This window comes from Sus scrofa, chromosome 4 (genome assembly GCF_054392235.1).
Source record: "Sus scrofa isolate SSC_HxYL_T2T_F1_AM1 chromosome 4, Sscrofa_HxYL_maternal_Yorkshire_Landrace_v2.0, whole genome shotgun sequence".
NCBI classification, from domain to species: domain Eukaryota; kingdom Metazoa; phylum Chordata; class Mammalia; order Artiodactyla; family Suidae; genus Sus; species Sus scrofa.
In genome coordinates this window covers 51778965-51851053 of record NC_139386.1, presented here as the reverse complement: position 1 = coordinate 51851053, position 72089 = coordinate 51778965, and positions in this window count along the sequence as shown.

Here is a 72089-nt window from a genome sequence, read left to right as displayed (position 1 = left end):
GAACCATATAAAATAAACCCAAGGAGGAACACCCCAAGACACAATAATCATACTGACCAAAATTAAAGACAAAGAGAAAATCTTGAAAGCGGCTAGGGAAAAGAAACAAGTAACATACAAGGGAACCCCAATAAGGTCATCAGCAGATTTTTCAGCAGAAACTCTGCAGGCCAGAAGGGAGTGGCATGATATACTTAATGTGATGAAAGGAAAAAACCTCCAACCAAGATTCCTTTACCCATCAAGGTTCTCCTTCAGATTTGAAGGAGAAATCAAAACCTTCACAGATAAGCAAAACTGAGAGAATTCAGCAACACTAAACCAGCCTTACAACAAATAATAAAGGAACTTCTCTAGGCATAAAAGAAAAGGCCACAACAGGAAGCAAAAATACCATAAATGACAAGGCTCAACAGGAAAAATATATATACTGTAAAGGTAAAAAATCATCCATGCACAATTATGCCACCAAAATCAGAAATCATGAGAAGAGGAGGGTACAAATGCAGGACAATGGAGATCCACTTGCCATTAAGATACCAACAACTTACAACAATCTCGTATGTGTATAGACCCTTACAACAAAAATTCAGAATAACTGCAAACCAAAAATCTACAATTGATACACAAAGAAATAAGAAAAATAAACTCAAATATAACACTAAAGATAGTCATCAAACCAGAAGAGGAGAGAACCAACGAAGGGAATAAAAAAAAAAGCAGCAAAAACGAATCCAAAGCAATTAATAAAATGGCAATAAGAACATACATATCAGTAATTACCTTAAATGTTAATGGATTAAACGCCCCAACCAAAAGACATAGACTGGCTGAATGGATACAAAAACAAGACCCATATATATGCTGTCTCCAAGAGACCCACTTCACTTCTAGGGACACATACAAATTGGAAGTGAGAGGTTGAAAGAAAATACTCCATGCAAATGGGATTCCAAAGAAAGCTGGAGTAGCAATACTCATATCAGAGAAAATAAACTTTGAAATGAAGAATATCTTAAGTGACAAGGAAGGTCATTACATAATGATCAAAGGATCAATCCAAGAAGATGATATAACAATTATAAATATCTACGCACCAAACATAGCTTCAACACAATATACAAGTCAACCGCTAACAACCTTAAAAGGACAAATTGGCAATAACAAAATAATAGTGGGGGACTTTAACATCCCACTTACAGCAATGGACAGATCATCCAGACAGAAAATCAATAAGGAAACACAGGCCCTGAATGAAGCATTAGACCAGATGGACTTAATAGATATGTATAGGACATCCCATCCAAAAGCAAGAGACTACACATTCTTCTCACGTGCATGTGGAACATCCTCTAAGATGGATCCCATCCTGGGCTACAAATCCAACCTTGTTAATGTTAACAAAATTGAAATAATATCAAGCACTTTTTCCAACCACCTAGCTATATGACTGGAAATCAACAACAAGAAAAAAACTGCAAAAAACACAAACACGTGGAGACTCAACAACATGCTACTAAACAAGCAATGGATCACTGAACAAATCAAAGAGGAAATTAAAAAATACCTAGAAGCAAGTGACAACAAAGATACCACACTCCAAAACCTATGGGATGCAGCAAAAGCCACTTTAAGAGGAAAGTTTATGGCAATACAAGCCCACCTGCATAAACAGGGAAAAGCTCAGATAAATAAGCTAACTTGACTTCTAAAGCAGCTCGAGAGAGAACAACAGACAAGACCTAAAATTAGCAGAAGGAAAGCAATCATAAAGACCAGAGCAGAAATTAATGAAATAGAACCAAAGAAAACCATAGAAAAGATCAATGAAACAAAAAGGTGTTCTTTGAAAAGATCAACAAAATGGACAAACCCTTCGCCAGACTTTTCAAGAAAAAAAGAGAGAGGAATCAAATCAATAAAATTAGAAATGAAAAAGGAGAACTAACAACGGACATCACAGAAATACAAGGGATCATAAGAGACTACTATATGCAACTATATGTCAATAAAATGGAAAACCTATAAGAAATGGACAAAAATCTTAGAAAGGTACAATCTACCAAGACTAAACCAAGATGAAATAGAAAAGTTGAACAAAGCAATAACAAGAACTGAAATTGAAACTGTTAAAAAAAAAACTCCCAACTAACAAAGGTCCAGGACGAGATGGCTTCTTGGCAAACTCTATCAAACATTTAGAGAATAGCTAAGACCTTTCCTTCTGAGACTATTCCAAAAGGTCACAGAGGAAGGGATACTCCCAAACTCATTCTATGAGGCCACCATCACCCTGATACCAAAATCAAAGATAACACACACACACACACACAAAAAAAAAGAAAAACTACAGGCCAATTTCACTGATGAATATGAATGCAAAAATCCTGAACAAATTACTAGCAAACCACATCCAACAGTACACAAAAAGGATTGCACATCATGATCAAGTGGGATTTATCCCAGGGATGCAAGCGTTCTTCAATATCTGCAAATCAATCAGTGTGATACACCACATTAACAAACTGAAGAGTAAAAACCAGATGATCCTCTCAATAGACACGGAAATAGCCTTTAGCAAAATCCAATACCCATTCCTGAAAAAATCCCTTCAGAAGGTGGGCATAGCGGGAACCTACTTCAACATCATAAAGGCCATATATGACAAACCCACAGCTAACATCATTCTCAATGGTGAAAAACTGAAAGAATTCCCTCTGAGATCAGGAATAAGACAAGGATGTCCACTTTCACCCCTACACTTCAACATAGTTTTGCAAGTCCTTGTCATGGCAATCAGAGAAGTAAAAGAGATAAAAGGAATCCAAATTGGACAGGAAGTAAAACTATCACCATTTGCCAATGACATGATACTATACCTAGAGAATCCTAAAGAATTTACCAGAAAACAGTTAGTGTCCATCCACGAATTAGGCAAAGTCACAGGATACAAAATTAATACAGAGAAATCAATAGCACTTCTATACACTAACAATGAAAGATCAGAAAGAAAGATCATCAAAACCATATGCAAAGACAGAAACAGAGATCAGTGGAACAGGAGAGAAAGCTCAGAATTAAACCCATGCACCTATAGCCAACTAATCTATGACAAAGGAGGCAAGAATATACAATGGAGAAAGGACAGCCTGTTCAATAAGTGATGCTGGGAAAACTGGACAGCCACATGGAAAAGAATGAAATTAGAACACTCCCTAACAGCATACACAACAGTAAACTCAAAATGGATTAAAAACATAGATATAAGACCAGACACTCTAAAACTCCTAGAGGAAAACATAGGCCAAACACTCTCTGACATAAACAACAGCAACATCTTCTCAGATCTACCTCTTAGAGTAATGACAGTAAAAACAAAAATAAACAAGTGGGACCTAATTAACTTAAAAGTGTCTTCACATCAATGAAACCCTAAACAACACAAAAAGACAACCCACAGAATGGGAGAAAATCTTTGCAAGTGAATCAACACGAACTTTCCATCGTGGCTCAGTGGTTAACGCATCTGTCTAGGAACCATGAAGTTGGCGGTTTCATCCCTGGCCTTGCACAGAGACTTAAGGGTCTGGCGTTGCTGTTAGCTGTGGAGTAGTTTGCTGATGCAGCTCGGATCCTGCGTTGCTATGGCTCTGGTAGGCTGGCAGGTACAGCTCCAATTGGACACCTGATCTGTGAACCTCCATATGCTACCAGAGTAGCCCAAGAAATGGCAAAAAGACAAAAAAAAAGAAACAGATAAGAGTTTAATCTCCAAAATTTATAAACACCTCCTATGGCCCAATACCAAAAAACACAAACAACCCCATCAAAAAATGGGCAGATGATCTACACAGACAATTCTCCAAAGAAGACATACAGATGGGAAAAAAACACATAGAAAGATGCTCAACATCACTCATTATTAGAGAAATGCAAATCAAACTACTATGAAGTATCACCTTATACCAGCCAGAATGGCCATCATCAAAAAGTCTACAAATAATTGCTGGAGAGGGTGTGGAGAAACAGGAATACTAGTACACGGTTGGTGGGATTGTACATTGGTGCAACCACTGTGGAAAGCAGTATGGAGATTCCTCAGAATACTAAAAACAGAACTCCCATTTGATCCAGCAATCCCACTCCTGGGCATCTATCCAGAGAAAACCATGACTTGCAAAGACACATGTACTCCAGTGTTCATTGCAGCACTATTTTCAATAGCCAAGACTTGGACACAACCTAAGTGTCCATTGACAGAGGAGTGGATCAAGAAGAAGTGGTACATATACACAATGGAATATTACACAGCCATTAAAAAGAACAAAATATCAGAATTTTTAGCAACATGGATGGACCTAGAAATTATCATGCTAAATGAAGTCAGCCACACAATGAGACACCAACATCAAAATCATTCACTGACATGTGGAATCTGAAAAAAGGACAGACTGAACTTCTTTGCAGAGCAGGTGCTGACTCACAGACATTGAAAAACCTATGGTCTCTGGAGGAGACAATTTGGGGGGGGGTAGGGGGGATGTGATTGGATTGTGGATGAAAATCCTATAAAATTGGAATGTGATGATCATTAATCAACTACAGATGTGATAAAGTCATTTGAGTAATAAAAATACTATTAAAAAACTTACATATATTGTATGTCAATAATATCTCAAAAAAGCTGGAAAAATAATTTTTAAAATTAAACTCATTTTAAAAAAACAAAATGAAGTAGATCTACATATTCTATCATGGAATAATAACATCAAACAAAACAAATACATATGTAAAATGTTAGGGCTCTTGGTTTATACTTTTTAAAAAACAAACATGTATTACTTTTAAAATAAAATTTATAAAAGCCCTTAAGGATAAAAATATGAATAAATAAAATAAAATAAATAAAAATAAAAACTTTTGGAGTTCCAATTGTGGCTAAGTGGTTAACAAATCCAACTAGGAACCATGAGGCTGCAGGTTTTATCCCTGGCTTCACTCAGTCAATTAAGGATCTGGCATTGCCATAAGCTGTGATGTAGGTCACAGATGCGGCTCTGATCCCACATTGCTGTGGCCTGGCCCAGGCCAGTGGCTATAGCTCAGATTAGACCCCTAGCCTAGAAACCTCCATATGCTATGGGCGCAGCCCAAGAAAAAGACATAAAAAAATTTTTTTAATAAAATAAAACCTTTCAAAAGCAAAAATCCGGGCCAGATGACTTCACAGGTGAATTCTATCAAACATTCAGAGACGAGTTAACACTTATTCTGCTGAAACCTTTCCAAAAAGAATTGTAGAGAAGGAACACTTCTCTACTCATTCTATGAGGCCACATGACCTTGACACCATAACCATACAAAAATACTGCAAAAAAATAAAATTACAGGGCAATATCACTGATGAACAAGAAGCAATAATCCTCAACAAAATATTAGCAAATTAAATCCAATACTATAGTAATGTTGCATATTTATCATATGTCATGATAAAGTGGGATTTAACTGAGGGAGGCAAGGATTCTTCAATATCCACAAATCAATTATTGTGATACACCACATCAACAAATTGAAGAATAAAAATTGTATAATCATCTCAGTAGAGCAGAAAAAGATTTTGAGAAAATTTAAGACATGTTTCTGATAAAAACTCTCCAGAACGTGGGCATAGTGGGAACCTACCTCAACGTAATAAAGGCCAAATATGACAAACCCACAAATAACATCATTCTTAATGCTGAAAAACTGAAAGCACTGTCACTAAGATTATAAACAAGATCAGAATGTCCACTCTCACCACTGTTATTTAATATAGTTTTGGAAGCCCTACCCACAACAATCAGAGAAGAAAAAGAAAGAAAGGAAATTGGAAAGAAGTCAAGTTATCATTGTTTGCAGATGACATGATAGTATATCCAGAAAATCCTAAAGATGGTACCAAAAAAACCGTTAGAGTTCATTAAAGTTGGTAAAGTTTTAGGATACAAAATTAATACACAGAAATAGATTGCATTTCCACATGATAATTATGAAAGATAAGAAAGAGAAATTAGGGAAACAGTCACACTTACCATCACATCAAAGAATAAAATACCTCAGAATAAACTTACTTGAGGAAAAAAAATACCTGTATTCCAAAAACTATAAGATGATGATGAAAGAAATCAGAGATGATACAAAACAATGAACAGATATATACCATGTTCTTGGACTGGAAGAATCAATATTGTTAAAATGACCATAGTAACCAAGGCAATCTACAGATTCAATGCAGCCCTTATTAAATTACCAATGGCATTTTTCATAGAGGTAAAACAAATTATTTAAAAATTTGTGTGGAAATACAAAAGACCCTGAATAGCCAAAGTAATACTGAGAAAGAAACGTGGAGCTGAAGGAATCACGATCCCTGAATTCAGACTATCCTACAAAGCTACACTCATTGAAAAGTTATGATACTGGCACAAAAACAAAAATATGGAACAGCAGAATGGGATAGAAAGCCCCAAATTAAACCCACACACCCATGGTCAACTAACCTACAACAAATGAGGCAAGAATATACAATATAGAAAAGATGGTCTATTCAATATTTGGTGATGGAAAAACTGGACAGCTACATGTAAAATAAAATAATAAAATAAAACAAGAAATACTCTCATACCATGCACAAAAATAAATTCAAAAGGGATTAAAAACCTACATATAAGATCAGAACTATAAAACTCTTAGCAGAAAATATTGGCAGAACACTCTGACATAAATCACAGCAATATATTTTTGGACGTACCTTCCAGAGTAATGAAAATAAAAACAAAAATAGGAGTTCCCATCGTGGCGCAGTGGTTAACAAATCCGACTAGGAACCATGAGGTTGTGGGTTCGGTCCCTGCCCTTGCTCAGTGGGTTAATGATCCGGCGTTGCCGTGAGCTGTGGTGTAGGTTGCAGATGCAGCTCGGATCCCGCATTGCTGTGGCTCTGGCACAGGCTGGGGGGCTACAGCTCCGATTGGACCCCTAGCCTGGGAACCTCCATATGCCGCGGGAGTGGCCCAAAGAAATAGCAAAAAGACAAAAATAAATAAATAAATAAAAATAAACCAATCGACCTAATTAAACTTAAAAGATTTTGCACAGTAAAGGAAACCATTAAAAAAATGAAAAGACAGCCCACAGAATATGAGAAGCTGCAAAGAAAGGATTAATATCCAAAATATACAAATATCTCATAGAGCTTTATATTTAAAAAACCCTGAAAATTTGGCAGAAGATATAAACAGATATTCCTCCAAAAAAGACATACAGGAGGGAAAAAAACTTAAAAGATGCTCAATATCACTAATTATTAGAGAAATGCATGTCAAATTTACAATGAGGTGTCACCTCACACCAGTGAGAATGCCCATCAGTCTACAAAAAATAAATGCTGGAGAAATGCGAACCCTTCTACACTGTTGGTGGGAATGTAAATTGGTTCAACTACTATGGATAACAGTATGGAGATTTCTTAGAAAACTAAATGTAGAACTAACATATAATCCAGCAATCTCACTCCTGGGCATATATTCAGAGAAAACTCTAATTGTAAAAGATACATGAACCCCAATATTCATTGTAGCACTATTCACAATATCTAAGACAAGGAAAAAACTTAAATGTCCATGTATAGATGAATGGATTAAGAAGATGTAGTACACATTTACAGTAGAATATTCAACAAAGGAAAATAATGATATAATGCCATTTGCACCAACATGGATGGACCTAGAGATTATCATACTGAGTGAAGCAAGTCAGACTAAGAAAAACAAATATCATATGATATCACTTATATGTGAAATATAATAAAAATGATAATATATAAGAAAAATAACAAATGAATTTATTTATAAAACAGAAACAAACTCACTGATTTCAAAACCAATCTTATGGTTGCCATAGTGGTGAGGGGAGAATTGTAAGGGTGGGCATAACATATACACACTACTGTATAAAATAGATAATTAATGAGAACCTACTGCATAGCACAGGAAAATCTTATCACTAACTTGTAGTGACCTGTATGGGAAAAAAGAATGTATATATTTATATGTATGACTGATTCACTTTGCTATATACCTGAAACCAATACAACATTGTAAATCAACTCTACTCCAATAAAATTAAAAAAAACACAGTTGCTGTTTTTCAGCCATTTTTATTACACTGGTTTATTAGCAAAAAAGCAATGTGTCTTTCCTATAAGATTTACTATGGAATAAAATTGGTAAGACCCAAGTCATCAAAGTTTAAAAAAATGACCGTAAATGAATATGTTTATTTCTGAGCTCTCTATTATGGTCCATTGATCTTCGTGTCTATTTTTGTGTAAGCATCATGCTATTTTGCTTACTGTAGGTTTGTAGTATAGTCTGAAGTCTGGGAGGGTGATATTCCAGCTTGGTTCTTTTTTCCAAAATTGCCTTTCACAAATTGGGGTCTTTTGTGATTTAATATATGCTTTATGGGTATTTGTTCTAGTTCTAGGAAAAATATCATGGGTATTCTAATAGACACAGTATTAAATGTGTAGATTGATTTGTATAGCATGTACAGTTTAACAGTATTCTTTCACTCAAAGAGTGTGAAATATCTTTCCATTTCTTTGTTTAATTCTCAATTTCCTTCATTAATTTTTATAGTTTTTAGAGTACCATTCTTTTACCTTCACCTTCTTGAAGCTCATTTTTTCCTATGTATTTTATTCCTTTGTAGCATTTGTAAATTGGATTGTTTTCTTGTTTTCACTTTCTGATATATCATTTTTAGTGTATAGAAAAGCAACAAATTTCTGTATATTAACCTTATAGCCTACAAATTTATTGAATTCATTTATTAGTTCTAATTTGGTTTGGTGGGGGGATCTTAGCATTTTCTATGTAAAGTATCATGTCATCTACAAATAATGAGAGTTTTACTTCTTCCATTTCAATTCAAATATTTTATTTCTTATAGATTGTTATGTATCAGGATGCCAATGTTATGTTAAATAGAAGTGGTGAAAGTGGGCATCCTTGTCTTATTCCTGAATTTAGAGGAAAAGGTTTCAGCTTTAGACCATTGAATATAATGTTAACTGTGGGTTTATCATAAATGGCCTTGATTACATGGAGATATGTTCCCTCTCTACCCACTTTGATGAGAGGTTTTATCATGAACAGATATTGAAAATCATTTACCTGAATCTATTGAGATGACCACTTGAATTTTATCTTGACTTCTGTTAATGTGGTATATCACATTGACTGATTTGCATGCATTATACCACCCTTGCAATCCTTGGAATAAATCCAACCTGATCAGGGTGTATGATTCTTTTATGTTTTTGGATTTGGTTTGCTAATATTTTGTTGCAGATTTCTGTATCTATATTTATCTGAGTTGTCCTATAATTTTATTTTTTGTAATGTTTATGGCTCATTTTCATATCAGGGTAATAGTAACCTCATAGAATGAATTTGGGAGTGTTCTGTCCTATTTAATTTTTTGGAACAGTTTGAGAAGGATTAGTTTTACTCTGCTTTATATATTTGCTAGAATTCCCCACTAAAGCCATCCCATCTTGGACTTAGGTTTGCTGTGATTTTTCCATTACATATTCAATTTTACTTATAGTGACTAATATGTTTGAATTGTACATGAAACAGTGGAATTACCTCCACCCTGCTACAGGATTTAGGAGAGCTGTAAGGATATAGTAGAATTCTAAAAAAGGAGAAATGTAGGAGGTTTTGAATAAGGTAAAAGTAAGAGATAGCAGAACCATACATTTAACAGGAAATAAAGGGCTGAATGAATGAGGTTAACATTTATTTCTTTATTTTTTGTGTATTGAAGGCCATAGGATATATTGCACTTCCTGCTAAGCAAAAACAACCTTAAAAGGGTTTCAAACCTACAAGAAAGCTTCAGAGCAGCAGACTAAAGTGGGAAAAGGTCATAGTTATTTTAAAAGGTGAAGATTTTAATGAACCAAGTGAAAAATAAATCTAAGGGGGGCATGAAAACTAGCCCAGAGAGGAAACAGTCAAATCATACACATTTGGTAATTGGATTTTATTGGTGAAATCCTTTGAGTAAGAAAAGCTCGGAGTTCCTGTTGTGGCGCAGTGGTTAACGAATCCGACTAGGAGCCATGAGGTTGCGGGTTCGGTCCCTGCCCTTGCTCAGTGGGTTAATGATCCGGCGTTGCCGTGAGCTGTGGTGTAGGTTGCAGACGCAGCGCGGATCCTGTGTTGCTGTGGCTCTGGCATAGGCTGGTGGCTATGGCTCCGATTCGACCCCATATGCCGCTGGAGCGGCCCAAGAAATGGCAAAAAGACAAAAAAAAAAAAAAAAAGTTCTGTATATTTCATTATGCTATGTAAGCATTGACTACAACTAGAGACCAAATTAACTGTCTCCAAAGTTTATCTCCTTATCACTCAAATTAAATCTGCAGTGGTGGATGTGAAAATTGCTAGGTGTACCCAAATATTTTGTTCTCTATGCATCCCAGTCAATAAGGAAAAGTAAAAGCAATATTATTCCTTTCATTCTGCCCTAGGGTGTATAAAAAATAACCAAATCAAGATGGTCCTTAGATTACCTGTCAAAGCATGTCTCAGCTTTAAATCAGATCTTTCAAATATTGAGAATAAAGAGTCCACATTCTGACTAAGGAGGTTTAAAGGAGATTTAAAAAAATAAAATTCTAGCACCAATTGAAGGTTTCAGTGAGTGGCTCTAAATTGAATAGTAAGGAAATTAAGACTGAAGGGATGCATTTATGTTTTTAGATTCTTGATACCTGAGCAATTATAGTCTTCTACTGACTACCTTTTTTGTGCTAAGATTTTCTCCACTTTCCCAAGCCTGACTCATCATCTGAATTTGTTAATTTAGTACTTGAGGAATAAATCTATTCATGTAGTTTAAGGAAAAAAAAATTTCTAATTTGGCAAACATCAAATATTATTTTAAATGTGGGTTTAAATATCTTAGATGAAGCTGAACTGGATGCCAGTTTGTCATGCAAATGTCAATTTTCATATTTTTTCTACCACTCAAGCAATCTGAGTACCTATTCTCATTTCTCTTCTTTACAAATATTTCTTATATTTTTAGTTAGCAAATCTTAAGCTAAATCTTAAAAAATAATAGTTTTCTAATTCTAAGGTGAATATATGATTAATTTTAGGAAATTTCTGAGTAGTCTGTCTTTGTAACTATATTTTAAATCAGTATCGTTTCTACCTAAGATAGGTATTTTATTTCCAAGCATGAAAGTTCATTTTATTTAATCCAGTAAAAATTTTTATTTTCTTTTAATAGAAATTATAACACTCATGCTAGAGATTTTTGTGTAATGGCCAATAAAAGAAATATTTCAGCATAAGCACTGGGTTAATCAGTTCACTAAAGACAAAGAGATATTCCTCCAGAATAAGTGCCCACCCAACTTTTGTTCAGTGTTTATCCCTCTCTTGTTCCACAAATATGTTGTGGACTGCTCATTGCGCTCAACTGCTTGTGAAACATCTTCACAGAATTCCTGAGGTAAAAATGTTCTTGGAGAGCACTGAGAGTAATGATCTTGTGAACAGAAGCCCAGAGAAGAGATGTGCCTTACAACTGGTCACATATACAAGTTTCTAAGCAGAAGCATTTGAATGACACAAAAACACCGAAGCCAAGAATTTTTTGAAATAAAAGCAATTATATTCTAAACTCAAACTACTGACTGGAGTGGGGTTAGGGAGAGGCAACAAGAATGGGATTTTAGTAAAGCAATTTGGGGACTCTAAAGAGATAAATATAAGAAATATATTTCTGTTTATCTCTTTCTTTGCTTTCTTTCTAAGCAAAGCCAGTAGAAATATAAAGCAAAATGGAGAAACAGAAAAATAAAAAAATTAGTGTCATTATTAATGAGTTAGTTATCTTACTTTACATTTAAATGGATAAAAATTTATTAGAAATGTATTGTTTAGAAGAAAGCAAGCAGAGCTGCAAAGGAAGAAATACAAATGGTGATCCCACATATAATTCCACCACAAACTCATTTTTAACTGCTTATGTATTCCACAAAATTTAATATCAATACCTACAGAAGGGAAGATATTCCTTACTTTAATATACATTACTCTCTATTATTTTACATTTATCTGCTATTCTCTTAACTATTTACTTATTTGGTCTACTTATATATATCTAAATGTACCTGCCTGGTCCCCAAAGTATTTGAGATTGTGTTCCCTGTTTAAAGTGTATTGGCCCTTATAAAGAACTTGAAAGTGAATGGAAAGATTAATTAAAATAGAATTTCAAGGAGTGTCAGGGTCACAAAAAAATGATGGTGATAGCAAAGACTTGAAAATACATACTTGTATATGATAAGTAATGCAAAGTGGCAGTCATGAATAAAAGAGCACATGGGAAGTAGAGACAAATAAGTGACTGATCCTCATGGGATAAGGAGAAGAAATTTCAATCCTCATTGCATACACTGAGAAATTTCTCTGACCTTGATGTCTATGACAAAATATTGTTTGCTTTTATTTTCACCCTCCAGTTGGTCTTCGCATGAACTTTCCTGGTCTTTTTCTTCTATCCTATCAGATGTTGATTCTCTGAACTAATACTTCCGTTCTTTGCTTCCAAATTATCTGTGTTTTCCTTTGGGAAGATTTTCAACTTTTCATTAGTAAAACCATCGTATAAGTGGAAGATATTTAGAAATGAATGAAAATGAAAATACTCCATGTCAAAAATTGTGATGTGCATCTTAACTGGGACTTAGAAAATTATAGTTTTAAGTGTTTACTTTAGAATACAGTAAAGATCATGTCTACGGCTATACCACCCTGAACATACCCTATCTCATTGGGTTGTAGAAGCTAAGCAGGATCAGGACTGGTTAGTACTCGGATAAGAAAATATGATATAGATCAAAATTTAAATATTTAAGAATACAATTTGAGAACTTTGGAAATAAGCGATACCAAAAATACAAAGAAAATAAAAGTATAGTAAACATTAATGAAATATTTTACTAGGCAAATGAATTTAGAATTTTTACATCATTCTGATGAATTGGAATTGTTACCAATATATAAGGTATATGACTTTAGACATATATAAACTCCAGAGAGTTTAATCCACATACATTTATTTTTTCTTTACTAATATATTTGAATTTCATCAACCATTTCAGTTTGTATGCTCTTCCCTCTATTTCCTTATTGCCTTCCATTGGAAGTTATATTTTCTTTTTCATATCATTCATTATCTTCTTACTATTTAGTAAGTTATGCACTCTAGTCCTACTCTTCTAAACTTTGCCCCCAAATTTGATATTTACATTTAACTTTATGTCTTAATTTAGTCAACATGTTTTTTCTTCTGAAAGAAACAAGGGCTTTAAATGCTTTAATTTCCATCAATTTCTCTTTTAATTTGAAATTTGTTTTCAGGGTTTGTACCATTTTTAACCCTACAAATTAGATATTCTTCTCATTGTATTATCTGTACATATGTACAAATGTACAGCATATGTTTATATTTACGAACAGGCTCACCATCCTTGAATGTCCTTGTATTCTGCCTCATGCCTGTTCATATGTTCATCCTGAAGCTGGAAATTTAGATTCACACAAATTACGCACACTAAGATGAGGCAAGGATGTTTTCCCAAAAAGAAAAATCATCTGGATGCAGATACCAGAAAGGGGAGGAATGGATTATGGGCAGGCAGATGGCCTGGCAGAGTTGAGAAAAATTCCTCTCTCTGACATTCTCCACACTATGCCTAAATTTTATCAGAGCTGGTATCTCCATCACTTCTTATATTAAGCACCTAGGGTATTTTAATTTCAGGAATTTTACAAGAATGGGAAAATGGGACCATTTTGAAATGAGTAAGTAGATGTAACTAGCCCAAGTGGGACTATTTCATGAAAATCAAAACAAATAGCAAAGAAATGTTCTGAAGGAGTTTTAAAGGTCAGCAATCTGTATAGGTTGACTTACTGGGCTACTGTTGAGAGAGAATAACACCAGGCTGTTCTTGAACAAAATAACAGAGAATTACAATTGCTTAGAAAGCCATCCAACATGGTAGCCCTGAAATGTCTCCTTTAGAAAATGTCTCAAGTAACAGTCCAGCAGGCTAGGGAGAAAGGGCTGTTTTCCTCTAAAGGCTCCGAGACTCTTCCTGGTGGGGGTGCCTATAGTGCCTTTGCTTGTTAAGTTTGCCTGAAGAAATAAGGTGATGTGATTGTGAATATGCTTAAACACATTCAATACAGAGAAATAAAATTGTCTGCATCTTAAAATGGGATTTTCAAAAACTTGAAGATGTTTTGTCATTGTCCAGCACTCTCTTCTTAATGCATGGCAGAGGTGCTATTAGTGAAATGATTTAAGCACTTTGGGGTAATGAAGTTTTTGTGTTTATAAGTGTGCTTCTAATTGCATATTTAAAGACTGAATACTTGAAGTGATGGTGCTACATAACCAATGATCAGGAAAAGAGCAATAGAGACAGCACAGTCTGTTGGATTAAAAGCCCTCAAGTCTCCACCATCCACCCCCTGATACCAATAGAAAGTTGCTCAACTGTGCTATGTCAGAATTCCTCCCTCTGCAGGAAGGCATAAATTATTGGTAACATAATGACAATAATAATGTCATACACTAGATTTAGATTTATTGTATAGATATATATTTATTATTTATAGTTCCCTTATGTGACTACATCAAATATGAAAATTGAATAGGAAAAAATATGTGCTACTTGATAGCATGGGCTAAGAATGAAAGTATGAAACATGAATATTAAAGGAAATGAAACATTCTACTGCTACAATAGAAAAGAATTAAGAAGATAAATTATGGTCATATTATGAACAAGCCTAGAATTAAAATGTCCCCAAATTCATATCGCTGAACTCTAAAGGGAACTTGCTGTGCAGGTTGTCTGAGTCAATGAATTTGTCATTCCAGATATATTCACTGCATAAAGTTTGAGACCTTTTAAAAAGGGAAGTTAATAATACAATTGTTGCTTATTTATCTTCTGTGATTGCATTCTTACATGTTACTCCTTCTACTTCTCTGATTAGCTTTCATTAATAGATTTATCTTCCTCTGCCCCCCCCGCCCCCCCACCGCCACATGCTAAGGATTTCCCTGGGAATTCCTTTTACAGGCCACTTTTCTTGCTGATATAAACCCGTTCCCTGAGATAATGCAAATTATCTGTGATTTCAAATCCATCTCTATGCTAATAGTACCCCAGGTGAATCTTCCAGATCCTTTTCACCAGTTGCCTACTTGAACCACAACCCAGAAATATTCAAAGGTATTTCACACACTATCTGTATTCAGTGGATCTCATTATTCTCTTCCCATCTTCCTGCTCATAATTTCTTCTCAGTAGAGTTCCCAATTTACTAAACAACAGTTCACTCAAGCTAAATACCATGGTCCTACAGACACTATATGCACTCTCAAGATCTATAAGTGGTAAATTCTGCTCAAATCAAAAGACATTCTTCCCCATTTCTATTACAAATGCCACAGATAATGATTTAATTACTTCTCACCTCTTCATCTACAGCCTGTACTCTCTAGCCCAACAGTATTATGACCCCCTGCGTTCCTAAACTGTAAATCTATGCCATAGCCTTTAATGTCTAATATCTTCTCAATAAATACAGAAAAAAATCAAGAGGTTTGTTTTTTTTTGTTTTTTTTTTCCCCTTTTTAGGGCCCCATCCATGGCATATGGAAGTTCCCAAGCTAGGGATCAAATTGGAGTAGCATCTGCTGGCCTGTGCAACATGCCAGAACTGATCCACTGCTGCAACATATGCCTCATGGTTACTAGCCAGATTCTTAACCTGCTGAGCCACACAGGAACCCCAAAAATCCAAGATCTTTAAAAACACATGCTGGGCATCTCCAACACGCCTAAACCTTCATTCTTCCTCCATGCTTCACCTAATTTTTTGGAAAAAACTTTCCTCTAACCCTGAACACAACACATTTGCCCATATAGCCACAATGTTATCCACAGTGTACTACCTAAGATAACTTTTTTCCTACCTTCTCCTTGAAGAAAGCATATACATTGTTTAACATCCACATTAATTTACACCTCTTTCCCCATTATTCCAAAACCATTGCTTGTTTACTCCCTGCTACATTCCCTTTCATAGTTGCTATTGTTGGTTATCATGTAGCAGTGAGAGGATCTACCTGCTTCTCCCATTTTCTTGCCTACTTTAAGCCCCTCAATGGTAAAGAATATTTTATATCTGCTTGTATCAACCCCATCACTCAGTGCTGGACATGGGATGTTAAATAAGAAGATAGTTTGACCAAATATATAACCAAAAACTCTAAAAAATCAGATGACCTAAGTTTGTGTTCAAAACTACTAATGAAACTTTATACTTCTCCGAGCCTCAATTTCCTTATCTGTCCAAAGAGGGGGTTGAACTACTTATCTTCCAAGGTTTTTGTACAAACTTCTATCCTACAGAGCCACATATGATTCTTTAATTTGGAGGTGAAGTTTTATACCTAATTATTTTTAGGTTTTATAGAGATTTACCATATGCATTCATGAGAAGACTTAATATTGTAAAAAAGTCATTTTTTTCCAAAAAATATATAAATATATAATGTATTATAACATTAAAAAACACAAAATTATGTGGATTATAACATTTGTGTTGAAATTTATATATACATAATAAATATAAAAATAAAACATATTGCCAAGCATTTCTTAAAAATAAAAACAAGTTTATAACACAAAATTGCCCTGCCAAAATACTTTATACAATTTTGACAATTTAAAAAGTGAGACATTGCCACAGGAATAGACAAATAGATTGCTGAAACAGGACATAAAACCCAAAATTTATCTATGCATATGAGGTAATAAATAATAGAATAAGATTCATTAGATAGTGGTTAAAATGAGCTAGTTAAAATATGTTACTAAAAAATTGATTATCCATATGGAAAAGAAAAAAAAAACTATATGATTTTGGCACAACATATCCAAAAATATATTCAAGATGAATTACTGTACTAAAATATGGGAGAGAAAACTTTTAAATGATTAGAAAGTAATATATCTTGCTAACATTTATATAGTGCTTTCTGTATTAGAGACTTTATTCCAAGTTCAATACAGACATTAATTTTATCAACAATCCTATTAGAGAGGCAAATTCAATTACTCTTTCATTATTATTCAATTTATACAAAAGATAATTATGGAACAGAGTGGTCAGTAAATATACTGAAGGATCACAGTTAATGAGAGACTGAGTCAGCACTCAAATTCAAACATTTAAATTTCTTGTCTTAGCTCTTAAACATTCTGCTGACCATAAGGGAGAGAAAGCTTTATTTAAAAAGAACTAAAAAACCCAATAATAAAGCAAAGGAAACCAAAAAGAAAACAAAAAAAAAAACCTTGCAGAATGGAAGAAAAATAGGTTCAAATGATGCAACTGATGAGGGCTTAGTCTCTAAATTATACAAACAATTTATAAAACTCAACAGCAAAAAAGCCAACAACCCAATGGAAAAATGGGCAAAAGACCTGAATAGACATTTCTCCAAGGAAGATATACAGATTGCCAATAAACACATAAAAAAAAAATGCTCAGCATCACTGATCATTAGAGAAATGCAAATCAAAACTACCACAAGATACCACCTCATACCAGTCAGAATGGCCATCACTAATAAGTCCACAAATAACAAATGCTGGAGGGGGTGTGGAACAAAGGGAACCCTCCTGCACTGCTGGTGGGAATGTAAGCAGGTACAACCACTATGGAGAACAGTATGGAGGTACCTTAGAAAACTATCCATAGAACTACCATATGACACAGAAATCCCACTCTTGAGCATATATCTGGACAAAACTTTCCTTAAAAAAGACATATGCAGTCTGGTCAAGGCTGAGAAACACTGGCTTAAAATATCCATCAAGATAACATCCTTAATTTATAGATGGAGAAATGAAGGCTAAGAGAGGTATAAACTGTTTTAGGGGTTCATTTAGACTCAGGATTAGAATGTAGATTTTCCTCTATTTTTCTTGCAAAACACATTTTTGTGCACAAATTTGGATCTTCAAAAGTTTAATTCCAGAAGAAGGGATTAATATGGTGGAATAGAAGGACTAGAGCTCAAATTCTCTTCGGAAAAAAAGGAAAATTTAAAACCAAATACTGAGCAATATTAAACCAAATGGACCATAAACATTCAAAAAGATATCCTACTCCAGAAGACAAAGAGGAGGCTACGTCAAGAGGTAGGAGGGGGAATTATGTAATATAAGCAACCCCATACCTCCTGAGTGGGAAGCTCCACAGACTGGAAAGAAACTGTTTCACAGAGACTCACATACAGGAGTGAGAGTACTGAGCCTCACATCAAATTCTGGCATGTGGATATCTGGCACTGGGAGAAAGAGACCCGAGAGCATCTACTGCGGAAAACCCATGGGGCTTAGGCACATGGGTTCCATGGGACTGGGGGAAATGGACAGACCATTCTTAAAAGGCACACAAAAACTTTCATGTGCTCTGGTTCCCAGGGCAAAGCAAAGTCTCCATAGGAATCTGGGCCATAATCTTTGACAAAGGAGGCAAGAGCATAATATGGGGAAAAGAAAGTCTATTTAGCAAGCATTGCTGGGAAACATGGACAGCTGCATGCAAAGCAATGAAACTAGAATACACCCTCACACCATGCACAAAAATAAACATAAAATGGCTGAAAGACTTAAATATAAGACAGGACACCATCAAACTCCTGGAAGAAAACATAGGCAAAACATTCTCTGACATAAACCTCATGAATATTTTCTCAGGTCAGTCTCCAAAAGCAACAGAAATAAGAGCAAAAATAAGCCAATAGGACCTAATCAAACTGAAAAGCTTTTGCACAGCAAAGGAAACCAAAAAGGAAACAAAAAGACAATTTACAGAATGGGAGAAAATAGTTTCAAATAGTGCAACTGACAAGGGCTTAATCTCTAGAATATACAAACAACTTATACAACTCAACAGCAAAAAAGCCAATCAACCAATGGAAAAATAGGCAAAAGACCTGAATAGACATTTCTCCAAGGAAGATATACAGATGGCCAGCAAACACATTAGAAAATGCTCAACATCGCTGATTATAAGAGAAATGCAAATCAAAACAACCATGAGATACCACCTCACACCAGTCAGAATGGCCATCATTAATAAGTCCACAAATAACAAGTGCTGGAGGAGTTGGGGAGAAAAGGGAACCCTCCTGAACTGCTGGTGGGAATGTAAACTGGTACAGCCACTATGGAGAACAGTTTGGAGATACCTTAGAAATCTGTACATAGAATTACCACATGACCCAGCAATCCCACTCCGGGGCATACATCTGGACAAAACTCTACTTAAAAGAGACACAGGCACCTGCATGTTCATTGCAGCACTATTCACAATAGCCAGGACATGGAAAAAACCCAAATGTCCATCGACAGATGATTGGATTCGGAAGATATGGTATATATACACAATGGAATACTACTCAGCCATAAAAAAGAATGACATAATGCCATTTATACCAACATGGATGGAACTAGAGACAAGTCAGAAAGACAAAGACAAATACCATGTGATATCACTTATAACTGGAATCTAATATACAGCACAAATAAAGCTTTCCACAGAAAAGAATATCATGGACTTGGAGAATAGACTTGTTACTGCCTGGGGGGAGAGGGAGGGAGTTGGAAGGATCAGGAGCATGGGGTTATTGGATGCAACTATTGCTCTTGGAATGAATTTACAATGAAATCCTGCTGTGTAGCATTGAGAACTATGTCTAGATACTTATATCACAAAGGAACAAAGGGAGGAAAAAAAAAAACATATACATGTAAGTGTAACTTGATCCCCATGCTGCACAGTGGAAAAAAATAATAAAAAGAAAAAAAAAGGATTCTGGGTCAGATCAGACTGCAGTTCTTGGAGGACCTCCTGGGAAAACAGGAGGTAACTGAGGCTTGAAGTGGGGGAAGGACAGTGGAAGGAGAGTGAGAGAATAAGTGAAATGAAGAACAGATTAGTGGAAATCATGGATGTGGAACACAAAAGAGAAAAAAGATTAAAAACAAATGAAGAGAGTTACAGATCTCTGGGACAATGTTAAAAGCACCAATATGCATATTATAAGGGTGCCATAAGGAAAGAGAGAGAGAAGGGGACAGAAAAAATATTCCAAGAGATAATAGCCAAAAACTTTCCTAACATGGGAAAAGAACCACTCACTCAAATCCAGGAAGCGCAAAGAGAACCATATAAAATAAACCCAAGGAGGAACACCCCAAGACACAATAATCATACTGACCAAAATTAAAGACAAAGAGAAAATCTTGAAAGCGGCTAGGGAAAAGAAACAAGTAACATACAAGGGAACCCCAATAAGGTCATCAGCAGATTTTTCAGCAGAAACTCTGCAGGCCAGAAGGGAGTGGCATGATATACTTAATGTGATGAAAGGAAAAAACCTCCAACCAAGATTCCTTTACCCATCAAGGTTCTCCTTCAGATTTGAAGGAGAAATCAAAACCTTCACAGATAAGCAAAACTGAGAGAATTCAGCAACACTAAACCAGCCTTACAACAAATAATAAAGGAACTTCTCTAGGCATAAAAGAAAAGGCCACAACAGGAAGCAAAAATACCATAAATGACAAGGCTCAACAGGAAAAATATATATACTGTAAAGGTAAAAAATCATCCATGCACAATTATGCCACCAAAATCAGAAATCATGAGAAGAGGAGGGTACAAATGCAGGACAATGGAGATCCACTTGCCATTAAGATACCAACAACTTACAACAATCTCGTATGTGTATAGACCCTTACAACAAAAATTCAGAATAACTGCAAACCAAAAATCTACAATTGATACACAAAGAAATAAGAAAAATAAACTCAAATATAACACTAAAGATAGTCATCAAACCAGAAGAGGAGAGAACCAACGAAGGGAATAAAAAAAAAAGCAGCAAAAACGAATCCAAAGCAATTAATAAAATGGCAATAAGAACATACATATCAGTAATTACCTTAAATGTTAATGGATTAAACGCCCCAACCAAAAGACATAGACTGGCTGAATGGATACAAAAACAAGACCCATATATATGCTGTCTCCAAGAGACCCACTTCACTTCTAGGGACACATACAAATTGGAAGTGAGAGGTTGAAAGAAAATACTCCATGCAAATGGGATTCCAAAGAAAGCTGGAGTAGCAATACTCATATCAGAGAAAATAAACTTTGAAATGAAGAATATCTTAAGTGACAAGGAAGGTCATTACATAATGATCAAAGGATCAATCCAAGAAGATGATATAACAATTATAAATATCTACGCACCAAACATAGCTTCAACACAATATACAAGTCAACCGCTAACAACCTTAAAAGGACAAATTGGCAATAACAAAATAATAGTGGGGGACTTTAACATCCCACTTACAGCAATGGACAGATCATCCAGACAGAAAATCAATAAGGAAACACAGGCCCTGAATGAAGCATTAGACCAGATGGACTTAATAGATATGTATAGGACATCCCATCCAAAAGCAAGAGACTACACATTCTTCTCACGTGCATGTGGAACATCCTCTAAGATGGATCCCATCCTGGGCTACAAATCCAACCTTGTTAATGTTAACAAAATTGAAATAATATCAAGCACTTTTTCCAACCACCTAGCTATATGACTGGAAATCAACAACAAGAAAAAAACTGCAAAAAACACAAACACGTGGAGACTCAACAACATGCTACTAAACAAGCAATGGATCACTGAACAAATCAAAGAGGAAATTAAAAAATACCTAGAAGCAAGTGACAACAAAGATACCACACTCCAAAACTATGGGATGCAGCAAAAGCCACTTTAAGAGGAAAGTTTATGGCAATACAAGCCCACCTGCATAAACAGGGAAAAGCTCAGATAAATAAGCTAACTTGACTTCTAAAGCAGCTCGAGAGAGAACAACAGACAAGACCTAAAATTAGCAGAAGGAAAGCAATCATAAAGACCAGAGCAGAAATTAATGAAATAGAACCAAAGAAAACCATAGAAAAGATCAATGAAACAAAAAGGTGTTCTTTGAAAAGATCAACAAAATGGACAAACCCTTCGCCAGACTTTTCAAGAAAAAAAGAGAGAGGAATCAAATCAATAAAATTAGAAATGAAAAAGGAGAACTAACAACGGACATCACAGAAATACAAGGGATCATAAGAGACTACTATATGCAACTATATGTCAATAAAATGGAAAACCTATAAGAAATGGACAAAAATCTTAGAAAGGTACAATCTACCAAGACTAAACCAAGTTGAAATAGAAAAGTTGAACAAAGCAATAACAAGAACTGAAATTGAAACTGTGGTTAAAAATCTTCCAACAAACAAAAGTCCAGGACCAGATGGCTTCACACATGAATTCTATCAAACATTTAGAGAATAGCTAAGACCTTTCCTTCTGAGACTATTCCAGAAGGTCACAGAGGAAGGGACATTCCCAAACTCATTCTATGAGGCCACCATCACCCTGATACCAAAACCAGACAAAAACACCACAAAAAAGAAAAACTACAGGCCAATTTCACTGATGAACATCAATGCAAAAATCCTCAATAAAATACTAGCAAACTGCATCCAACAATGCATTGAAAAGATCATACAACATTTTCAAGTGGGATTTATCCCAGGAATGCAAGGTTTTTTTGATATCCACATCTCAATCAGTGTGATACACCACATTAACAAAGTGAAGAATAAAAACCAGATGATCCTCTCAACAGAGGCAGAAACACTTTGACAAAATCCAACACTCTTTTCTGATAAAAAGCCTTCAGAAAGTGGGCAGAGTGAAACTTCCTCAACATCATAAAGGCCATGTATGACAAACCCACAGCTAACATCATTCTCAATGGTGAAAAGCTGAAAGAATTCCCGCTGAGATCAGGAACAAGACAAGGATGTCCAATCTTGCCACCTCTTTTCAACATAATTTTGGAAGTCCTAGCCACAGCAATTAGAGAAGTAAAAGAAACAAAAGGAATCCAAATTGGAAAGGAAGAAGTAAAACTATCACCATTTGCAGATGACATGATACTATACCTAGAGAATCCTACAGACTCTACCAGAAAAGTGTTAAAGCTCATCAATGAATTTGACAAGTCGCAGGGTACAAAATTAATACACAGAAATCGATAGCATTCTATACACTAACAATGAAAGATCAGAAAGAGAAATTAGGGAAGCAATCCTGTTTACCATCACATCCAAAAGAATAAAATACCTCAGAGTAAACCTAACTAAAGAGACAAAAGACATGTACTCTAAAAACTATAAGCCACTGATGAAAGAAATCAAAGATGACAGAAATAGATGGAAAGACATACCATGCTCTTGGATTGGAAGAGTCAATATTATCAAATGACTATAGTACCCAAGGCAATCTACAGATTCAATGCAATCCCTATCAAATTACAAAGGACTTTTTTCACAGAACTCAAACACAGTATTTTAAAGTTTTTTTGGAAGCGCAAAAGACCCAGAATAGCCAAAGACATCCTGAAAAGGAAAAATGGAGCTGGAGGAATCAGGTTCCCAGAACTCAGTCTATACTACAAGCAACAGTCATCACAAATGTATGGTACTGGCTCAAAGACAGAAATAGAGATCAGTGGAAGAGGATAGAAAGCCCAGAATTAAGCCCATGCACCTACAGCCAACTAATCTATGACAAAAGAGGCAAGACTATACAATGGAGAAAAGACAGTCCACTCAATAAGTGGTGCTGGGAAAATTGGACAGCCACATGGAAAAGAATGAAATGAGAACACTCTCTAACACCTTACACAAAAATAAACTCGAAATGGATTAAAGACCTAGGCATAAGACCAGACACTCTAAAACTCTTAGAGGGAAGAAAACAGGCCAAACACTCTCTAACATAAACAATAGCAACATCTTCTCAGATCCACCTCTTAGAGTAATGACAGTAAAAACAAAAATAAACAAGTGGGACCTAATTAACTTAAAAGTTTCTTCACATCAATGAAACCCTAAACAACACAAAAAGACAACCCACAGAATGGGAGAAAATCTTTGCAAGTGAATCGACTGACAAGAGTTTAATCTCCAAAATTTATAAACACCTCCTATGGCTCAATACCAAAAAACACAAACAACCCCATCAAAAAATGGGCAGATGATCTACACAGACAATTCTCCAAAGAATACCTACAGAGTGTCAAAAAACACATGAAAAGATGCTCAACATCACTCATTATTAGAGAAATGCAAATCAAAACCACTCTGAGGTACCACCTTACACCAGCCAGAATGGCCATCATCAAAAAGTCTACAAACAATAAGGGCTGGAGAGGGTGTGGAGAAAATGGAACCCTAGTACACGGTTGGTGGGATTGTAAATTGGTGTAACCACTGTGGAAAACAGTATGGAGATCCCTCAGAAAACTAAAAGTAGAACTACTGTTTGATCTACCAATCCCACTCCTGGGTATCTATCCACAGAAAACCATGACTTGCAAAGACACATGTACTCCAATGTTCATTTGCATCACTATTTGCAATAGCCAAGACATATAAATAACCTAAATGTCCATTGACAGAGGCATGAATCAAGAAGATGTACATATACACAATGGTAAATCACTCAGCCATTAAAAGGAATGGAATACTGGCATTTTTAGCAAAATGGATGGACCTAGAAATTTTCAGGCTAAGTGAAGTCAGTCAGACAAGGAGACACTAACATCAAATGCTCTCACTGACATGTGGAATCTGAAAAAAAGGACACAATCAACTTCTTTGCTGACTGACTCACAGACTTTGAAGAACTTATGGTTTCCAAAGGAGACAGGTTGGTGGATGGGGGGATGTACTGGGGTTTGGGATAAAAATGCTCTATAATTGGTTGTCTATGATCATTGTACAACTATAAATGTAATGGATTCATTGACAAACAAAAGAGAAAAAATCCATCAAGAAAAAAAAAAAATAGACACATGCACCTGCATGTTCATTGCAGCGCTATTCACAACAGCCAAGACATGGAATCAACACAAATGTGCATTGACAGACAACTGGATTAGGAAGATGTTTTACACATACACAATGGAATACTACTCAGCCTTATAAAAGAACAGAATAATGCCATTTGCAGCAACATGAATGGAACAAGAGACTCTCATACTGAGTGAAGTAAGTCAGAATGAGAAAGACAAATATCATATGATATCACTTATATCTGGAATATAATTATGGCACAAATGAACCTTTCCACAGAAAAGAAAATCATGGACTTGGAGAATAGACTTGTGGTTGCCAAGGGGGAGGGGGAGGGAGTGGGTTGGTCTGGAAGCTTGAGGTTAATAGATGCAGACCTTTGCCTTTGGAATGGATTAGCAATGAGATCCTTCTCTGTAGCACTGGGAACTCTGTCTAGCCACTTATGATGGAGTAGGATAATGGGAGAAGAAAGAATGTATACATGTATGTGTAACTGGTTTGCCATGTGGTACAGTAGAAAGAAAAATAAAAGGTGAAAAAAAAAAGGCAGAGCTAATATTTAAAAAATAAAATAAAAATAAAGTTGTGATTAAATAAAAGAAAAAAGATATATAGAGATGACTGAAAACTTTACTAAAAATATAGTCGACTTTGTTTTAAAACAAATTACAGGCTAGGAAAAATACTTTCTTCATATATGAACTATAAATAATTGTTATAATCCCACATATCAGTATGAAAAAGACAACTCAATAAAAAGTATGGACAGGGAGTTCCCATGATGGCTCAGTGGAAATGAATCTGCCTAATATCCATGAGGACACAGGTTCTATCTCTGGCCATGCTCAGTGGGTTAAGGATCTGGCATTGCCATGAGCTGTGGTGTAGGTCAGACACAGCTCAGATCTGGTATTGCTGCGGCTGTGGTGCATACCAGCAGCTGCAGCTCTGATTTAGCCACTGACTTGAGAACCTCCCTATGCTGCAGGTGCACCCCCCAAAAAAAGGCGAAAGTATGGACAGTAATATGAACATACAATTTCAGTAAATCTAATTTGAATATGAATAAATAAATGATAATATGCTCAATCTTGCCAATAATCATGCAAGTGAATATTAAAACAAGGGGATAACACTTTTGCCCATTGGAATTAAAAAAAAAAAAGGTAAGTAAACCCTTAACGATGTGGGTTTGAACTGTGCATGGACACTTACATGAGGGTTTTTTCATTTGCAAATACTACAATACTGCACAAGTTGCAGTTCATTGAATATGTGGAACCAGGATACAGAGGAACTGTGAGCACAGAGGGCTGATTGTAAGTTATATGTGGATTTTTGACGGCAGGGTAGGTCTGTTCTCCTAATCCTCCTACATTGTTCAAAGGTAAACTGCATACCATAAAATGTTGACAGATACTCCCTGAAAGAATGGAAATTGTTTTATCAATTTAGAAAGCACTAGGCAGCATGTAGAAATAGACAGATCCCAGAGGGATCACTAGCACATAAAATAATCTAATGTACATGAATCTATTTTTTGTAATAGTGAAATATTGGCAACACTCTAATCATCCATCAAAAGATGATATATACATACAAAGCAATAGATTAGTAAAAGAAGTGAGCCAGTTCAAGATAGATAAATCTAAAAAAAAAAATTAAGTAAAAACAAGTGTTTTTCAGTGGTGTAAAAACAAGACAATTAATGTAAATTTATGTTACATGAAATAACATTAAAATCCTCTATGCATACATATATGAGCACTTGTAGTCTATTTTTAAAGGAATAAAATAATATATAAAAAAGTTATGATAGAGTTATATCAAAAGACAAGAGAAGTGAACAGGTGGTAGTTGGTCAGCTTTATCAACAATGTTGTATTATATTTTGGGAGTTCCAGTCATGGTGCAGCAGAAGTGAATCTGAGGAGGAACCATGAGGTTGCAGGTTTGATCCCTGACCTCCTCAGTGGGCTAAGGATCTGACATTGCTATGAGCTGTGGTGTAGGTCGCAAATACAGCTCAGATATGGCATAGCTGTGGCTCTGGTGTAGGCCAGCAGCTGTAGCTCCAATTAGATCCCTAGCCTGGGAACCTCCATATGCAGAAGGTGTAGCCCTAAAAAAATGTTGTATTATATTTTGAGATATTTTGTTTATATATTATATATATATTAGTATATTTAAAGGTAAGTTATATTACATACTTTTGAGAACACATTTAAAATAAAGTATTGTTTAATATTTCGCAGATAGTATTAAGAAAACCTATAGTAATTTCAAGGACTTCCAAAATTAAATCTCAATAACGAGGTTGATGCAAATTTTGTTATTGCATATTGAAAAAGTCAAGTAAGAAGCAGAAGGGGATATAAAATTAAGCAATTTTTTTCATCTATCATAAGGAAGTGTTATTAATTATATCTTAAGCTATGGAAATGGCTAATACAATTAGAAAAGCAATCTGTGGTAACTGGAGAAGACATACATATTCCACTATCAATCGGATAAACTGCTAGTGTTTCTGCTTTTTATTTCTTATTCTTTGGAATAAGCATAAAGGATAAGATGGCTTAATCAAAAGAAGGATAAAAATAGAGTTTGGAAAAAGCCTAATACTATCACAATTCATGTGTGCTTAGCTCCAGATCTTACTGTCCATCTGCAAGAATACAGCATGTAAGCAAAACCCTTTCTTTCTCTGTGTTACTTTTTTATCCCTGAAATGGACATAAGAGAAGAGTGGTACGTTTCCTTATTTTGTTTTTGACTCTGTCTTTGTAATGCTATTTGCAAGACTCATATATTTATTCTAATATAGACACAACATGTGTAATTAATTCATTAACCAAATTACTATTTATAATCTTAAAATCAAAAGCCTGATGCATAATTTTATTAAGATCAATATGTGATTCATTCATTTGTTACAAATAATGATGTGATATTTATTTAACAATTATGGTTGCCTGAATAACCCAACAGCTCACATGAGGGCCAATCAACTTTTCCCCTGGCTGAGATTCATATCAGCTCTGTGTCTCTTAAACTTCACTGCAGTCTTATCTCTGAGTTAGGGCAGAGAGCTTGCCTAGAATAATTCAGGCCTTGTATCTTCATGTCCTGGTGATTAGTGTTCATGCACAGCTCAGTTTCTCTTAATACTGCCATGGAAAAATCTTTATAATTTAGAAATATCACTGTGAGTTGATAAGTTCTACAGTGAGTACATCCTGCAGTTAATGTAAACTACCTGATTACAATCATGTGATATTCATATTCATACAGCTGATTATATAGAATATACATTAATTCATGTGTTTTTCATTTATTAAATAACTATTGAGTAATGACTCTATACATTGCAGTGTATACACACACATGCACACACACACACATATGTATGTGATCCCAGGTGAATCCTGGGTGAAGTAAAGCAAGACTTGATACATAATGAACATAGTTTATCTAATTAATGGGGAAAAATTGAATTTTATATGCATCCGAGACTCTAAGAAATTAAAAGACTTTCTAAATGCTTAGGTTCCACATTTGCAATGCCCAAGTAATTCTCCCCAAAGTTAAATACATATGGAAAATTTCTGACATCTTCATTAAGAATTCTTAATGTGAGGTTATGTGTCAAAAAGACAGTGGGTTCTTCTAATGTTATTCTTGATTTAGGAAGAATTGAAGAACAGGGAAAAAGGCTCATATCCATTCAGTTACATAAAAATAATTAGAAATGCTACAGATGCATGTTGATTTGTGTATTATTTATGTGTAGCTATGTAATATATCCTAGGTATCTTCCAATTCAAATTTTAATATGACTGTCCTTAAATTTTTCATCTCATTAAATATTTTCATTTTTATATGATTTTTTTTCCAGAAAGACAAAACAGAAAAGAAACAGGTGAGCAGAAAGGTAAAAAATACCAGAATTTAATTTTATTTTATATTGTCTTAGACCCAAGTTTATTAGCGCAGTTTTAATCAAAATTTTATCATTTGGTTTTGGAGTTGAGATTTTGTTCATACATAATAACAAAGTTACCTCTCCAGACTCTGAAAAAATTTGCAGTATAACCTTAAAATTTAGCCTACTTGGACATGTGGTCTTAAGTAGTACTTGGGACGTAATATTAGGAACACAAAATGTAAGAAGACTGGAAAAAAATAAAGTTACTTATTAAGGAAGAAGCAACTAAATATTAATTGTCAAAGGCTAATTTTCTTTTTTCCCTTCATTTTTGAAAGAAAGATCAAGAGTTGAGTTGCTTATAAAAATCATAATGATTAACATGCCCCCATTTTGTATATATACTTTATTGTAGTCTTTGATTTAGAGAGCTGACTTAACACTCAAAAGGACAGATTTGCTTTTCTTTTATTGACGTATAACATACCCTGAAAGATATTTTATGTATAGTGCAAACTAAAATTCTTATTTTGATATGAATGTACATAAAAACCTAAGTACTTTTATTGACACTTTTAGAAAGGTGTCAATAAAATGTCAAGAAAAAAAGAAAAAATTTATGTGCACTTCTTACTTTCGCTAAAACTTTTAACACACTTCCAGACAATTTTATAGGGTAGTTAATGTGATGAGAATTTTTTAGCTTACATTTAGTTCACTAAACTATCATCCCCCCAAATTAAGTTTTTAATTTCCCTTTAATTTTCAAGCAGCAATATAATATAAATTTGAAAAAATCTTGCCTGGGAAATTCCAGGTGAGAATGACTTCACTCCCTGTAACTATAAATTTGGTTTGACAGCCTCTAAACATGTGTATTCCATAATCTTTTTGCTCATTAAACTCTTCCTCTTAGTAGAAAACTTTTCCCAATTGTGCATTAAACTTCCTAATATACTAAGCAAAAACAGGCCTCAGCATATACAGAAAAAATTTGCAAGGATCTGTATTTTTATCAGTGATTTCTGTTTTTGAAACCCAACCCCAATAGAATCCCAGCTGACTAGTGTATTATTTACTAGAATCTACTCAAATACATTATAACAGGAATTTTTCACCCAACCCCCATTCAGTGCCAACTCCTTCTCAAAAAACCACCTATTTCTCAGGTCACACAAAAATACCTTGGTCAGTAAATCCTTGTAACTATTAAGGGATTTGTCCAAAGATCTTCTAGATGGCCTGAATCTGTTACCAACACCATAGCATACAATGTCCTTAATTTCCTTATCTGTAAAAGATAAATAATAACATTTACTTCTTGTATTTGCTTTAAGGATTTCATGAGATCATCTGTAAATAACAGATCTGAAATTTCTGGACAGCAGTGAGACTTATTCCTGGGCAACATCATAGGCATCTTCTGACCAGCCCTTCAGCACCTGCTTCTCTAATTTGTTCTTCAACCAAATGACTTTACCTGCTTATAGTCAAAATTCAGAATTTTAAATATATGAATGCAAAGACTGACATTTCTTTCTGCAAATTTCTTGGAGCTCCTAATGAACATTTTGTTACATTTCTGACTTCCTATTAGCGGGCATGCAAGGCCTTTCATGACTGTGACTTTATCTTATCCCTATTAATATCCAGTAACATTGATTTATATGGCAAATTACCTTGCTCTTTTGTAAAAAAATATATCTCCCATAATCATGTATCCAAAAAAGTATTGATTTCCTCCTCCTCTACCACCACCAGAAGCAACAACAAAAATAAAATTTAAAAACCTTCTTTTCTTTCATATATCAGTGGCTCAAATCTATAATCTATTTATAATCCTAGATTCTTTCTTTATTCATCTCCTAATGCTATTCATCATTAACCTTGCAATTTTATCTATAAGTGTGTTTTGAATTTTTCCACCTATTTCCATATTCCCTATGCTCTAGGACATACAGATTCAATCCCTTCCCTCTCAGTTGGTCTCCTTGCTTCCGTAAGAGTTTTAATTTATTATTCATGCCCATTAAAGGGGCATCATTCCCATAAGAGATTTTATTTATTTATTAGGACACTTTCCCAAGATGGAAGTAAATTGTTATATTCTGGTGAAACTTGTATAGTACAATTTTCTGACAGATGTAAAGTATCATAATAGATACCTCTTTCTAATTTATGAAAATGTATTATATGTGTTATTGGCATCTCTGTTTCCCCCTTATACTCTCTACAATCCATTCTCCACATAGCAAGCTGAGTAATCTTTTTTAAAACAAGTGTAAGATTATGTTAATCCTCTGCTTAAAACTCTTCTATGACTCTCATTAAGTCGTGAATAAATTCCTAATTCCCTACCACTGCTCCTCAGACCTGAAAGAATTTGACCCTGGCCTTTTTGTGTAGGCCCATCTCAAATCTGTCCCCATAATGTTCATCACACTTCAGCCAGACTGGCTTCCTTTCATTTCCTAGAACTTGAAATATTTTCCTCCTTAAGGTTTGTGCCTTTGCTACTTCTGCCTAGAAAATCATTTTCTCTTATCTTCACATGTCTGGCTCTATTTCATTCTTGTCATCTTAGTTCAAATACCACCTAATCAGAGAGGCTATGAGCATAAACTTTATCTAAAGAAGTACAGGCAGTCCCCAACTTAAAATGGTTCAGCTTAACAATTTTCAACTTTATGATGATACAAAAGTGAAATGAATTTATTATAAATCATACTTTGAATTTTTATTCTTACATAGGTTAGCAATATATGGTCATGATGCTGCATGGCAACAGCCCACAGCCCCCACTCAGCCACATGATCATGAAGGTGAGCAACTGATACACTCACAACCATTTTGTAAACAGACAACCATTCTGTATTTCATGTTCAAGTTACTCAACAATTTATTATAAAATAGTCTTTGTGTTAGATGAATTTGGATTGTAAGCTAAGTGTTCTTAGCACATTTAAGGTAGGCTAAGCTAAGCTATGATGTTCAGTAGATTAGTGTATTAAATAAATTTTTTACTTATAATATTTTCAGTTCACAATGGGTTTATCTGGATGTAACCCAATCAGAAGTTAAGGAAGATCTCTATTCCTTTCCTTTCGTATTTAGTCTATCTTATAACCCTCCTTGTTTATTTCCTATAATTTGTTATAGGCCACAAACATTTTTATTCAGTTATCTGCTCATCTTTGAGCATTCTCCAAAAAAAAATTCACCTATGAACTAAGGATTCCCCACAATTATCTCCAACACCAAAAATCATTCATAACACATTGTAGACACTCACTGCATTTTAAAAAACATTCTCATTCTCTTTGGTCTTTTTGCTTACTTCTGAATTGTTTCCTGCCTGCCCCCCCACACAACAGATTCATATATTGAAGCTCTAAACTGCAATATGACTATATTTGGATCTTTAGGAGATAATTAAGGTTAAATGAGGTAATAAGGACAGAGCTCTAATTGAGTGGCCCTGGGGAGAGAGAAATATCTCCCTCCCTTCCTCCGCTCCACACTCAGAGGACAGACTATGTTAGGACAAAGTGGCCATCTCCAAGCAAGGAAGAGAGCCCTCAACAAAAAATGTATTCCCCATACCAGATACTTGATTTTGGACTTTCTAGCCTCCCGGACTGTTTGCCAATAAATTTAATTTGTTTAAGCTACCCAGTACATGTTATTTTGTTATGACAACCCATGAAGACTAAGAAAGAGTAACCAAATCTAAGCACAAGTTTGTATGTCATTTGTGTATTAAAACATGAAGTTATTTTCTAATTTTCTTTTTCCATTAGAATCACGTCTCACTAGGTCATTTTATATGACTTGAAAAAGAAAAATGTGGTTTGCGATTACATTTACTTTTTTTGCTTCTATAAATATTAAATTCTCGAGAACTATAGCAGTGAAATAATAAAATTCATTGGGAAAAATAGAACAAACTGTTGAATTTGTGAGTAGTAAAATTTAGGTAGGTCTTCTTCATTCCCCACTTGTTGAAATGCTTTACATTCTGAGGATACAACTTAAGTATCTCTCCTCCTATCCTTTGAAGCACAATTAATCACCCATTTTACATTCCCAAAGTCCATCACATACCCTTTTACGTGGTAACAATTCAATTCTTCCTTGTTGCTAAGGCTATTCGTTAATATCTGGATCCCTCTCACTCAGCTGTGAAATACATGGAACCAGGCTATGCTCTGGTTTCTGTCTCTCCAATAGTGCCATGTTCAAAAATATCACTCAATGAATTTTTGGATGTGAATGAGTAAACAAATAAAATGAATGAATAATTAATTAAGCAAGTGGGGAAATGAAAAAAAATGATAGAAATGGTAAGGTAATTCCTTCCATTTGTTGGAGGTTATTTTTCTGAAAACGCCATTACTAAAATGACCAAGATTGGCAAATTTGAGATCTCAGAAAACAAGTGACTGAAAAAAGAATATATGTAACAACTTTCAAACACACTTTTAAAAATCAAAATCCATTCTGCTAGGTAACCGTTTTCCTGATTGTGTTTTTCAGTTGTTTAGGAAATCATCAGTCAGAAAACTTATGTGCTAGATTCTCCTACAATTTTGTACTATGCAGACTGACCCTTGTCTTAAAATAATTTGAACCAGTGCTTTGTTGTTACATTTGCATTCCTCTTTATATATTTCCCCATTTTTGCAAAATACTCATGTATTTAAGCAACTCCATTAGTTTATTATTATTGTTGTTAGAAGCTACCACAAACTTCACAGCTCACAACAGAAATATTACCTTTCAGTTCTGAAGGTTAAAAGTCCAAAATGGACTATGTTCCTTCTGAAGGCTCCAAGGAAGCATCCATTTTCTCATCTTTTACAGCTCCTTCAGGCGTCCCACAATCCTTGCCTTGTGGTCATCTTCCAGAAATCTCATCACTCCAACCTCTGTATCTTATCTTGTCTCACTCTGACCTCCTGTCTCCTTCTTAAGGTCACTTTGACTACAATGAACTCATGTAAAGAATCCAAAATAATACCCCCATTTCAAGATTTTACTCACATCATGTAAAGTCTACTTTCTCCACTTAAGGAAACATATTCACAGATTTCGAGGATTGGGATGGGCACATCTTCTAGGAATCACCATTCTATCTACCTTACAGGCCACTGTTCAGTAGTATCAGCACTTGTGAGTAAAATTTTCTGGACCTGGCTATCTATCAAAAATATTGAGGAAATCAATTTTGTGTGATCTAGATAAGGGGAGAACAAAATATCTTGTCCTGTTCTCTACAGGAGACTGAACCAAAGTATAAAAGATCAAAATTTAAGAATTTGGTATGTAAATATCAAACTGCATAAATTTAAAATAAGCATTGATTAAAGATATTTAAAAAAAAAACAAAACTTCTGGGACCTACAAAATGGGCCAATATATATACAGCTGCTTAGGTAACAATTTAGTCACTATTTTCTAAAATTGTAAATAATTGTACTTGTGACTATGCAAAAAATAGTAGAAGCCACAGAACTGAAGAGACAAGCCTTCCATATATGTGGGTTTAGCATCCCTGGGTTCAATGAACCTTGGATCAACAGTAGTCAAAAAACAGCAAAAATTCCAAAAAGTTCCAAAAAGGAAAACTTGAATTTCCTATGTGCCAGGCACTACTAACATAGCATTTTACATTATATTTACAACTGTTTACATATCATTTACATTGTATTAGGCGTTATAAGTAATTTAGAGATAATTTAAAGTATAGAAGAGGCTGTACATGGGTTATATGCAAATATTATGCCATTTTATATCAGGGACTTGAGCATCTGCAGACTTTGGTATCCCCAGGGATCCTAGAACAGGATACCAAGGAATATCTGTAGTAGATGTGGACCTTTGTTTTCATGATACCCTAAATATTTACTACGATCTTATGTGCTGAATCACATTGAGTTACATGAATAAACATTCAGCAAGAAAATAAAATATTTGACCACAATTAAGCATACCAGATCATGGCTAAATCAACTTTGAATAGAATTGAATATTTTGTGATATCAAAATACTAAGTACCACTCAAGAATTCTGAAATTTTAATAATATTTTTCAGATTGACAAGGGAAGCCAAAATATGAAGAACAATTCATAAACGAATGTGAGTTTCCCAAGTTTTTCCATATTTATCTCATGATTTTGCTCCAAGGACAGTTCTAATGCAAAATTGCACAGCAGGCACAAGCAGGTTTCCTCCAAAAGAAATCTGTCTTTATGGCCAGAGGACTAAGAAGGGAGAGTTGGAGGAGTTCCCATTGTGGCTCACTGGAAACGAATATGAGTGATTTCCATGAAGATGCGTGTTTGATCCCCGGACTCACTCAGTGGGTCAGGAATCTGGCATTGCCATGAGCTTTGATGTAGGTCTCAGACATGGCTCAGATCCCAAGTTGCTGTGGCTATGGCTATGGCCTGCAGCTATAGCTCCCACTGGCCTATTGGACTCCTAGCCTGGGAACTTCCATATGCCTTGGGTGCGACCCCAAAAATCAAAAAAGAAAAAGAAAAAGGAGAAATGCAGAAATTTTCTTATTTCATTTGTTCTGTTACTGCTGTTAGTTTTTTCCTTCACATCATAAAGTGGGGGATCATTGTTTACTTTTTTTATACTTTTCTTTCACTGCTTTGCCAAGAAGGTATCTCTAGTCATGGAGAATATCCTGAAAGCATTATTGAATTAATCTTTGAGAAAATCTAATCTTTCTAGGCTGATGACCAGGAACCAGGAAAAGGAAACCCTGAAAATGAGAAAGATAAGAGAAGTCTTTAGTTATATAAAAGTTTTGAGATGTACACAATACATAGACCCAAAGCAGCATAATAAATTTTTAAGAACTGCAGTAAAATATAAAACATAGCACAAATTTCAAATACATTGGGAAAACCCAAAGTTATTTAGCTAAGTCTTTGAAAACTGAATGTGAACGGAGCCACCAAACAGAGAAGATAAGATAAAACCTGTAGTCTAAACCTAAAGACTATTGGTAGTCTAAACTAATATATCAAAATTATTTAATAGGAAAATTTATCTTATTATTGAGTGAGAAGACAGACAAATGCCAACCTCAAATTACCACAAATGTTGGAGTTATCAGACTTAAAATAGCTATTATGATGTCCACACTTTATAAGGAAAAGATAAATACTCTTAAATTAATATAAAATAAGGACTCATCATTTAAATATAACCATTAAAAAACCAAATGGACATTTTTTCTATTAAAATAATATCTTAAATTTTAAAAGTCACTGGAATGGCTCAATAGGTAATGTAGGAAAAGAGTAAACTTACAGATACATGAATAGCAATTATCCAGTCTAAAGACAAGAGACAAAAAAAATATTTTAAAAACTAAACAGACGCTCAGGTACTTATGCAAGAATATTCCTAGAGAAAACACCAAAAACAATGCAAAGATAATTAAACAAGATGTCAAAAGATATAGTAAAATGTCAATAGATTGAATGAAAAGAAATGATAACAATTATTGAATAATTCAAAAAAAAAAGAGACCAGAATGGGCAAAGAGAGAACAACAACAACAAATAGATGTAACAAACTGAAAAAAATAAACGATATACAAAAAGTCAAGCACATTAATAACTACATTTAATAAAAATGTCTTAAGACTGGCCAAAAACAAAAAAAGTAGGATGATGGAAAAAAATTATGAGAAAAAATAAATCAAAAGAAAGCTAGAGTAGCTATATTAATGTTAAAGAGAAGATTTTCTTTGTAGGATATTTAAAGTGTTCTCAAAAACATCAATTACAATTAATTTGCAGTAGTATTTGAGGAGGTGGCAAAGAAAAGATATTAAAGCCAAAATCTTCCCAGTGAGATGACACATTTACACTTTTAATTAGCCCTTTCTCCATCCCTCCCTTCCTTTCTCCCTCTCCTTCTTTATCCATTTATTGAATGCTTATTGAGTTTTGATCTTTTTCAAGTGTATATTCATCCAGTTCATCCTTTCTAACTTTACCTTTTATAAGAAAATTTGCTAGAACTGGACCTAAGTCTTGATGGAAAGTTCATCTTCTCTGTCTCTCCCTTTATATTATCTACAACAGTTATCTCCTACCCTAGATTCAAAAAATCCCCTTTCTGGGAGTTCCCGTCGCGGCTCAGTGGTTAACGAATCCAACTAGAAACATGAGGTTGCGGGTTTGATCCCTGGCCTTGCTCAGTGGGTTAAGGATCCAGCGTTGCCATGAGCTGTGGCGTGGGTCGCAGACGCGGCTCGGATCCCGTGTTGCTGTGGCTGTGGTGTAGACCAGCAGCTACAGCTCTGATTCGACCCCTAGCCTGAGAACCTCCATATGCCGCAGGAGTGGCCCAAGAAATGGCAAAAAGACAAAAAAAAAAAAAAAATCCCCTTCTCCTCAAGACTAATAGTTAGGGCTCTTAAAGCATGTTCGAAGGAGAAAAATCAGGCTGCACGTTTTTATTTTCTTTCTGTGATGATGATAGTACTTTTACACACTTTAAATAATATGACTTTTATTATATTTTAAAATACAATTGTAATTTCTCTAAGGCCTGGTGATTGGGAACATTTACTGAGCATTTTGGAAAAATTAAAACTACTGAAAAAGAAATCTCTGAAAAAAGATAAGCGATTGCTTTGGAAATGTTACTGGAATGTTGCATAATTCTTGCTTATAAATTGGAAGAGATATATGAAATTCCATGGAGATAGAATTGCTTCTGGCTAAGGGTTTTATATGAGGGATTTGCACATTCTTTATTTTTCAAAAAAATTGCAAGTAATAGAATACATATCCTGTGAAGAATGAACATATGGGACTGAAACAATTTTATGTGCATGTCTGGATGGCATAGGAACATTTCAGAATATGAATATGTACTAGTGAAAATGTCAATTATTTAATCTATTGTAAAAATGGATCTCCAGGCTGCTTAACATGAGCTGGGAAAAATGGCAGAGATTTGGTTTAGGCTTAGACTGTGGAAGGTAATTGTCCTCTGTGAAATTTTACATTTCTTTTTAGGAAATGTTAGAGCATGAAACTTAAAAGGTTTTTTGTAGGTTAAGTTGTTCTATAAAAGTCTCTTCCTAGTCATACTATTATATATAGACATTGAAAGCATGTATGTAAGAGTTTTAGGGAGAAAAGGAAACCAAATAAATCCTTCACTCTGAATAAGGATTTATTAATCCAGCAATTGAATAGATTTTTACTTAAAGTCTACTAACAAAAGGAGTGGGTCTAATGCCACAACTTGTCAAAGACCCTCTGGTAAATGATGAAGAATAACTTTATTAAAGAGCTCCAACCCTACCAAATATCTCACTGTTTATCTCTGGCAGGACAGAGAGAGAAAGAGAGAGAGAAAGAAAAGAAAGAAAGAGAGAGAAAGAAAGAGGGAGAAAGAAAAAGAGAGAAAGAAAGAAAGAAAGAAAGAAAGAAAGAAAGAAAGAAAGAAAGAAAGAAAGAAAGAAAGAAAGAAAGAAAGAAAGAAAGAAAGGAAGGAAGGAAGGAAGGAAGGAAGGAAGGAAGGAAGGAAGAAAGATAGAAAGAAAGAAAGAAAGAGAAAAATGAATGAGAGAAAGGAACAGAGAAAGAAAGGGAAAGAGGGAGAGAGGGAAGGGGGAGAGAGGAAAAGAAGGAGGGAAGAAAATAAATTTATGTAATGTTATTAAATTGATTCAAATATGTATGCATCTACACACCCACAAACACACATTTTGGCTGCAATTTAACTTCAGAACTCCAATAATTTGGCCTATTTAAGTTCACCAGTATGCTTTGTTCTTATCATGAATATACTACATCCTTGTATCATAGCTCTCAGGGTTCATGTCATCAGAACAATCTATATTTTGGAAACTGCTATAATAATGTAATTCTGATTTTTGCCTCAGTGTCTATAACATTGTGCCAATTTACACTGTAAATTAGATATGATAGCAAAGGTAAATTTTTTCACAGCATATTGAAACAGCAATCTTAAGATTTAACTTCTATGCTTCATTATTTACTCTTGGTATGATGTTGACATAACCAAAGTTTTCCTTGGTCTCTGTCTCTTCATCTGTACAGTACAAAAATAATACTCACCCAGCTAATTTAAAAAATTGAACATAGACAAAAAATATTTTTTAACCAATTACAAGGGAAATTAGCAAATGTCCCTAAACTTCACACTAACATGTAAAAATTATTTTATATATATTTTTAGTATGAAGGATTTGTTTGTACCAATATTTTATTAAACAAAATTAGGTAAATGAATCTGAATGGATAAAGATATCTGTCTCAAAATATCCCATTAAATATGAACAAGTAAACTTTAAAACCACGTTTAAAATAGAGAAGCAAAAATAATATGTAACAAAAGTGATTTGTAAAGTATAGTGTTCACCTTGTGGTTTTATTAGAGATATTTTAATTAGTACCATAAAGCCATTATAACTTAGACTGTGCCTTCCCCCATGTCACGGTTCTTTTAAAAGAAAATAGAAATTCAACTCTATCTCTCTAAGAAATGTGCTTTTATTTTTATACCAAACTTTCAGAGCTTATTAATAATCTACAAAGGAAATGCTGAACCACAAAGCATTTCCACAAATAAAGCACTAACTTAGTTGCAAAGGAAATAAAATGCCACCTGAAAAACGACAGCTTTTAATTGTAGTTATTTAAAAATGAAGATTCATGTAATTCCTTGCTCAATAATACTATTAAAGCTGCCTACTTTGAAAATTTATGACAAAATAAGTTTAAAATAACTGATTTTTCTCAAGAAACACTTCTTGCCTGAAATTTTATTTCTCCAGTTTTTATCTACTATTATTTTAATGGCCAATCATAACTCCTGACAATAGAATATTACCTGATCCCTAATCCAAATCAGCTAGTCACCATTGCAATTGTGAGCAGCCCTAATAAAATGCAATTTTTAAATTTTCTTTCTCATCTTATTTACAGAGCATGACGTTACTACAGGAAAAAAAAAAGTAAATAATGAATTATCATACCATTTGCCTCTAAAGATTAATGTGTGAATTAGGGAAATAAAAACCTATCAATCCCCTTCTTAAAGTATTCTGAAACTGAATTTGACTGCATAACTTTCCGGCTACATAAAACAAAGATTAATTCTTTACTCATTATTCGTTCCACTGATGACAGATCATTTTGTGTTTTACTCGAGATTCTTTCAGGTCCTAACCAGGGAATATGATTGGGCAATAAATTCTAGAAAGCTTGGAAGGGTTTGGGTTTTCTGAAACAACTAAAAATCAGGGAAGGAAGAATATCATGTGCTAGCTAGGCTATTCTCTCCAACCATGGTGCTCAGAAGAAAACAGAAATTGCCACAGGAAAATCATAGTGCACAGGGCACATGCCAAGAAAAAAGTTAAGTAAGCTTCTATTTTGTTTCTATGGCCTCTGTTTAAAAAGCACAGAGAATAAATTCATACAGGTGTAGACAGATCCCAGGAAGTTTTAAATCTGCTTTTCTTTTTTTTAAGAGCTGCATCTGAGGCATATGGAAGTTCTAGGCTAGTGGTTGAATAGGAGCTGCAGCCAAAGCAACTCCAGATCTAAGCTGCATCTGTGACCTACATCACAGCTCGTAGCAAACCCGGATCCTTTATCCCACTGAAAACTGAGGAAGGCCAGGGATCAAACCTGCATCCTCATGGATACTAATTGGGTTTGTTACCACTGAGCCACAATGGGAACCCCAATCTTCTTTCTTGATATGAGTTTTAGAGAAGAACACCAGGGGAAATTAATGGAAATATTTATTAATCTAGTCTGCCTATTCTTTTGCTGACTCTTCTCTACAGCTGTTCTTTTCCTTTTCCTTCATGTCACTCTCCTATTCAAAACCTGAAGTAGCGAGACTTTCATACTCTCCACAAGCTTACTCCTATTTACTGTTATAGTCTTATCTCTCATTAGCTCATGCTTCCATCTAAAACTTAAAACAAGCTGGGGTGCTAACTTCCCCAAACTCATTTATTTCGCTATTTCTGCACCTTTGTTTACAAACTATGTCTTCTGTCTGGAAAATCTCTCTCAACAACTTCCATCTGTACCCATAAAGTCTCTGGCAGGTAGTGCTTTCTTCCATGGAGCCTCCCCTAAATTCCTTATCTCACCTTAATTCACTTCTCCCTAATCCTTGCACTCACAGTACTACATTATTCCTTTTATTACAGAATGTGTAACCTTCTATATTTCATCACACTTAATTAAATGTCTTTCCACATGAGAGTATAAATGACATGAAAGCAAAAATTAAATGTACATACTGAAATTCGCCACAGTGATTAGAAAAGTGCTTTTTATAGTAAATTCTTTTGTCTGCTGCATTAATTAAATTTTGTTCAACATCACCCTCTCTAAAAAATATAGCCAACTTACAATAAAGGAAATATTAGGAACATAGATACATGATAAATTTTTGGAAGAGGAGAAAATACAACCACTTATCAACACTAACGACAATTCTAGAAAATTATGAGCTCTTTCCTCCTTGGTTTCATAGGTGACTGAGCCAGACAACTTCTCTATGTGATATATTTGTTGAAGATTGTGTCTCACACAGTCTGACATTGATAAACTGCTTGAAATTTTACACTGAAAAGAGGAATACATAGTAGAATGCATTATTATTATTATTTTTTAAATTGTTGCTCAACATTGGTTGTGTGAGGAAATTTTTTATAGTAACTACCACATAAAACTATGTGCAAACTGTAGTGGATGGATGGAGATAGAGAAGAAAGATAGAAGTGATAAGAAAGATGGAGAATATGTATTGTCATCTTTGACAAAGTGACTTGGAACTCTCTTCAAGCACAGGCAATGTAAGTTTTCACTTTTCATTGTCCAGAAACTATATCAACTGAATTTTTCCTTCACTCATCCTTTTTTTGTGTGTGCTCCATGCAATTTGGAGGATATGTTTATACTAAAGAGTATTTATTGCTTATCTGAAATTCAAATTAAATGAATATTATTTATTTTATATGGAAACCCTAGTTTTAACATTATTGAAATATATTCAGTCAAAATTTGAAATTAAAATTAATATTTTAATTTTAATTTTCCCAACATGATACATGCATGCCACCATACTCTTTTATTTGTTTTTTCTCTAACTACGCAGGAACTTTAGTTATAACTGTACAATTATGCTGAAATGCAATCATTGTAAAGAATCATTATAAATTCTTCCCATATAATTCAAACAAAATAAATGTATTATTAAAGTAGTAGTGAAAAAATACTGTATATTGCTCTCTCCCCAAAACCTATACCAATACATAAGTGATACAGAGTTTTAAACTTTATAAAATTTGAAGTATGGGAAAACTATCTCATATTTTCAAAAGATTGTGATTATTTTAGTTAAAGAGCTATTTCCATTGCTATGAAAATACTAGGAACATTGCATAAGTATAATTATATAAATGCTTATTAATAGGAAAAATTACATTTTCAAAATTTTAAGATTTTTCAAGACTTATGAAATTACTTTTTTACAACAATTATTAATTCTACAACTTTCTGTGAATTGGCTAACCATTTATAAGTAAATGTTTCATGGTTACCTAATGCTCAGTCTTTTTACATTATAGACATAAACTGCTACATCTGATTTTTTAAATGTTAAAAGAAAGGTAATAATCCCACAAAATCAATAATCAAATGTTTCTAAAGTCCCCATAGCACCTCTCATATTTTAAGATGTGAAAATATAGCTTTCTATATGAAATGAATCCAAAGTATCCAAGAAAAACTAGTGTTCAAAACAGTGACTTAAAACCAAATCCTCTATGGCAATCTCATAAAAATTCATGTAGCACAGAAAAAAAAAGACTCTCGATTTCTTGAGGTGAATGGATCTACAAGTTTAAAACACTATCTTATTATCAGAATGTGAAAGAGAGCTGGGAGTGCAGTGGGAAATATGTCAAGTTAAAATTTCCCTGATTTTCATGGATACATCCTTCCTAATTCTCCTCACAACAGGAAGTGGTGTCTTAACCACCTATTTAGTGGGAATTACTATTTTAAAGTTTTAGTGAAATTTAGCTGTCTTTTGTAAACCTTATATTATCTTTAAATATTGGATATTACAAATTTAAAAGCAGAATACTCTAATATAATTTATAAATATCTAATAAGTATAGAGCTATATTTAGTCAGGTCACTCATTCTCTCAAGCATAATTACATGATTTGTTTATAAATATTCCAGTGAGGCCTGAGGACACTAGGGAAGGGAACTTGCCATTACAGAGAGGAGAATGCATTATATGCAAACATTTCTGGGAGACTTAGGGAGACCCAAATATAAATCACGCTGCAAAAAGGTACAACAGAGCCCCTGAAAGAGAATTCAATATAACAGGAAGGGTTGTGAATTGTTACTTAGAGTTGACTGATTTGAGTCGGGGAGATGGAGGCAAAGAATTGTTTCAGGTACAGCGCTGCTACCACATCTGGAACAGGGAGCCATCTTAACCCAGCACCATATTTGTGGTATACTTCCAAGGTTGAGTGTGTGAAGTGAAGAAGATTTAGAATGCTTTGAGGCCTGAGTAACTATGACAGCTGATCCCACCATAAATGAGAAAAGGAAAAAAAAAAAAAAAAAAGAGGAAAGAAGCCTTTCGTTTCTTAACTTTTGAGACTATTTTATTTTATTTTGTTTTTATTTTTTAGCCACTCCTGTGGCATATGGAATTTCCCAGGCCAAAGATAGAAATTGAATTGCTACTGCAACCTGTGTCACAGCTGCAGCAATGTGGAATCCTTAACCCACTTCTCCATTTGCCACCTCAGAGACCACACTGGATTCTTAATCTGCTGCACCACAGTGGGAACTCCTGTGAGATGATTTTTAGTGGAAATTTTGTACTGAAACTGGAAATTTAGGGTAGTTCAGACTGCCAGCTAATGTCTCAAATCAGTTGGCAGTCATGTTGATAACCTCCAGTATTAGGAGCACTGGGTCAAATTACAGTACAGAAGGCAGCAAGAGAACTGGGACCTCTACCATTGAGGGTGGAACCATCAAAATGACATTCTAGAGTAGCAAAATATAGTAAGAATCAGTATCTTAGATTTTTTTTCATGAATATAAACACACACACACACAAAACCCACACAATTCTTTCAGAATTTCTAGAAATTACTACAAAGAACTGAGATTTCTAAGTGAGCAAATAGATTTTAAAGTAGAGATATTTGAATATCTGCACTTATATAACTTCTGTTTATACTATTGGACTGATGGGGTTCAAGATGTATACATACTGTTTTAATATCTGTGAAGTAAAACCAACATACACTCTATTTTAATAACAGTCCCCTCCATCCAGTTATTCAACTAGAAATTGTGGATGCATCCCTGATTTATCTCTACTTTTCACCACTCATATCGTCCTAAGTCCTATCAATTCTACTTCTTAAGAGTCTGAGAATGTGTCCCCTTTGCTACATTCCCTACTGTCAACATCCACACTGAAGTCACCATTCTCTCTAGTATAATCTTCTACTATGAAAGCCAGATTATTTGCCTCCCTCCATATCCTCTTATTCCAATCAATCCATTTTATGCAGAGCTGTTTAAAAAACTCTTTTTAAAATTCACATCTGATTATGATCTTATTTGTTTAAAGCTCTTTTATGTTTTCTCACTTTTCTCATGATAAGGGCCAAAATCTTTAACCTGGCACTGAGTGACTTAGGCTCTTTCTTCCTTACCAATCTTGGGCAAGCCTTACTAGCCTTACTGGCCACACAGACAAGGATAAATCTCAGCATTCCACATTCTCAGAGTACTTTGTTTCTCTCCTTTGGGATCACATCAAACCAATAATCAATCATTTATGTCATACTGTGCATGATTATTTGTGTCATTTTTTGTTCAATGTACATCTTCTCTATTAAACTGTAAATAAACTGTAAATTGCTCATAAACCTAATTGCTTATCTATATTTCTACCCAACTACATTTCCAGTGCCTAGGCAATGCCTGTATTAATGAGTTAGAAAAGAGATATTTATTATATTTACTATATAAAAGGAAAAAGAAGTATGAATATTTGTGAATCCCCTACAAGTTGTAGATTTACAATAGGGATTTACTCCCACCTAATGTATTTGCACTTTGCAGTTGGAAAAAAAGTTGTACTAAAGAGATTTTTATAAGTAGATTTTATATCCTTTCTAGGAAAATTCACTTGAATATTCACACCTTCTTCTCCTGCCAATATGTTTTAAAGTCACACACTGAGAAAAGAAAAAATCTGAGAAAATTCTGAGAACAGCTGGTTAGCATATTTCTTGATAAAAAAAACTTACATAGGAAATAAGTAAAATCATGAAATTAAGACCTGTGTATTTCCTTCTCATAGAAGAGAACATGAGCGTAAACCTTTCATTTGAGTTTTCTTTAAAGAAACCAGCAGAAGTTCTAAAACATCCTCCTTACTAAAAGTTAGATGCCCTCAGGAGGCCTCAATTCCTTTTCCAATGCTCATTAAGCAAGCCCAAACTGAGGCTTTTGAAAGCCATTTACTGACAACCACTCCAAAGGGAAGAGGAAGGTAAAGAACCAATATGCTATGTTCAAGTGCTAATACTATACTTCCAATCTCTGGTTTTTATCACTACTGAGGGAAATTTTGAAAAATGAAAATGAGTAAGAAACAAGGCATCTTTCAAGTAGATCATTCAAAGTTACAGTACAATTCAATCACTACATCTAATTACAAAGAAAAGGAGGTCATCAAATAAATCATTTCAAGTATATTAAGAATAATAAAATGAGGATTTTAAAAGCCAAACAAGTGATACTAATCTTACTGGCATTTTTTGAACAGAGGTAAGCACATGAAAAAAAGGATGGAATTTATTTATGACACCTTAGACTATCTTGCATAAAAAATGCATGTTGCCTTATATAAACAAGTCTAAAATAAATCAAAATAAAACTATTAAAATTAGGATGGCATGAATATTCATCTTCTAGGCCTGCCATAACTAAGTACAACAGATTGAAAGACTTAAACAACAGAAATTTTTTCTCACAGTTCGAGGACCTAGAGGTCTGAGATCAAGGTGGGGACAGGGTTGGTTTCTTCTGAGATCCTCCCTCCTTGATTTATAAATAGACATCTACTTTAACTGTTTTCACATGGTCTTCTCTCTGTATCATGACCTAATCTCTTCTTTTTTTTAAAGATACAAGTTACACTGAATTTAGGCCTGTCAATATGACCTCGTTTTACCTTAGCCACCTTTTTAGAGACCCTATCTCCACATACAGTCACATTCTGAAGTATTAGGTGGCAGGACTTCGACATATGAATTTTGAAGGGCACAATTCAGCCCATAAGAGCATGTCTATTAAAAAACAATCTCACATTTTTATTATACTTATTTGCTTATTTTTTTAAATTGAGATATAATTTGCATACCATAAAATTCATTTTTAAAGTGTACATTTATATTCATAGGACTCTGGGATGGAAGTCTGCATATATTTACTTCCAGGAAGGAACTCATTATTTTTTAAGTATGAATTTATGGGAATCCATCAGCCTTCATAAAATGACATGAATAATTTAGTTGAGACATTGGTGAAAGTGAGAGGGTACCATTTTCTAGCGGTTGAATAGAATTTTTATACACCTATCAAATTTCAAAATAGTGAATTCTTCAATTTTCTACCTTTAATGTCTACCCTTTGTAATCCAATAGATTATTTAAACCTTGGAATTCAAATATATCTGAGTTTTTTCCCAAATAAACCACCAATTATTTAAATGATAGTGGCTCATGGCCAAAAAACTGTCCATTTCCCATTATCCTTCAACAATAGGAAGATGGCTCCTGGACATCTTTCTTCCAGAAGGAATTACAATGAGGCATGCCTTGAATTTGGGTGTAGAGCTCAACACCAAGGCCCTGAGATGTATGTCTTATAATGATAGGCCATTATCTCTCCAATTAGAACATCCAATTTTTAAAATACAGCTTATTCTCAAATTACTCGCTATGTGGTTGGTTTGGAAGTTTCTTGCTCTCCTGAATGATAAACCTTGCTTTGTCTGTAATAAAAGAAGTAATGTATACTACTAGCAACAGAAAATCAGATAGACTATATTCTCCACCACAAACACATATACACATCCACACAGAAAGAGAGATTTATACATTTATGGGGGATTAATAATCAGTCTACACAATGGGTATAATCTTTTAAAGAAAAATAGGAATATTAAATCTATCTAGAGTAATTGTATAATTTTTTCTAACTTTTTTTTTTGTCTTTTTGCCATTTCTTGGGCTACTCCTGTGGCATATGGAGGTTCTCAGGCTAGGGGTTGAATCGGAGCTGTAGCTGCCAGCCTACACCAGAGCCACAGCAACGCAGGATCCGAGCCGCATCTGTGACCTACACCACAGCTCAGGGCAACGCTGGATCGTTAACCCACTGAGCAAGGGCAGGGATCAAACCCGCAACCTCATGGTTCCTAGTCAGATTCGTTAACCACTTCATCACGACGGAAACTCCATTTTTTTCTAATTTTAAAGTGAAGTATATATTTTATGTCTGCTGTTTGCTTTTACTAATTGGAATATTTCCATATCTGAAAATACTTGGCAGAAAAAAAAATTCCAAGTAAGTTGCTCTTACCAGAAAATTAGTAAGTAATATTATAACTTTATTGATAGCAACCTATACGATTGTAATTAAGTAGAATTGCCTTTTATTGTTCTAGAAACTAGCTATTGCATAGCAGCATGCCATTCAATATTTCTTTGTATTTTTCTGCATGTGAAAATAAATAAGGGCACTTAGATCAGTGCTATTGACCCAAATGTTGCAATGAAAATGAACTAGCCCAAATAGCTCTGTTACTTTCACTCAGTTTGGTTTGTTTTAAAATATGGTGGAAGTTTCAGTAGTTTTTAAAGTGAATTCAGTATTTTGTAAGTAATGTTTATCATAGTGGTGTCAAAACATGACTTGTATTGTTGATATGTAATGCTTCCTCCCTTTTTTTTTTTTTTTTTTTTTTTTTTTTTTTTTTTTTTTTGCTTTTTAGGGCTACACCTGTAGTATTTGGAGATTCTGAGGCTAGGAGGTCTAATCAGAGCTACAGCTGCTGGCCTATGTCACAGCCACAGCAACACCAGAACCGAGCTGCATCTGCAACCTACACCACAGCTCACGGCAATGCCAGATCCTTAACCCACTGAGCGAGGCCAGAGATTGAACCTGCAACCTCAAGGTTACTAGTCAGATCCATTTCTGCTGTTCCATGATGGGAACTCCATTTTCTCCCTTTTTTGAAATATTATTTTTCTTTGGTTTTATGTAAACTAGTTTTCTGTAAAATGCTAATACCTTCCTAGCCCCTCTGGCTAGGAAATCACAATGAATTTGAAGCTTGAAACTTTTCTTCATTCATTTCCAATGTTGATCTGATTACTCTAGAGACTTTCCTTCATATTCAGGATAGAAGCAAATGTGTGTCTGTGAGAGCCACCAGTCACAGTAGCAAGTTCTTCCTCTTATCTCATTAATCATCACTGCAGTGTGAGGGTGAAGGGGAAAATACAAAATATTCAAAAACACTTTCTTCCTAAAGACTAAGGTCTTAATCTTTAAATTAATCCCCTGGAGCTCTGTCATCGAATCAGGTCAAGAATGCCAGCCATAAAGATGTCTCATAATAGGTATCTGGGCTGTAGAATTAAACCTATGATTTTTTTTCCCCTTCTTTGGGAAAGGTCTTATTTTCTTTCTATATTAGTGTCCTAATCTGTAAAGCACCTTTCAGGACTGCTCTGAGAATTAAATACAATAAGACTCTGGAAATGTTTGGCACATAGTAGCTCTCAAAAAATACTTTCTGTAATTACCTTGCCATTTGTATTTGCATAGATTATTCATAGATTGTTTAAATGTACAACAGCCCAAACAGCAATGATTTTCACAGCAACATTTGTTTTCCAGAAAACTCTTAGAATAGGGTAATTAGATATTTAGTAAATATGACAGCATCTCTTATCTACCCAAATGGTTTTAGAAGAATAGACCTCAGCAGAAAGCAATTCAAGTCAAAATAAAATAGAAAGTTGAAGAAAAGACATTGTAAACTTGATTTGAACTAACAGTCTCAAAGTAATAAGCAATATCAAAAGAGAAAGAAAATTTCACTTTTTTTAAGATGGAAACATGTCAACACTCTTGCTCATATGTTGATTTATATATTCAATTATTCTCTTTGTAAAAAAAAAAGTGTCTCTTTTTATATTTTTTCTTCTTTTTTATTCACTTATTTTATTTACTCACCAGATGCTTTAGAAGGCATTGGAGAGTCAGAACTGAATTAAAAGGTTCTTAGAAGTAACCTCAGTCCAATGAAGAAGACAGATACATAAATCTACTTCCTTAGTGGAAAGATATGCATTATGTCCTATTTTTATGCCTTTGTTCTTATTTCTAATCATTTTACTTTGTTTCACCCAGTTTAAAAGAACAAATCTGATTCAGTTACGTTTAAATCAGAGAATGGACACAAGGTGACTTATTCAATCATTCAGAAATTACAACCTTAGTGCTAAGTCAAAGATTAAAATTGACTTGAGATTTTCAGGATAAATATTACTGCTCCAAAAAGAAAACCTCCAAGGATTTCTTTTTAGATGCTGAGTAACAACTGTTAAGTGATCAATGTACCACCTCCATCCACAGCAACCAGCCTGTAACACAGTGTATTCCTATGCAGGCAATGTATGAGGACACTTATTCCATTCTGACTATTTTTTTTTTAATTAGAGCAAGTTTTTATTCCTGTATAGCATGTAGTAGATGAGGAGGAGGCTTTGAAAAAATGTACAATTGAACTTTCTTACAGCATGGCTACATTCTTACTTGTATGTTCAGTAGTGTTTAACTGGAATGGGTAGGCAATGAGGTTCTACAGTACATCACAGGGACCCTATATCCAATCTCTTGGAATAGAACATGATGGAAGATAGCACGAGAAAAAGAACGTGTGACTGAGTCAATATGCTGTACAGCAAAAATTGGCACAAACCTGTAAATCAACAATACTTTAATAAAATAAATAAATAAATAAAACAGGCTTTATACTGTTAAAAGTCAAGTCTTTTTTTAATGAGAACTGAGAAGATAGCATTCATGAAATGCCTAAGCATGTATCTTATGAAGGAAACTAAAGACCCAATACAGAAGTTATCACACTTGCTCTGTAAATTCAGAACCAGACAGTAAATATTTTTGATTTTGCATACCATACTTTCTCTATCACAACTATTCAACTTTCCCATTGTTACATGAAAACAAGTAGACAACATGGTAATGTTAACGAAACTGCATTCCAATAAAACTTTATTTAAACCCTGAAAATTTGAATTCTAGTAGTTTTCATGTCATGAAATCAAATTATTTTGATTTTTTAACCAATTTGAAATGAACAAAAACTCTTACAAAAGTGGGTATATAGGGTACACACCTAAACATGATCAAAGCTGTTTATGACAAACCCATAGCCAATATAATATTCAATACAGAAAAGCTGAAAGCCTTCCCACTAAAATCTGGAACAAGGATGCCCTCTTTCAACATAGTATTGGAAGTCCTAGCCACAGCAATCAAACCAAAAAAATAAATAAAAGGTACCCAAATTGGAAGCGAGTAGGTACATGATACTATATATAGAAAACCTTAATGACTCCACACAGAAACTACCCAAAAAGATAGAAAAATTCAGCAAAGTAGTAGCATACAGGATTAACATTCAGAAATCAGTTGCATTTCTATATATGAATGATGAAGAATAAGCAAAGGAATATAAAAATATAATACCTTTTAAAATCACACTCCCCAAAATTAAATACCTAGGGATAAACCTGACCAAGGAGGTGAAAGACTTATATGCTGAGTACTATAAAACATTAATCAAGGAAATTAAAGAGGATTCAAAGAAATGGAAAGATATTTCATGCTCCTGGGTGAGAAGACTGAAAATCGTAAAAATGGTCAAAGCAATCTACAGATTCAATGAAATCCCTATCAAATTACCCATGATATTTTTCACAGAACTAGAACAAACAACCCCAAAATTTATGTGGAACAATAAAAATCCAGAATTGCCAAAGAAATCCTAAGAGAGTAGGAAAAAAAAAAAAAAAAACAAGCAGGAGGTATAACTCCCCCACACTTCAGACTGTATTACAAAGCTTACAGTAATCGAGACAGTGTGGTATTGGTACAAATACAGATATACAGAGCAATGAAACAGAATACAGAACCCAGAAATAAACCCAGACATCAATGGTTAACTAATCTTTGACAAAGGAGGCAAGGGTATAACATGGGTAAAATACAGTCTATTAAGGAAGTGGTGCTTGGAAAACTGGAAAGCCTCATGTAAATCAGTGAAAATAAAACAAACCCTAGTGCCATGCACAAAAATAAACTCGAAATGGCTTAAAGACTTAAACATAATACAAGCCACCATAAAACTCCTAGAAGAGAATATAAGCAAAATATTCTCTGATATCAGCCTTACAAATGTTTTCTTAGGTCAGTCTCCCAATAGAAATAAAAATAAAGCAATATAACCTAATCATATTGGCATGCTTTTGCACAGCAAAGAGAACCATGAAAAAAAAAGACAACATAGGGAATGGGAGAAAATATTTTCAAATGATGCAACCAACAAAGACTTAATCTCCAAAATATGCAAATAACTCATTCAACTCAACAGCAAAAAAAACCCACAAACAACCCAATTGAAAAATGGGTAGAAGACCTAAACAGACATTTATCCAAAGAAGACAACAGGCACTTGAAAAAAAATTCTCAACATCACTAATTATTAGAGATATGCAAATCAAAACTGCAATGAGGCAGCACCCTACACTGGTCAGAATGGCTATCTATCACTGATAAGTCTACAAATAATAGATGCTGGAGAGGGAATGTAAATCAGTACAGCCACTATGGAAAACAGTATGGAGGTACCTCAGAAAACTAAATATAGAACCACCATTTGATCCAGCAATCCCACTCCTGGGCATATATCCAGAGAAAACTTTCATTGAAAAATATACATACATGCACCCATATGTTCATGCAAAAATTGAGCAGAAAAATTATAACATACTTAGCCAATAAGAATGAAGGGCATATTTCCAAGTTTCAGTACTCCTTTGATTGGGTCAATACACAGTCACAAGAGCTTAGTGAAGCTGGACAGGTTTTAATCTTATCTCTGAGCTCAATGTAGTTTGGAATCAGGTGGTAAGTAGGCAGGAGACAAGTCCTACTCCAATAGCATAAATTTCAGTAGGCATAGACATGCTTAAGTATAATTGAACCTTAGAAATAAGAAATCAGGGCCATAGGCTGTCATCTCATTTTTGTTGCCACCATCATTTTATTCATTCTGCTACCCAACCTTAGAATGGTAGAAATACTTTCTCTCCAGTTTTCATGAACCATGTTAAATATGACCACTCCATGAATCCTTCCTTGTTTCCTCCATATAGAAGAAACGTCTGCTTCTCTGTCCTCCAAAATCATCTTATATTCTAGTAGAGACATCATCCCTTGAGAAAGAAAATACAAATGGACACTAGAAAAAATAAATTAACCAAGGTGAGGAATGTGGACTCTGAGCATGAGCTCTAAGTGAGACCAAAATATAACAAGGGTATTACAGGTTCAGAAATGTTTCAGTCAGTCTAGATGTTTAACCCTCAGGTATGACAAAGCAGTAATGGATCCAACTAAAGAGTTAAACAGTCTGCCACCATATTTCCAGAAGTTTTTCTCATACTGGCTTAAGCAGAGGTTATGCAAAGACTACAGTCTTAGGAGGACATGAAAAGTGAGGTTCAGAACAGGGATCTCATGCAAATAGAGTAGTGGCAGTAGTAATAATAATAATAATTGTAATAATAATAATAATATGTAGTTCGAGGAATTACATTATACTTGACACTAAACTAGTTGTTTTATATGCATTGGCTCATTTAATCCTCAAAACAATCTTATTAAATAGGTGTCATTATTAACCCAAATTTGTGTATGAAGAGACTAATCCTTCCATGGTTTAACTATCCCCAAGTTAAATAGATGATATTGGTGTGCTGGGGAAAGAACTCCTACTCAAGTGTTCATATAAGCCAGTGAATCAACCAGATGAATCAATATAGGAGGAGTTAATAAGACTTGAATAAGCATTTTATCTCTGATTGACCAGTTTCCAAATACAACTACAGTAAATCTTTTCAAAACAATATGGAAATACATCATTTGTGTAATGTGGTACAAATCTTGAGTATCAGTCTTAGTTCTAAACCTTATTGGTAAGAAAGGCTTGGAGCTAGTGATAGCCAAATGAGATTGGTTTAGAAATTATACCAAATAGTGTCCATATGTTTGTCCAGTGGGTATGGTAGGTATGTAAAGACAAGGTAAAAAGGCAAGAAAAAGTTCATAGATGAAATGGGTGAGGGAAAATAAGTATTATGGGATGGTTTCCAGATTTCTGGGTGGATGGATAATTAAATAGTAGAGACCCCTAAATAGGCAGGAATATTGAAAGGTTTGAATTTTCTCAAGGATACCAAATAATACAATGATTAAAAAGTTAACATTGTATTTTTCAATTGGAAAGTCATTGTAGCATTAACTTACACCTTTTTAGCAGAATGATGGGGACAGAATGCAGAAGCCAGAGAGTGAATATAAAATTGGAGTAGAAATAATGAATAAAAACCTCTGAGAAAGGAGTCTCAAGAACAATTCTACCTAACTTATGCCACAAGAAAAGGCAACATTCCCTCATGGTGGACACTATTTAAAGTATATATGAACTTCCGAAGTGTTTTTTAAAAATTAAAGCTTTGAGAGCACATAAGCTAACTTATCTTCATCTTTAGAGTCTCAATTTAGATAATGACTTTCAGGAAGACTTTGCTAAGACGCACCCTTGCAAAACCAATTGAGAGCACTTCAGTATACTCCAACTGCACCCTGTGACTTATGGCATCTTAACACACGCTATTTTTCATTGAAATGTCTTACTTTTTTCTGTATGCTTCATGAAGATAATAATATTTTTTCATGGGTTGCTGAAAAACAGTGCTTGACCCATAGGAAGCACCATATACATGTTAGGTCTTGTTATGATGATCATTGTTGTCATCATGATCACTGGATGAATCTAAACTACCAAATTTGGGGAAGGGGTTTATTCACATTATCTAGGTTAAGTATAAGCTTTCAATGAATATTTATTGAGTTAATGAATAGGCATATAAACAAATTTACTAAGTATCTATTGATTAATACATATTACACAAATAAATTTTGAAGTTGACTTTTTAGAATATTTTCTATTTTTCCAAAAGGAAGACCAAGTATATATAAGACTGAAATGGAAAGTTTTCCTTACCACAACCATAAAAATCCTTAAGTGCCCCAAATATCTGCATAGAAATTAAGCAAAAATAAAAATAGTCATCAAAACATTTAAATTTATAGCACTAGAACTTGCCTTATTCTGAAAGCTTCTTTCACAGAATAGAATTTCCATAACACTTTAAGTCAAAAGTTGAATGATTTTGTGAATATTTTGGTACATAAGCTTTCTGGAGAACAAATTGGCTGTATTTATCAAAAGCCTTAAAAATGCAGCAATTCCTTTTCTAGAAATATCTAGAAATAACAAAGAACATAAATGTTCGTCTTTTTAGAGCCGTACCCATAGCATATGGAGGTTCACAGGCTAGGGGTTGAAGTGGAGCTGTAGCTGTTGGCCTATGCCGCAGCCACAGCAACTCAGGATCTGAGCCACGTCTGAAACCTACACCACAGCTTACGGCAACACCAGATCCTTTATCCATCGAGCAAGGCCAGGGATAAAACCTGAGTCCTCATGGCTGCTAGTCAGATTTGTTTCTACTGAGCCATGATTGGAACTCCAAAGATATTTAACTGTATGGTTTTTAATTTTAAAGACAGTAAATAATCTAAATGTCAATAATAAATATATTATTCTATATTTGTACAATAAAACACTATCAGTTATTTAAACAAATGTTTTATTCCATGTTTAACTATCATTAAGATGTTTATAATATCGTAGGCTATAAAACACTTTATAGAGCATAATATCTTTTTTATTTGAGAGGATAGAAATAAAAAAAAAAACAAGGGATGAGAGAATATTATGCATGCCCAAAAATTGATAATCTCTCCTGAGTATTCAGGGCAACTTATTTGTATCCTATTCATCATCCAGCCCCATCCTTTGTGTTTTTTAAATGTCATCTAAACTTACCATTCTCTACACCACTATTGTCACCATGTTAATTTAGAAATGGCATAATTTTTCATTTTTTTGTAGTAAAGATACATGATGATGTCCCATACCACGGTTGCTCTTTTCAAGTCCCAACTCCACAGGGAAGGTAGAGTATGGTCTTTTTTAACTGCTAATCTGAACATGGCATGTTTCCAGGGTAAAGTCTATATTCCTTGTCATAACATTAAAGCTGTGACTCCTACTTAACCTACCTTTGCAACTCATTTCACTTGGTTTCTGAGTCCATGCACCATTTGAGTTCAAACCTAACTAAACTATTGCACATTTCCTAAGCTTACTATGGTCATTAAAAAAACTCTCTCAATAACCTCATCATCTAAAGCTTGCACCACACACATGTATCCATCAAAGCACACCCTGCAAAAATGTATTCTTTAAGTTTTCAGAAGAAATTGAATATAAATGGCTGAGTTCCACATGGGGTTGGCAGAAAGCAGAAGGAAAAAAACAGCTACAATGAGATAATTCACTAGAAACTCAGAACCAGCCCAAATCTTGAAAATATGTGTCTGGGAATTCACAGAAATAATTGAAAGGGGTAAGTCTTCCCACAGAAAATGGGAATTGTAGCAAAAGGACCCTGATATCCTAACCCATAACTTTTAGGTATACTTCAGTTTGCTTGTAGCTGGTTCCTAGCATACCAACAGCGTATTTCCTCTTTTATTCTCTGTGTGCATTTTCTCCAGTACCATAGCAGTGTGCTCCACTTGATCAAGAACTGCAGTGATCAAGTTCCTGGGCATAATCCTCAACCAGGAAGGAATGGGAGTTGTAGATAAATTCCCAGACCTCCTTGGGACTGGTCTCAGTTGCCTATACTAATTGATTCTTTATTGGCTTTTCTCCCATTTCTTTCTCATTTTTCCCCATTCACTCATTTTAGCTTCATGGAATTATCTTGCAAATAAATTATCTTTGCCTAAATTCTTGTGTCAGAGTTGGCTTTTGCAGGAACTGAGTCTTAGGTAGGACAATTTTATTTAAATATTTAAATGTTCATTTTCCTGAAGAATTAATTCAAGTATCACTTTTCTGGGCAAATATAACTGTTCCAGAGATCACTGTTCTGACCTGCTTCCTCCTCAATTTATACTTCTATACCACTCCATGAATAACTCTCAAATATCAGAATAATATGTGCATGTGTGTTCCCTCAAAGACTGAGTTCCTTAAAGTTAGAAATGACATTTTATATCCCTCTTCATCCCCAGGGACAAGAGCAGTGTCATTAAATTTGATGGATGTAACAGAATTATTTCTGCTGTTGATAATAACTTAAGCTAAAAAAGGAGCTAGAGGAGGACTTATTATATCAAACAACTAAGCAGTCCAGGGATATATATAAATGTTTATGTTCATGTAAGGCTCAGATGACTCAAATAATGGTACCAAAATTCATTTTCTTCCCCTCTTTTTCTTTGGATATGATACCTTAAGCTTGGTTCCATTCTTCATGTGTTTACAAAATGACTGCCACAGTAGTAGTCCCTAATCCTCTAAGGTTTATATTCAATAGGGAAAAAAAAAGTTTATCCCAATAGAAGCAGAAAAAGCATCATTTCATCTCTTTGATCTTGGATTCATGTGACCATCCCTGAGCAATTAAGCCACCATAGGAACTTAACAGATTAGTTGGCTGAGATCTTTGTCAATTTGTTTCATTCTGGAGCTAAAGAAAGACTGTCACTTAAAGCAAGACCTGAAGGAGAAGGAGTATTTCCTGGAAGAAAATCAGAGTTATTAGCAGGAGAGATAAAAATGTATACTGGAAAGTAATAGATGTTTCACTACAATGAATAAATAAACAATGATAAATGGCAAAAAAACTTAAATAACACAGAATTTCACTGTCATTTTTGCAAGTAAATATTATCCTCGTATATCCATTTATATCCCTTTACATATAAATGCATATTTTTTAAAAGGATTGAAAGTATTTTCATCTGGAAAGTTTTCCTATTTTGATTGATTGGGGCTTTGTTTCCTCCCTCAGGCTCAGTGCTTTTGTCTAATTCAGTGGATAGGAACATTAGTTTTAATAAAAACTTGCTTAATACTTGGAATGATGACAATGTCTTTAAATTTATTTTTAAGACCAGATGAGGTGCAACCTCTAAGGAATATATGTGCCCCATTAACTAGAGCTCTCATTGACTTCAAATATTGAGAGAGTTGATATTCTGCGAATGAGTGTTAATAGGTGCTGAAAAAAACAGGCACAGTTTAATCTTCTAACAACTAAGAGATTACAATGTGAAAATGTGTCTGAGCAAATCTAATAATTATTCTCTGGTGCATAGTTAACCAATTAGGGCATTAAAAAATTAGCATTTTATTTAAAGTGGAAAATAAAATCTCATTTTAGTTATAGTCTCTATTTTTCAGCTTTCAAAGTTAAATGAAAAGTCCTCATTGAATAAATAGTACTTAACTACACCCTAATTTCTTGAGATTCATATGGGTATAGAAGATATTGGCAGTAAAAAAGCATTGGTAATAATAATATACACTGGATTTTTTTAAAGAAAGCCTTACAAAACAATTTCTAAAAAATAATGAATTACCTTTAAATAGCAAGATATCTAGTGCAATTTAAGAAATGTATTTTATACTTACGTTTTATGAATTTTACTCACCTCACCATTCTTTTCACACTGTAAGTGCTATAAGCCCTCCCACACATTCCTGGAGTACAAAGCTGGGTCTGGCACTTTTAGATTCCATATGCTTATGTGCACTAAAAAGCAACAAGGATGGGGCTTTGTCATCTCTTGCATATATTAGGGGTGTGATTTGGTAATATGACTAGGCAATAGTCCAGCTGTCTTGAAAAATTAAGAAAAGGAAGAGAAGGAGGTTTTTTTTCTCTCTCTCAACCTGGAAAGGGAGGACACAAGTTCAAACAAAATGTAATCACTTAGTATCTCAAACAAAAAGTAGTGAAGTATCTATAGCTTTGATGGAGAAAGGAAAGGAGAGCCCTTTGGTATAAATGATGGCCAGTGTGAGGGATATATGGTGATATTCTCTATGCCTTGTCATGGATAGTGCCAAATTTTAAGCCCCGATTTCATGGTCATTCAACAGAGCAGGGTACAGGAAATAAAAGAGGAATCTCAAGATATGATATCATTCTTTCCTTGGTTTTTGTATTCCTTAAGCTTCATGCCCAAGAAGATAGGCTAAAGAATTAGTTTGGAATATTCTATTCCCTAAAACAACATGTTCTCTGAAAATGCTGGAAATAAATCAGGAATTACTGGAAAAAAATATATAAAACTAAGCAACCCCTCACAAGAGAAGTCAAATACGTCTGGCATTATAGAAGTACTGGATATGGAATACGGGAGAGCTCTCAATCAAGTGAATGTAAATTCATAGAAACAGAAGCAAAAATTTAACTAGTATACTGTTAAATATAGTTGTGAGTAAAACTACTCTCATTTTGAATACTTCATTCATGGATCTGGGAATACTAGCTTTGGAAATAACAGCACTATAATGAATCAGGAGTTAATTACTGATTCAGAGCATGTATCATAGCCTGGAGGAAGTTATTCCAGCCTACAAAGTGTTGGAGCTAAAACTGAGTATTCAAAAAACCATTTATACTATCTATCAGGTCTGCTGCTCAGGGTAATGGAGAACATGATAATATCAGTAAATTCCATTAAGCGTGGACCAAGCCTATATTTTACTTCCTACAAAATTCATTCCCACCTCAAAAGCAATGCTTTATGAATTGCCATCATAGTGAATAAGGCATCTAAAAGTTCATGGATGGTGGCTTTTGAAGAAGCATTTTTGGAAAGGGCAAACAAATGCCTATTCAGAATATCTATTCCATTTTTCAAACACTTCCACTTCCACTATGGAAGTGATTTGGCATAATCAATTTGCCTATAACTTGCTGTTACAAATAACTGGATGATCCTCTGAGGGAATAATGCCATAATGAAGCCAAGTGTTGGCTCCTGCTGTTGGCAGACATGGCACTTGCGATGACTCTGACCAGGTTGGCTTTAGTGACTAGAGATCCAGTTTGCTGAACTCATAACCATTTCATTCATGTATCTATTGGGTAATATTAGGGTAACTGATGAAATAGGCTGATGAACCCCTATAGAACAAGTGATATTGACCACTTGATTATTAGGATTCTTCTGTGTCAAGAATGATTTTTACTGACCATTGACATGGGGCACATATATCTTCTCACTCTATGCCAATGTGGAGATATACATCTGTATACCACCTATGCAGACCAATTTTCTAATGTTTTTCTAAACCTAGACGTTAGTCATTTCATTTAGTGCTAGTGTATCATTCAGAACTATCTATAAGTGAAATCCAGAAATATTCATCTTCAGTATGTTGTTTCAAGGTAACCTGCCATCAGTATATAAGTGTGGGTTGAAAGAAAGGAGAAAATACAGAAAAAAAAAAAAAATAAGCACCATGAGACTATGTATCACCTGCAGACGTAACTCACTTGTACCTTCAGGACTTGCTTAACTTGATATTGTATATACTGCTTCCACTTGATGATGAAATGAAGCTCTGAACACCCAAATTCATGGCTTAATGTGTCAGAAAACACCTTATTCATGATAGACAAATCAGTTCATATATTACCTGGTGACTCATGATGACAATTCAGGCTCTCCTGGGACCCAAAATCAAGCTATAAATTTCTCAAAAATAGAGTTGAAGAGGATGGCATGGCACACTCCAAAATCCTAAATATCTGTACAGTGATTTACTCATAGGGTCGTGATTTAAAAAAAAAAAAAAAAAAAAAAAAAAAAAGATTCTTTTTAGGGCCGCACTTGTGGCATGTGGAAATTTCCAGTCTGGGTGTTGAATAGGGGCTGCAGCTGCTGGACAGACCAGAGCCATATCTGTGACCTATTCCATAGCTCATAGCAATGCTGGATACTTAACCCGCTGAGCAAGGACAGGGATTCAACTTGAATCCTCATGGACACTTGTCAGATTCTTAACCTGCTGAGCCATGACAGGACCTTCCGTTAAAATTTCATAAAACATTTCTGTCTGCCACAAATATTTTTTTAATTAGATCTTCTGTGTCCTATGGCTGAAGCCTGAATATTCCCCTGGGTCCCCCTCAAAATTACAGCCTTTCAAGTTGCTCCATACATGAGATATCCGTTATCTGTATAACCCTAAGGTGCCCATGAGACAGAGACATTGAGCTTCTTTCTCCATTGTAGGAAGGACCAGATACAGCAACTTTTCTTTATCTTGGGAGAATATATCTTGACATACCCTAGACTATTGTACTTTAGAAAATTCTCCTGAGGTAGCAGCCTTTTAAGTTTTATATAATTTATTTACCACCTTCTGATAGACATATGTCCTACTGAATAGTTACTACCTGTTGCTCACCAGGTGAAAACATCACATACCATCAATGAAGTGGAAGAGTAGGATGTTCTGTGAAATGTAGAAATAATCGAAATTCCTGTAGCCTAGGTTATGACAGTGAGTTGAAAAGTTGCTATTGCCCTGAAATAGGATAGGGAAGATGTATTCGTGGCCATGACAAAAGAAAGCTAATAGTTCTGGGTAGTCACTAATAAGAGGTAGGAAGACAAAAACATTCATCAAAACTGTAACCATATGATAAGACTGTTTTGATCTGCTCCAGTAAAGAAATTTTAGAATGAAGAACATCTTAAATAGCAACTACAATTAGATTTACCACATGATGAAATAGTTCTCTGACATATATCTTCTACTACACAGGCCAAATGAGGATAGCTGATTAGGAATTTCCTAGAAATCAAAACTTGTATGAGGTGCCACCTCACACCAGTCAAAATGGATTTCATTACTGAGACCACAAATAACAAATGCTGGAGAGGGTGTGGAGAAAAGGGAACCCTCCTACACTGTTGATATGAATGTAAATTGGTACAATCACTATGGAAAACAGTATGAAGGTACCTCAGAAAACTGAATATAGAACTACAATAAGACCCAGCAATCACATTTTGGGGGCATATGTCCAGGCAAAACTTTCATTGAAAAAGATACATGCTCCTTGAAAAAGATAAATGCCCTTGTATGTTCATTGCAGCACTATTCACAATAGCCAAGACTTGGAAACAACCTAAATGTCCAACAACAAATGAATGGATTGTGTAGATGTAGTATATATACACAAGAGAATACTACTCAGCCATTAAAAAGAACAAAATAATACCTTTTGAAGCAGCATGGATGGAACTAGAGACCCTCATGCTAAATGAAGTAAGTGAGAAAGAGAAAGACAAATAACATATGCTATCACTTATATCTGAAATCTAATATATGGCACAAATACAACTTTCCACAGAAAATAAACTCATAGACTTGGAGAACAGAATGGGGAGAGAGTGGGATGGACTGGGAATCTGGGGTTAATAGATCAAACTATTGCATTTAGAATGGATAAGCAATGAGATCCTGATGTACAGCACTGGGAACTATATCTAGTCATTTGTGATGGAGGATGATGAAGGATAATATGAGAAAAAGAATGTATATATGTATGTGTGATGGTGTCCCTTTGCTGTACAGTAGAAAATTTACAGAACACTATAAACCAACTATATTGGAAAAAATATAAATCATTTAAAAAATGAGAATGGATGGGGGCAATGGAAGTTTCAGACTGAACAATATCCTCACATTTAATTAAATATATTCAATCCTAGCTATAGTGTACCAAAATGGAAACAGGATTACTATAATACAAAACTTTCACTATGTACCTGTGGTCCAAGCCCACCCACCTTCCCCTAAATACTTCCAAACTATTTAGGTCTTTAATTCATTTTGAGTTTATTTTTTGTATATGGTGTGAGAAAATATTCTAATTTCATTATTTACATGTATCTATCCTGTTTTCCTAACATCACTTATTGAACAGACTCTCTTTTTCCCTTTTTGTATTCTTGCTTCCTTTATCATAAATTAATTGATATAGATATGGAGATTTATTACTGTTTTATTGATCTACGTGTTCATTTTTGTTTTTTGCCAGTATCATAGTGCTTTGATTAATATAGCTTTGTAGTATAGTCTGAAGTCAGGGAGCATGATACTTCCATCTTTCTTCCTTTATCTGAAGATTGCTTTGGCTATTAAGGAACTTTGTTGTTCTGTATAAACTTTAGGATCATTTGTTCTAACTCTGTGAAAAATTTAACGGGTATTTTGATAGAAGATGTATTAAATCTGTAGATTGTTTAGGGTAGTATGGACAGTGTTTCAATATTAAAATTCCCAGTCCATGAATATAGGATAACTTTCTACTTTTGCATCATCTTCAATTTCCTTATCAGTGTTTTATAGTTTTTAGAGTATAGGCGTTTGGCCTCCCCTGGTTAAATGTATTCCTATGAATCTCTTGTTTTACCATTTTAAATGGTATTGATTACTTACTTTTCATTTCTATTTCATTTATAGTGTATAGAAAAGCAACATATTTCTGTATATTTACTATTGTATCTTGAAGCATTGAATTGTCATTAATTCTGATAGTTTTTAATGATGATTTTGTAGTTTTCTATATTTACTATTAAGTGATCTATGAATATTGACAGTTTCAATTCTTTCCTTCCTATTTGGATGACTTTTATTTATGTTTCTTGTCCGATGCTAAGGCTAGGTCTTTCAATATGGTATTCAATAAAAATGGAGAGAGTGGGCATCCTTGTTATTGATTTTAGAAGAAAAATTTTTCAGATTTTCATCATTGATCATGCCATTATCTCTGAGTTTATCATACATGGTCTTTATTATGTGGAAATATGTTTCCTCTAAAAGAACTTTAATAAAATTTTTATCATGAATGGATAATGAATTTAGTCAAATGTGTTTTCTGTATCTATTGAAATGATAATGTGATTTTTATCCTTTTTTTAAATGTGGTGTGTCACATTAAGTGATGTGTGGATATTGCACTGTTATTGCATTCCTGGAATAAATCTAACTTGATTGTGGTGTATGATCCTTTTTTATTATTGTTGAATTGGGTTTGTTAGTATATTGTTGAGGATTTTTGCATCTGTATTTATCAGAGATATTGACCTATCATTTTCTTTTATTTGTAGTGCCATTGGTTTTTCTATCAAGGTAAGAATGGTCTTGTAGGATGAATTTGGAGATTTTCCCTATTCTTTGATTTTTTGGAATAGTTTGAAAAGGATAGGTATTAGATCTTCTTTATATGCTTGGTTGAATTCTCCTATGAAGCAATCCTGTCCCAGAATTTGATTTGATGGGAGTTTTAGACTACTGATTAACTTTTACTACTAGTTATAAGTTTTTCCACTTATAAATTTCCCCTTGATTCAGACTTAGAATACTGTATGTTTCTAGACATCAGTCCCTCGCATCAGGAAGCCTACAGCAAGCCCCAACAACAACTTCAGCCACAAGGGGGGGCAGACACCAGAAGTAAGAGAGGCTACAACTCTATTATCTGTAAAAAGGTCACCACACCAAAAACCTATAAAAAAGAAAAGACAGAAAACTCTAATTCAGATGAGGAAGAAAGAAAAAAAAAACAGAAAAATAGCTAAGTGATCAGGAGATTCTCAACCACCTCTGAAAACTATAAGACACTGATGAAAGAAATCAAAGATGACACAAATAGATGGAAAGACATACCATGCTCGTGGATTGGAAGAGTCAATATTATCAAAATGACTATACTACCTAAGTCAGTTTACAGAGTCAATGCACTCCCTATCAAATTACCAAGGGCATTTTTCACACAACTCAAACAAAATATCCTAAAGTTTGTTTGGAAGTACAATAGACCCAGACTAGCCAAAGACATCCTGAAAAAGAAAAATGGAGCTGGAGGAATCAGGCTCCCAGATGTCAGTCTATACTACAAAGCAACAATCATCAAAACCATATGGTACTGGCACAAAGACAGAAACAGAGAGCAGTGGAACAGGAGAGAAAGCCCAGAATTAAACCCATGCACCTATAGCCAACTAATCTATGACAAAGGAGGCAACACTATACAATGGAGAAAAGACAGTCCACTCAATAAGTGGTGCTGGGAAAACTGGACAGCCACATGGAAAAGAATGAAATTAGAACACTCCCTAACACCATACACAAAAAGAAACTCGAAATGGATTAAAGACCTAGATATAAGACCAGACACTCTAAAACTCTTAGGAAAAAGAAAACATAGGCCAAACACTCTCTAACATAAACAATAGCAACATCTTCTCAGATCCACCTCTTAGAGTAATGACAGTAAAAACAAAAATAAACAAATGGGACCTAATTAAATGTTTCTGCATAGCAAAGGAAAGTCTAAACAAAACAAAACAAAAAAGACAACCCACAGAATGGGAGAAAATCTTTGCAAATGAATTGACTGACACGGGATTAATCTCCAAAATTTATAAACACCTCCTATGGCTCAATACCAAAAAAACAAACAACCCCATCCAAAAAATGGGCAGATGATCTACACAGACAATTCTCCAAAGACATACAGGTGGCCAAAAAACACATGGAAAGATGCTCAACATCACTCATCATTAGAGAAATGCAAATCAAAACTAAGGCCAGAATGACCATCATCAAAAAGTCTACAAACAATAACGGCTGGAGAGGGTGTGGAGAAAAAGGAACCCTAGTACACTGTTGGTGGGATTGTAAACTGGTGCAACCACTGTGGAAAACAGTATGGAGATCCCTCAGAAAACTAAAAATAGAACTCCCATTTGATCCAGCAATCCCACTCCTGGGCATCTATCCAGAGAAAACCATGACTTGCCAAGACACATGTACTCTGATGTTCATTGAAGCACTCTTTTCAATAGCCAAGACATGGAAACAACCTAAATGGCCATCGACAGAGGAGTGGATCAAGAAATGGTACATATATACCATGGAATATTATTCAGCCATTAAAAGGAAAGAAATAATGGCATTTTTAGCAACATGGATTGACCTAGAAATTTTCATGCTAAGTCAGTCAGACAAGGAGACACTAACATCAAATGCTCTCACTGAAATGTGGAATCTGAAAAAAGGAAACAACAAACTTCTTTGCAGAACATTTAGTGAATGACTTGCAGACTTTGAAAGCCTTATGGTTTACAAAGGAGACAGTTTGGGGGGTGGGGAGATGCATTGGAGTTTTGCAATGGAAATGCTCTATAATTGGTTGGTGACGATCATTTTACAACTATATATGTAATAAATACATTGAGTAATTTAAAAAAAAAATCTAGTACATTCTAAAATATCTACATTTTTACATTATTTCCTCAAGTTTTGTTTTTTTGATATCATATTTTACATCCTCATGTCTTTCCCTTGTCTCTTTATTATAAACACATATCTGCTTATTATAGTTAAAGTTGACTTTACATTTTATCTTTTAATATTCTTATTTTATTTAAGTGGTTAGCCCTTGGTGTTCATTGTATGTTTGCCTTTACTAGTTGCATTTTTCCTTTCATTTAAATTCTTATTTCTTGTTGTAGCATTTTCTTTTCTACTTAGAGAAGAACATTTGACATTTCTTTCAGGCTTGTTTAGATTTGATGAACTCTTAATTTTCTTGCTCATCTGAGAAGTTCTTCATCTATCCTTAATTTCTGAATGGTAATCTTGCAGGATAGAATATCAGTATATTTTCCCTTTTAGCACTTTAAATATATCATGCCACTCTCATCTGGCCAGTAATTTCTGCTGAATAATCACCAGACAACCTTATTGTTATTCCCATGTATATAACTTTTAGTTTTATTCTTGTTGCCTTTAAAATTCTCTATCTTTAATATTTGTCATTTTAATTCTGCTACGCCTTTGTGTGGTCTCTTTTCATTCTTGTTTGGGTTGCTCTGTGCTTCCTGTACCTGAAAATCACTTATTGTTTCAGGTTCAGGAAGTTTGGGGCCATAATTTTATCATACACTCTTTTAACAATTTTCTCTCCCTCTCTTGTCTTCTTTAATGCTAACATTAGTACTATTTTGCCAATGGTATATGTCTATTCCATTTAGGAATTCTGTCACAGAAATTAACCACACAGTGGGTTTAGGGACTGTGAGGTCCTACTGTGATGTAAATCAATATAAACATTATTAATATTCTGATAGTCAAGTCTCTCCTCTTATTGATGACATTTTGTGTCTGTGGTAATTACCAGAAGTTTAGAGCCAGGGTCAATTATGCCTGAGTAGTCAGTATAATATTTTTCTTTCTCAGTGCACTGCCATTCTTGCAAATGGTCCTGGATCATTTTAGAAAAGGTTAGAGAAATATATACTGATGAGTTTTTGGCTATGCAATATCTTTCCTTATGTGAACCTGGCTCTCCTTATATAGGGTGCCCTGTGTATTAATCATATTTTTTTCATTTACTCTGTTATATGGGTTGACACATTGTAAAAACTTTCTAGCTAAAGTATGACTACTCGCCAGTCAGTTATTAGAAATTGCAAAGCACTCAGCCAAGAACAAGTCTCTGATAGGCAAACTCACAATCCAAAGCCACACTTCTTTGATCAGGACCATGAACTCCAGGAGCAATATTTTCACAACTTCAACATCACAGGGCCAGATTCCAGGCAAAGAGAGACCATAACTGTAACTTACGGCCAGCTGTAATTATTTAAACTAGACAATCCTAAACTGTTTACTCTTCCCTGATTTATCTTTCCCACAGAAATCCCAGTAAAGACTCAGGCTATGTCAATTACTACTTTTCCTCTACTTCATGATAAAAATCTGGTGAGCTTCCTATGGCCCTGCATGGCCAGGTGTGCTTCTTTTGTTGCTGATGTTATCTTTTTAGGGCTGCAGCCATGGCATATGGAAGTTCCCAGGCTTGGGTTGAATATAAGCTATGACTGTCTGTGATCTACACTGCCACTCATGGCAGTGCCAGATACATAACCCACTGAATGAGGCCAGGGATCAAACCACATCCTCATGGATACTAGTCAGTTTCATTACCACTGATACACAATAGGAACTCCCCAGATGTGCTTCTTTTTTTCTATAGGATCTGTGAGTGACATTAAACTTTTCTTTTAATCACATTGCTTTCTCTATGTCTTCACTCAGTCACTCTTATATATTAAGTCCTGGACACAGAACACCTGGGAAATATAAACTAGCTCAAGAATTGGAATTGATTTTCTATTTTGTTGACCAGGTCAAATTTCTGTTCGTCAGACTTAGCGGATTTTCATTTCAATAAATCATGTCAGACTTAAGCAAACCACTCATATATTTCAGTCCTTGAGACTTCATAATCAGCTAAGGAAAAAGTTCTCTACGGGTGAAATCATTTCAGTTACTATTTCAGATGTGCTAATCATTACAGTAATTCTGCCCACATTTTCTCAGCTGGTACCACCACTTGGTCCTTGCCACTGTGAAATCTAATCATCTCCATCAAATTCAGGGATTCTATTTTGATGGTGACATTTCCTACTGTCATTCATGGTCTGCAGAGAATAGTAACTATACAGTTTTTCAAAGATGATAATACTCTCTTCACCAGTGTATTTCTAAAAGTCTTGATAAAGGATGTGTCATTCAAAAACATATAGTGGTGGGTGAACAAGTCTTACAAGATAAATCTCCACATTCAAAAATCCATAAGACATTTGATGTTTTCCTATACAACATATCAAGGAAGTTCTAGCAACTCAACTTCATTTTAGTCAACTGACTATGTTAAAAATTATAACCACTTACCAGTCACTTAGAACACCCTGAATGCATATTTTCTGCTCAGGGAACCAATTTTAATACAGTCAAACTGACCCAACATTACATTCCCCTGCCTGGTCCAACAATCTTTCAATCCATTCCCATTCATATTCCCTAGGCTTCTATCAATATGAATATAAATTATAAAAAATATAATTATTTTAGTATGTGCAGTATTTCTATCAGGTCATAATTTTTATCTAACCACCAGGAGCATTCCATAATCTGAATCTTGTCATAAAAATCTAGTAACAAGGGGAGATAATAAAGTATATCTGAGGGAAACCAGATTTCCCTTGTAAATCAAGTTCGATGGGCCAGGAAAATTGAGTCCTCAAGCAAGAGGAGAATAAATTCCTCATAATTGGGAAAAGATACTTCTACTAGCAAAAAAATGCTCAATAAAATGTAATGGTTCAAATTCTTCTGCCTTACCAAAATCTGCCTTACCAAAATCCTTCCCAATTTTCATAGCCCTAATTCTTCCCAACTGATGTTTAAATTCAAATATAAGAAACCCTTAAAGATTTAATTAAACTGTAATTCAACTACTCTGAAAATTAGACTTTGAGTTTGGTTTTAAGAAATTGTGTAAAAATAAGGATTTTTCTCAGAGTAGTCATAGGAGTACTCTAATTCACTAGTCAGACTTGACCTGGGAATTTAAACCCTTGAGCTCATTTTCATTCTCCAAAGTTTACAATTTACTTAGAATCAACCCACCAACACCATTATATTCATTTTCATGTTAAGTGTTCTATAGCAACAACTACTTGTGATCCAAAGCCTTGCCATCTATAAGCATTTTATTATCAGCGAAACCATAGAGGATAACTTAAGAAACTATTTTGCCCCTACATGCCATGGCTTTCCATTATCCCCTTTGCTACTGTCAACAAGAATTGCTTTAGTGTTCTGTTTTCTGGGATTTTGATACCAAAAACTATAGTAATCAGGGTTCAATCATGGAAGAAGAACCTATACAACTATTATTAAATAAGAGGTGCATTATAGGAACATGATCTCACTCAATTTTAGGAAAGTTTAAGAAGTAACAGACCAAAAGAAGGAGTTAGATAATCAGAGAAAATTGTCTTTATGAAGCTTTGAAATAAGTGGACAAATACTAATTTACAAAGGAATCCAGAAGACCAAGTATATTCAGCCGCAAGACCACAAAGAAAGGTGGTGGGGAAAAATAAGGATGGAATAGTCTCGACTCTGGGTTTATTCACGAATCTGGAGGGCCTGCTGTTGTATATGTCATTTATGAAGAAAACCTGGAAGTTAAAACACATCTGCAACTGTCTTTCATCATTAATGACAAAGACAAAGAAGGAGCCAATAATGGCTGCTGCTTCATTTCCATATTCCAAATATCACAAAAATTTCCTCTGTGGCCAACTCTAACTTGCAACCATATGGGGAAGGGAATTAATAGAGTTCAAGCTTAGCTAAGTAGATACAGTATAAAAATAATAAAATATTTTCTATATTTAAATCCTATTAGGTCTAAATCATGTGCCATTGATATTAAATTATGGATCTGTTGGTTCTTAAATCATGTGCCAAATGTGACTAAATAAAAATGATACTGATTATGATTTTTGGGGGTTGCAAGTCATAGAAACTGACTCTTACTAACTTGCACAAAAGAAAAAAATAGCAGGCATTCCCATCATGGCTCAGTGGTTAATGAATCCGACTAGGTACCATGAGGTTGTGGGTTCGATCTCTGGCCTTGCTCAGTGGGTTAAGGATCCGGCATTGCTGTGAGCTGTGATGTAGGTCACAGATGCAGCTTGGATCCCACATAGCTGTGGCTGTGGTGTAGGCCACCAGCTACAGCTCCAATTAGACCCCTAGCCTGGGAACTTCCTTATGCTGTGGGAGTGGCCCTAGAAAAGGCAAAAAGACAAAAAAAAAAAAAAAAAAGCTGATTAGAATAATGTCACGGAAGCTCACTATTAACATGGGAATGCTAGAGAAGATGCTTAGCAATAAAAGATAAATCAGAAATGAAACAGGTAACTCTAGTGCCTGACTAGGATTTCTTCTCCAAAAGGAATGTACAATTTTGTTTTATTTGCTTTCTTTTTGTTTTTCAATTTTGAATTACTCTGGAACACTTTTGTCTAAGCCATGCTTAGGACACATGCTCACTTCTTGATCCTCTTGATACAGTGAGGTCCGGCAGGAGTATCCTATTATAGCCTCCAGGAAACTCTTTGCCCTCCATAATATAAGGGTGGTTTACCTTGTTTTATAGCTTCACCAAACTTTCTCAAAAAGGTGGCAAGATAATTCCCCCAAAGAATATTGGCATAACACTAGGAAGAAGTAATGGTTATGTATCAACCCCAAACTTCTAATGAATATCTTTTAATAAGGATGCTGAGGGTATATCCATGCCCAGTTTAAAAAAAAATTAGCATAGCATCTACTAGCATTGTCTGTCATGGGTGTAAGAAAGAATAGTTATAGTAAACTTGCCATATACTTTTACCAACTCTTGATTTTAATAAACTCTCAGGGAGTTCCCTTGTGGCACAGTGGGTTAAGGATCTGGCATTGCCACTGCAGTGATGCAGGTTCCAGCCCTGATATGAGAAATTTTACATGCCAAGGGTATAGCCAAAAACATAATTTTATTCCACCAAAATCCATTAATTCCACCAAATAGACAGCTGAAAGAAAGAATGTTATAGTGACTTAAAATAGAATTGACAAATGCTTCCCTTGCCTGACTTTGAAGGCCTGTCATAATCTAGATCCAGGCTTATTGTCATCATCTCTGTATCTTATTTATCTTTGTGTTATCAATTTCCATGCCATTCCACCAGTACATCAGCATATTGTGGAGAAAGCAATCCTTCAGAGACAGGGACAGCTGGATTTGAATACTCTTTCCACTATGTGATAACTGTGTGAACTTTATAAAATTACTTAAATCTTTTGACCTCTAGTGTCTGAACTATCTACCGCATAGTCAGTGAGAGAATTAAATTTAAAACAAAAACTTTATAAACACTGCAATCTCAGGGTCAACTTGATGCTTAACACATGGGGAGTATTCCATATATACTAACACCTTCTGCCTTTGCTACTCTTTTCCTAAAAATATCATACTGGGTTTTGGGGATTTTTTTACTTTTTTGTTTTGTTTTATTTTTTGCTGGTCAAATCATGTATCTGCAAAATATAGTTCAAATGTTATACTTTCCTTGAAAATTTTCAAACAATGTTAAGTTTTAACTCCAAATAATTTCTAATATGTTATATAGTACTTCACTATAAGTTTTTAGTTATATAGACATATTATGTAACTTATTTCAAGAGTACAGCACTCATTTAAGCATTTCATTATGTTTTTATTTATTAATTATTTATTATTTTATGTATTATACCATCTCCATTGTGAGTCATTATCATCACAAATATCCAAAACTTTTTATCAGTCAATATTTGAGAGATAATATTTTATGGATCAACCAAAAATTTTAATGAATAGCTCTTTTTCTCTTTTTTGACCATCCCATGGCATATAGAGTTCTGGGTCCAGGGATTAGATCAGAGCCACAGTTGCAACCTACACCACATCTATGGCAACACCAAATCCTTAACCCACTGTGCCAGGCTGGGGATTGAATCTGCATCCTGGCACTGCAGAGAGACTGACAATCCCATGTCACCACAGCAGAAACTCCTGAATATCTTTTTAAAAGGATTCTGA